We start from the raw sequence: 72,089 nt of genomic DNA, 5'->3' as shown, positions 1-72,089 counted from the left end.
TCCAAGCAACAGCAGTGGTAGTGTGTTTTTAATGCTTTCTTTTATTTTGTTATAAGGAGAGAAAAGTTGGTTATATTGTCATAGTTTGTTTCTGAAAAATTTTCAATTCTGAAATACCAGATTAAGCATATAATAAGCATACTGATCATTTTTAGGTCATTCACATATTGGTCTGTTCCAACTGTGATAAATAAATTTATTAATAATTCATTTTGAATATGTTTAATTATCTCCTATTTAATTTACCTTCATTGAACTTTTTAAGGTCAGTATTTTCATTCTTACTGAATTGTGACCAAGTCTTATATGCAGATGAATTCTGAGTGATAAGGAATGTTAATCATGAAATGCAGGATTTAATAAAGATTTCTTGATCTTTCATTCCACTGTAGTATCCTAAGTTGCAGTGTACAGAATGATATCCATTATTTTAGTATGAGTTGATTTTTTTTATTTCATAAATATCCCATCTGTTTTTTTTTTTTTTTTATGCATGAAAGAGAAGCAGCAGAAAGAAAAACTAAGGCACTTATTATTAGCTCTTAAATAACTGATAGCTTTGGCTATTTTTCTGTTTGTGTTTGCATTATAATTCTCTCAATATTCAGTTGAGATTATAATTTTTAAAAGAACTTTTTAAGTAATCTCATTAAAAGAATGTAGATTTTAAAGTAGAGCATTTTGACTATTTGGGCTTTGACATCATCCAAGTATAAATTCTGATTGGATGTTCTAATAGGGTGTTTATATCTAATAGGGTGTTTATATCTTTACTCTTTTAGTATAGTTTAAGATTGGAAACACTTCTAGATTAATGTTCCTTAAGAAACACATGACATAATAGGGGAAAACCCATATACAGGGCCATGAAATGTATCAAGGTTCCATGTATCAAGGTTCTCCAACCTGGGAAAGTCAAGAGTTAAGAAAAAATACAATTAAAAACATTTCAATGGTTTTCAGAAGTTGTATTAATCTGAATACTTGGATCCTCAGTTCCTAAATTTCTTGTGCAGGGCTCAGAGAGAAATAAAAAGTGGAGATTTAAAATAGCCGGTTTTTGTGCTGAGTCTGGCCTACAGATGTATTTTGTTTGGCCTGCATGGTGTTTTTTAAAAGTGTGAATTAATGGAAAGTACTTTACAGTTCAGAAATTTTGCACAAAAATGCAAGTTTCCAACCTCTGGAAAATTAGAATATCTGACTATGGTGAATCTGCTCCCCACAAGCAACCACTGGCTGAGTTGAGTGACTGGATCTTTCTGGATCTTGCTCCAGTTTGCCATAGTTCCCACCACTCCCTCTTCTCCCTGCACGCTGACTTGTTGTCATTGTGCATGCACTGCTGCTTTTTCTTATGTTTGGTCTGGAGTCATGAGTTTGCATCTGTTACCACAGCTGTTCTTCCTAGAGAGACTCTCCCTGGAACTCTTTGTGCAATCTTTAGTGTTAGGCCCTCTCTTCCCAGTGCCTGTGTAACTCCTAGTCCAATATTTACCATTTTTTATCATTAAGTGTTCATGTGATAACTTCTTGGTAGACATGAACTTTCTAAAATAAGGGTTTTGTGTTGTATTCTGAAGGGATTCAGACGCTTAAATAGTACTGAATTTTTGCTTGCTTTTTGACAAGTGAGGTAAATTTTAAATATTTCCTGGAAAATATAAATGATAGGATACAAGTGAGTTTTTAGGAATCTTCAGTTTCTTATGAGGTTCTAATGTATGTTAGTAAAAACTTTTTTTTGCTTCTTTTGAATACTTTTAAAAAACACTTATTTGTTTTTTAATTGGTGGAAAATTGCTTTACGATTTTGTGTTGGGTTCTGCCATACAACAATGTGAATCAGTCATAAATATGTATATATATTTATACCTTTCCTCTTCCTCTCCTTTCCCTCCCCTCACCCCACTCCTCTAGGTCATTACAAAGTGCCAGACTGGGCTCCCTGTGTTATTTAGCAACTTTCCACTAACCATCTGTTTTACACATGCTAGTGTATTTATGCCAATGCGACTTTCTAATTTGTCATACCGTCCCCTTTCCCTGCTGTGTCCACAAGTTCATTCTCTACTAGGTTAATCAGTACCAGTTTTTTTTTTTTTTTAAGTTTACTCTTTTTTATTTTTGGCTGTGCTGGGTCTTTGTTGCTGTGCACAGTCTTTCTCTAGTTGCAGGAAGTGGGAGCTCCTCTCTTCTTGCAGGGCATGAGCTCTAGGGCACACAGGCTTAGTTGCCTGGTGGCATGTGGAATCCTCCTGGACCAGGGATTGAACCCGTGTCCCCTGCATTGGCAGGTGGATTCTTAACCACTGGACCAACTGCCAGGGAGGTCCCTATCAGTACCATTTTTCTAGATTCCATATATATGTGTTAATGTATGATACTTGTTTTTCTGACTTACTTCTCTCTGTATAACAGGCTCTGCTGCTGCTGCTGCTGCTAAGTCGCTTCAGTCGTGTCCGGCTCTGTGCGACCCCATAGATGGCAGCCCACCAGGCTCCCCCGTTCCTGGGATTCTCCAGGCAAGAACACTGGAGTGGGTTGCCATTTCCTTCTCCAATGCATGAAAGTGAAAAGTGAAAGTGAAGTCTCTCAGTTGTGTCTGACTCTTCTCGACCCCATGGATTGCAGCCTACCAGGCTCCTCTGCCCATGGGATTTTACAGGCAAGAGTACTGGAGTGGGGTGCCATCACCTTCTCCATAACAGGCTCTAAGTTCATCCAACTTACTACAACTGACTCAAATTCATTCTTTTTTTAATAGTTGAAAAATATTCCACTGTAGAAATGTACCACAACTTCTTTATCCATTCATCTGTCAGTGGACATCTAGGTTGCCTCCATGTCCTGGCTATTGTAAATGTTGCTGCAGTGAACATTGGGGTACATGTTTCTTGTAGAATTGTGGTTTTCTTAGGGTATATGCCCAGTAGTGGGATTGCTGGGTCATGTGGTAGATTTATTCCTAGTTTTAAAGGAATTGCCATACTGTTTTCCATAATGGCTGTATCAGTTTACAGTTCCACCAATGATGCAAGAGGGTTCCCTTGTCCCCACATCCTCTTCAGCATTTATTGTTCGTAGATTTTTCTGATGATGACCATTCTGACTGGTGTGAGGTGATACCTCATTGTAGTTTAGATTTGCATCTCTCTAATTTTGAGCGATGTTGAGCATCTTTCTGTGGTTATTGGCCAATTATATGTCTTTTTGGAGAAATGTCTGTTTAGGTCTTCTGACCTTTTTTTTTTTTGATTGGGTTGTTTGTTTTTCTGATATTGAGCTGTAGGAGCTTTTTCTATATTTTGGAGATTAACCTTTTGTCAGTTGTTTCATTTGCTGTTATTTTCTCCCATTTTGAGAGTTGTCTTTTCATCTTGTTTATACTTTCCTTTGCTGTGCAAAAACTTTTAAGTTTTATTAGGTTCCATTTAATTATTTTTATTTCTATTCATCTAGGAGGTGGGTCAGAGAGAATCTTGCTGTGGTTTATGTCAAAGAGTACACTGCCCATGTTTTCCTCTAAGAGCTTTATAGTTTCTGGCCTTAAATTTAAGTCTTTAATCCATTTTGAGTTTATTTTTGTGTATGGTGTTAGAAAGTGTTATAATTTCTTTCTTTCTTTTCTTTTTCCTAACACATAACTCCCTATTTTTCCCAGCACCACTTATTGAAAGGGCTGTCTTTTCTCCATTGTATATTTTTGCCTCCTTTGTCAAAGATAAGGTGCCCGTAGGTGTGTGAGTTTATCTCTGGACTTTCTTTCTTTTTCCATTGGTCCATAATTCTATTTTTGTGCTGGTACCATGCTGTCTCAATGGCTGTAGCTTTGTAGTATAATTTAAAGTCACGGAGGTTGATTCCTCAGGCTCCATTATTCTTTCTCAAGATTGCTTTGGCTATTTGAGGTCTTTTGTGTTTCCATACAAGTTGTGTAATTTTTAAATTCTAGTTCTGTGAAAAATGCCATTGGTAATTTGATAGAGACTGAACTGAATCTGTAGATTGCTTTGGGTAGTATAGTGATTTTGACAATATTGATTCTTTCAATCCAAGAACATGCTATATCTCACCATCGGCTTGTGTCATCTTTGATTTCTTTCATAAGTGTCTTATAGTTTTCTGCATACATGTCTTTTGTCTGTTTAGATAGGTTTGTTCCTAGGTATTTTTTGTTGTTGTTGTTGCAGTGGTGAATGGGATTGTTTCCTTAATTGCTCTTTCTGATTTTTCATTGTTAATGTATAGGGATGCAAGGGATTTCTATGTATTAATTTTATATCCTGTGACTACTAAATTCATTGATTAGCTCTAGTAGTTTTTTTTTTTTTGGTGGTGATTTTACGGTTTTCTATATAGTATCACATCATCTGCAAACAGAGTTTTACTTCTTCTTTTCCAATCTGGATTCCTTTTATTTCTTTTTTTCCCCCTCTGTTTGTCATGGCTAGGACTTCTAAAACTATATTGAATAATACTGGGGAGAGTGGACACCCTTGTCTTGTTTCCAATCTTAGAGGAAGTGCTTCCAGTTTTTGCTGTTGAGGATAATGATTGCTCTGAGTTTGTTGTATATGGCTTTTATTATGTTGAGGTAGGTTCTTTCTATGATGATTTTCCAGAGAGTTTTTTTTTTTTTAATTATAAATGCATGTTTAATTTTGTCAAAAGCTTGTCTGCATCTGTTGAAGTGATCATATGATTTTTAGCTTTCAATTCATTAATATGGTGTATCACATTGATTGATTGCATTTATTGAAGAATCCTTACATCCTTGGGGTAAAGCCCACTTGATCATGCTGTATGATTCTTTAAATGTGTTTTTGGATTCTGTTTGCTAGAACTTTGTTGAGGATTTTTGCATCTGTGTTCATCAGTGATTTTGGCCTGTAATTTTCTTTTTTTGTGTGTGATATCTTTGTCTGGTTTTGGTATCAGGGTAATGGTGGCCTCATAGAATGTGTTTGGAAGTTTTCCTCCCTCTGCAATTTTTTGGAACAGTTTGAGCAGGATAAGTGTTAGTTCTTCTCTGAAATTTTGATAGAATTTGCCTGTGAAGCCATCTGGCCCTGTGCTTTTGTTTGTTGGGAAGTTTTTTGATTACAGTTTCACTTTCAGTGCTTGTAATTGGTCTGTTCATATTTTCTACTTCTTCCTGGTTCAGTCTTGGAAGGCTGTGCTTTTTAAAGAATTTGTCTGTTTCTTCTAGGTTGCCCATTTTGTTGGAATACAGTTGTTTGCAGTAGAGTAAAATTCTTTAAGAGGCGGTTCTCTGATGATTGCTGTAGAACAAGGCCAGGCCTAGGGAGAGGCAAGAAAGGATCCTAGGTGAAAATTTAAGGAGGCAGTCCCTTTCAGGGTCAGGTAAGTGCCTCCTTAAATTTTATTTCAGAGGACCTTCTCTTCTCTTGACTCAAAGTATTCCTAGCACTGCTTCTGAATTTTATATATATGTAATTTATGTTATACATATCTATATAATCTATACTTACATAGATTTTATGTATTTATATGTATATATCATATTCTAGCTTAAAAATAAAATATTGATCCTAACTGGAAAAGTTACAGAAAGAGTGTAGATTGGTTTAAAAAAAATATGACTACAAGAAAGCATACTATTGTTAAAAAGTTATACTTCTGGCTGCTTTAAATATGTTCTCTTTGTCATCAGTTTTAAGAAACTTGGTTTTGATGTGCTTGTGTGTAATTTCTTCAAGTTTCTTCTGCTTGGGGTTTGTTGAATTTCTTAGATCTATGAGTTTATAGTTTTCATCAGATTTGGAAACATTTCAGCCTTTATTTCTTAAAGTATTTTTCTATCTTCCCTTCTCTTCTTTTTTAGCAACTCTAATTACACACATATTGGGCTATTTGAAGTTACTGCATAGCTTACCGATATCCTATGCACTTTTTTCAGTCTTTTTTTCTCTGTGTTTCATTTTGAATAGTTTTTATTGTATGTCTCCAGATTTTTACTTTGCTATTTTCTTCTGCAGTTTCCAATCTGGTATTAGTCCTATTCAGTGTATTTTTCATTGAGACATTTGTAGTTTTCACATCTGGAAGTTTGATTTGGGATTAGTATTAAGTCTTTTACATTTAAACCTAGCATGCTCAGTTTTCCTCCAGTTTCTTTGTGAACAGAAGGTAGTGATGATGGTAACTGTTGAAATGCCCTTGCCTCTTAAACCTACCATTTGTGTCATTTTTGGGTTGGTTTTGGTGACTAATTTTTCTCTGCTTCATGGCTCGTACTTTTCTGCTTATTTTTCTGCCTGGTATTTTTCATCAACTGCCAGACATTGGATTTTAGTTTGTTGGATGCTTCGTATTTCTGTACCTAAAATGGTTTTGAGCTTTATTCTGGGATTCAAATAGATGAGATACCTTCATCTTTTCTGGGTGACATGAACATTTAAGGTGGGAAATGGAAGTGAAAGAAGCATCAGGGAAAACATCAATGGGAAGAGAATTAATCTTAGAAACCAAGGGGATAGTTTTAAGAAATAGAGAAATTAAACATGTCCCATGCTGCTGATGGTTCAAGTGGGATAAGGACAGAGAACAAGCTACTGAGTAAGGCTTGATGTAGTGAGTTTATTTGATGTAGAGAATATTCTGTAGTCTTGTGCGCAGAAGTGAGATTATAAAGGGTTGAGAAGGAAGTGAAGGAACAGAGAGGCACAGAGTTCCTGCTGCTGCTGCTTCTCCTCCTCCTCCTCCTCTTGATTCTGCTCCTTCTGATTCTCAGATTCTCTTTTTCCATATATGTTTATCCATATGATGGAATATACTCTTTTAAAAACATATACTTTTTAAAGTTCACTTATTATCCAGAGGAGGTTGGTTGGTAATTACCAACTACCAACCTTTATTTAATTGGGTATAATTTTAGGGGCTGGAAGAATAGATATTTTCAGCTTTAGCTTTCAAACTACAGAGGAAAATCCTAAATAAATTTTTCATTGTTACTGATTTGGCATTACTGTGTGCACAGTTTCTAGTTCTGGTCCAAAAGAGAAGCCTTAGTTCCTATCTAAATAACACACTGTTATAACTATATTAGCATCAGCCTTCGATGTTAGCAGTAAAATAGAGCTTCTTGACTGCCAGAGAAGACCAAAGCATTCTTTTATATTAATAGCTTTCCTCATTACAAAATAAAACAAAGTTAAAAAATAGATGTGATACAAGTAATACAAATGGAATTTCAAAAATTTTAGGGGAATTCATCAGATAGTGCTTCCTTTTACAGAAATGGAAAAAATTTGATCTTGGTCTTCAGCATAGTATAAGCACATAATGGGTCCTTTATTGAGAACTTTTTTAGTGATAAATACTTTGTGAAATTAAATCTAAGGATATGGATTCACTGGTGGTAGAAATAGTACTGAAAGCATCATTAACAAGTTTGGCTTCTATCTCTCTTCTATTACTTCCTAGCTGTGTGACCTTAAGTAAGGCGCTTAAATTCTCCAATCTTCAGTTTCCTTACTTGTGAAATGAAAGTGTTAGTTGCTCAATCATGTCTGACTCTTTGCAACTGCTTGGACCATAGCCTTTCAGGCTCCCCTGTCCATGGAATTCGCCAGGCAAAAATATTGGAGTGTGGGTAGCCATTCTCTTCTCCAAGGGATCTTCCCAACCTAGGGATCAAACCCGGTCTCCTCCATTTCAGGCAGATTCTCTACCATCTGAGCCACCACAGAAGCCCATCTTTACATGTAACTATGGTAAACTTTGACCTCCCAACCTCACAGACTGTTCATAATAAACAAATGAGAGCTAATGATAAACAAAGTATGGTATATCATAAAGTATTAGATGTATTCATGGTATTTCGAGCATTAAGTATCAACTTGTCATCATAGCAGCTCGTTGGATTCTTAATTATTTTATTAACTTCTTTTATCTTAATAGCATTTAGTCATTGATTTTTCTCCTCTAAAAGTATAGGCTAGGGTTATTTTAATTATTTTAAGATAACAGTTCTCCTTGAAGGAACCAAGGGCACTGCAGAGTTGTTCTGGTATGTGGATATTATTGAGCAAATTATGGGGACCAATTTGAGGCTGTGGACACTTTCTTCAGATCCTTGTGATCAGCCAGTTACAAACAGAATGATAAATCCTTTACTGTATGCACTGTTTTTTTTTTTTCCTTTTTATTAAAATACTTATTTATTTATTTGGCTGTGCTGGGTGTTAGTTGCAGCATGCTAGACCTTTGGTTGTGGCATTTGAACTCTTAATTGTAGCATGTGGGGTTTAGATCCTTCACCAAGGATGAAATCTGGGCTCCTTGCATTGGGAGTGCAGTCTTAGCTACTGGACCACCAAAGAAGTCCCTGAATACACTGTTGAGAGTGAATAAGGTTAATGTAGTGGAAAAGAAATATTGGTCATCATTTCTTTGTTGCCTTGTGGATATTTGGGAAAAAAAGGAGAAATGAGGAAAGGAGTGGTGATATTGGAGTGCTTTTCTTGCAAATACATTGTTCTTATGCTACATTTATAACAGGATATTTACTTTGCTAATTTTCTCTTTTATGATTTGTGCTTTCCAAAGCCCATTCATTTCTAGTGCTTTGCAAAGTTGCAAAGAGTATTTATCCTACTCAAATTGCAAATAGTAAATTCATGTGTTATAAGAAATTGAGAACTTAATGTTACAGGAAAACTGCAGGGTCATAGAATTTTATAAGGATTTGTTTAGACTAGAAAACAACATTGGGATCACATTTATAGAGTAGACCTTATGTGTACTGATTTATAGTAAGTAGAAAAAAGATAGATGCTGTTATAGATAATATAAATAGTCTATTTTTTATTTAGAATTTTTCTGGGGAAAATATCTATGATCTTTACCAAGAAATCTGTTATTCTGTTGATCTGGCAGCAAAGTGTGACTCATTTGATTTTTTACATGATAAGGGCAAAAATATCAGGAAAGCTTTTACAAGTCCGTATCATGGTACCATGGAAGACAGGAATAGCAGAATTTCACAAGTCAGATGAGATAGACATCTAATGTCAATATTTGTGTACTGATCTTGTGAGTTGTGAAACTTGGCTCCAATTACCAGATGCTTTAGAGCTCTGCAAATTACAGTAGTAGTGAAAACTAGTGAACACAAAATTTCTATTAAAAAAACCAGTCCTATCCAGTTGTACACTTTTTGATAAAAATAACTTTAGATAGTTTTGGCAACTGCTGATTAAATGTTTGAATCTGGTTTTGTGCACACAGAGCACATTTTATTCATTACATTAACCACATGGTAAATAAAGGAATACCACAGTCATTTACTTTGCTTAGTATAACTAAAAAGTTAAGTATTGAATGTGTAATAAATATGTAGAAATAAAAAAGTAATGAGGAATACTAAGTACAAAAACACAACATTCTTATATCTGACCATTAAATTTTTCTTGTAATTAAAACTGAATAATCCTAATTTTATTTCTTGTATAATTATTTAAAATGTTTTGGTTTCAAATAGAATTTTGTTTCACTCCTTCATTTTCTTAAACTGTTTATTTAATATTCCTTTAATTTCTAAGTTAACATTTGTGCTTAATTGTCCTTGTTGATAGGAAAATTTTTAGATATTAAGAGAAATTATAATTGTCAGTGATTTCAGATGTCTTTCCTTCTGACATAAAACTCTTCGAGGTGTTATTACAAATGTGAAGATAAACAGCTAAAGTCACAATTTTAATTTTTACACAGAAATAATGTATTACCTGAACTTTAATCAAGTGGTACTTATCTCAGAGTTGTTTTCCCTTTTTAAAAATGTTTTTTACATATTTTTGGTGGTTACATATTAGACAGAATGAGAAGTATACCTTTGATAGACATCTGGGCATGGATGGGTATTTTAGTTTTCCATTAAAACTGAAAAATTAGATTTCAGATGACATTTTCAATGATAATTAAATTTCATATTTTTTGCCTTAAATAAATGTGTGTATAATTTTCACTTACTTATAAATGAAGAGGTGAGTTATTTGAAGGGAACATTGGTAGCTATAGTTACTGAATACAAATAAAATGATGTAAAATTTAATAATATAAACAAAACATAAATCTAAAATTATACTGATGATAGCAATGTATTCAAGACTTCTAAACAAATTTGTATGTAATAGTTTATTCGTAAGAACTACTACTGATGAACTTACCTTTAAGCTCATTGCATAGCTAAAAGATATTTCAGGAAATTGATGTTTACAGAAAAATTAAACTTAGACACATTTCCTTATCTATTTCCGTTGATACCATTATTGGAATACAACACAATTTATAGTAAGTACCTTTTCTGCAATAATTAAAAAGAGCTGTGATTCAGAGGCTTTTTTGTTTCAAAGATCTATCATGCTTTTTTTTTTTTTTTGTCATGCTTTTAAGAAAAGGAGAAGTAAAAAGCTCCATGTTTGCTTTTCCTTTAGGATGAGAATTGGAAAATTATAGCCTGGTATGAGGTCAATGATCAGAATATATTATGTTTTAAAGTTTCCCATGGAATGAAAATGGAAAAGATTTAGAACGAAAAACTTGAATCTGGAGTTGAATTCTTAAGGCAAGAAGAAGTTCATTTGAAGGACTTGAAGGGAACATCTTAGTTAAAAATCACAATCATAGTAAGAAGCTATGTGTAGTTATTGTATTTCAATAAAATGTATATATATTTCAAAACCATTTGACAACTTATTTCCAAAATAGGGGTGAATTTATGGTTAAAAGAATGAAGCTTAGACTTTAGGGATCCTCACTTGAGGGGGCTTTTTTAAAGACTGACACACAGAAATAAAAGACCAAATTAGCTTTCCTGTCTTCATAGGACCTGATGTTTCAAATGATTGATATTTTAAGAGTGTTTAGAGGGCATACAGCAAAAAGACATGTAAAAAGGTATCATGGCAATAGATAGATAATAAAAATATATTGTCTTCAATTTTGTGAAGTTTTTGTTGGAGTTTTCAGCGTTTTAAAATCTATAATTTGTTGTGATTTCTAACTTTAAAATATTTTACATTTGTTACTTTTTTCATTAAACAGGGGCCTCATGTTGTAAAATTTCAGGCCTCTCAAAACCCTCAGCTCAAAGAAAACTCTTTACTGTTGATAGATTTAAGAGTAATGTAATTTCCAAAGTCAAATTCTTATAAAGGATGTTATATTTATATTTTTAAATAATTTATGTGGATTTTAGTTGCCCAATGTAGTACCAGATGGGCCATTTTCAAATCAATCTCTGATAGTGCCTTGAAACACATACCTGTTTTTAAGAAAAGTAAACAGAAGAGTTATATCACATGGCAGCTTCAAATTTTATACTATTTTTCCTATATAGATATGTTGTATGTTTTTCCAAAAATTAAGATTTTTGTTTTAATAATTAAGGGTGATATTTCCTGCTTTGATTCCAAGTTACGTTCCTTCACATTCTTTTGCTCATTTTACTTTTTCAATTTGAATTTTTAGAAACTTTCAGGAATGGGAAAACTTACCTTTAGGAATATAAAAGGTTTCCACAGAATGCAGAGGAACTTAGAGTCATCTTGAAAAGACAGAGTTCTTTGAGTTCCAAGTGTAAGAATCCTTTCTCTGTTTTGAAACTTATATTAAGAATATTCTTAGACAGTCTATCACTTTCGAATAGTCCTTCAAGATTGAGAGAATTTCTAACTGTTGCATTTCACTAGGATCTCTTTTCATTTCTTTAAAATATTTATTGTCATTCTAAAGAACATTATTATGGTGCTGTATGATTTTTAGGCTAGCTTGCCAAGATGGGGAAATCTGTACAATATCTTTAGGATCTAAGCACACACATCCTCACTAGATTTCTGCAGACTACTTGGAGACTTTTCAAGGTAGATGGGGCCCACAGCCAGACTTGTTGTTGTTGTTTAGTCACTAAATGAGTTTAAATCCTGGCTCTGCCACTGGTGAATTTAAGTAAATCATTAACCTGTCTGTGTTTCTCTTCTTTGTTTTTAAAATGCTCATAATAATTATCCCCTTAAGACTGGTTAATATATACAAAGAAGTGCTTTTATAGCACTTACTTTGTGGCACACAGTAGGTGCACAATAAATGTGACCTCTTATTAAAATGGTTCAAGAGTAATAGATAATTTTTTTTTAAAGTAATAGATAATTTGGTTCTCCATAGTGTAGAGTGGATCATAGAAAAAGCAAGAGAATTCCAGACAAGCATCTACTTCTGCTTCATTGACTACCCCAAAGCCTTTGACTGTGAGGAGCACAACAAACTGTGGAAAATTCTTCTGTTCAGTCCAACAGCTCATTCTTGTCTGGCTGTTTGCGACCCCATGGACTTCAGCATGCCAGGCATCCCAGTCCATCACAAACTTATAGAGTTTACTCAAACTGATGTCCATTGAGTCAGTGATGCCATTAAACCATCTTATCCTCTGTTGTCCCCTTCTCTTCCCTCCCTCAATCTTTCCCAGCATCAGGGTCTTTTCAGATGAGTCAGTTCTTCCCATCAGGTGGCCAAAGTATTGGAGTTTCAGCTTCAGCATCAGTCCTTCCAATGAACACCCAGGACTGATCTCCTTTAGGATGGACCGGTTGGATCTCCTTGCAGTCCAAGGGACTCTCAAGAGTCTTCTCCAACACCGCAGTTCAAAAGGATCAATTCTTTGGTGCTCAGCTTTCTTTATAGTCCAACTCTCACATTCATACATGACTACTGGAAAAGCCATAGCTTTGACTAGATGGAACTTGCTGGCAAAGTAATGTCTCTGCTTTTTAATATGCTGTCTAGGTTGGTCAGAGCTTTTCTTCCAAGAAACAAGTGACTTTTAATTTAATGGCTGAAGCCACCATCTGCAATGATTTTGGAGCACCCCAAAATAAAGTCAGCCACTGTTTCCATTGTTTCCCCATCTATTTGCCATGAAGTTATGGGACCAGATGCCATGATCTTAGTTTTCTGAATGCTGATATTTTAAGTCAACTTTTTCACTCTCCTTTTTCATTTTCGTCAAGAGGCTCTTTAGTTTTTCTTTGTTTTCTGCCAGAAGGGTAGTGTCATCTGCATATCTGAGGTTATTGATATTTCTCCCAGCAGTCTTGATTATAGCTTGTGCTTCATCCAGTCCAGCATTTCTCATGATGAACTCTGCATATAAGATAAATAAGCAGGGTGACAATATACAGCCTTGATGTACTCCTTTTCTGATTTGGAACCAGTCTGTTGTTCCATGTCCAGTTCTAACTGTTGCCTCTTGATCCACACATGGATTTTGCAGGACAGGTCAGGTGGTCTGGTATTCCCATCTCTTTCAGAATTTTCCACAGTTTGTTGTGATCCACACAGTCAAAGGCTTTGGCATAGTTAATAAAGCATTAGTAGTTGTTTTTCTGGAATTTTCTTGCGTTTTCAATGATCCAATGGATGTTGGCAATTTGACCTCTGGCTCCTCTGGCTTTTCTAAATCCAGCTTGAATATCTGGAAGCTCATGGTTCACATACTGTTGAAGCCTGGCTTGGGGAATTTTGAGCATTCCTTTGCTAGTGTGTAAGATGAGTGCGACTGTGTGGTAGTTTGAGCATTCTTTGATATTGATTTTCTTTGAGATTAGAATGAAAACTGAACTTTTCCAGTCCTGTGGCCACTGCTGAGTTTTCCAAATTTGCTGACATATTGAGTGCAGCACTTTCACAGCATCATCTTTTAGGATTTGAAATAGCTCAACTGGAATTCCATCACCTCCACGAGCTTTGTTTGTAGTGATGCTTCCTAAGGCCCACTTGACGTCGCACTCCAAGATGTTTGGCTCCAGGTGAGTGATCACACCATCGAGATTATCTGGGTCGTGAAAATCTTTCTTGTATAGTTCTGCTGTGTATTCTTGCCACCACCTCTTAATATTTTCTGCTTCTGTTAGGCCCATACTATTTCTATCCTTTATTGTGCCATATTTGCATGAAATGTTCCCTTGTTACCTCTAATTTTCTTGAAGAGATCTCTAGTCTTTCCCATTCTAGTCTTTTCCTCTATTTCTTTGCACTGATCACTGGGAAGGCCTTTTTTTATCTCTCCTTGCTATTCTTTGGAACTCTGCATTCAAAAGGGTATATCTTTCCTTTTCTCCTCTGCCTTTCGCTTCTCTTCTTTTCACAGCTATTTGTAAGGCTTCCTCAGACAACCATTTTGCCTTGTTGCATTTCTTTTTCATGGGGATGGTCTTGATCCCTGCCTCCCATACAATGTCATGAACCTCTGTCCATAGTTCTTAAGGCACTCTGTCTATCAGATCTAATCCCTTGAATCTATTTGTTACTTCTTCTGTATAAGGGCTTTGATTTAGGTCCTACCTGAATGGTGTAGTGGTTTTCCCTACTTTCTTCAATGTAAGTCTGAATTTGGCAATAAGGAGTTCATGATCTGAGCCACAGTCAGCTCCTGGTCTTGTTTTTGCTGACTGTGTAGAGCTTCTCCGTCTTTGGCTGCAAAGAATGCAAGCAACCTGGTTTCAGTATTGACCATCTGGTGATGTCCATGTTTATGTAGACGCTTCTTTTGTGTTGTTGGAAGTGGGTGTTTGCTATGACCAGTGCGTTTTCTTGGTAAAACTCTATTAGCCTGTACCCTACTTCATTGTGTACTCGCCAAATTTGCCTCTTACTCCAGGTATCTCTTGACTTCCTACTTTTGTATTCCAGTTCCCTATAATAAAAAAAGATATCTTTTTGGGTGTTAGTTCTAGAAAGTTTTGTAGGTCTTCATAGAACTGTTCAACTTCAGCTTCTTTAGCGTTACTGGTCAGAGCATAGACTTGGATTACTGTGATACTGAATGGTTTGCCTTGGAAACGAACAGATATAATTCTGTCATTTTTGAGATTGCATCCAAGTACTTAGCATTTTGGACTCTTTTGTTGACTATGATAGTTACTCCATTTCTTCCAAGAGATTCTTGCCCACAGCAGTAGATATAATAGTCATCGGAGTTAAATTCACCCATTCCAGTCCAGTTTAGTTCACTGATTCCTAGAACGTCGACATTCACTCTTGTCATCTCCTGTTTGACCACTTCCAGTTTGCCTTGATTCACGGACCTAACATTCCAGGTTCCTATGCAATATTGCTCTTTACAGCATTGGACTTTACTTCTATCACCAGTCACATCCACAACTGGGTGTTGTTTTTGCTTTGGCTCCGCCTCTTCATTCTTTCTGGAGTTATTTCTCCACTGATCTCCAGTAGCGTGTGGGGCATTTACTGACCTGGGCAGTTCATCTTTCAGTGTCCTATTTTTTGCCTTTTCATACTGAAGATGATGACTGCAGCCATGAATTTAAAAGATGCTTACTCCTTGGAAGGAAAGTTATGACCAATCTAGACAACATATTAAAAATCAGAGGCATTACTTTGCCAACAAAGGTCCGTCTAGTCAAAGCTATGGTTTTCCCAGTAGTCATGTATGGATGTGAGAGTTGGACTATAAAGAAAGCTGAGTGCCAAAGAATTGATGCTTTTGAACTGTGGTGTTGGAGAAGACTCTTGAGAGTCCCTTGGACTGCAAGGAGATCCAACCAGTCCTAAAGGAGATCAGTCCTGGGTGTTCATTGGAAGGGCTGATGCTGAAGCTGAAACTCCAATACTTTAGCCACCTGATGTGAAGAGCTGACTCATTGGAAAAGACCCTGATGCTGGGAGGGATTGAGGGCAGGAGGAGAAGGGGACAACAGAGGATGAGATGGTTGGATGGCATCACTGACTCAATGGGCATGAGTTTGAGTAAACTCTGGGAGCTGGTGATGTACAGCAAGGCCTGGAGTGCTGTAGTTCATGGGGTCGCAAAGAGTCAGACACAGTTGAGTGATTGAACTGAACTGAACTCTTCATGGGGTTCTCAAGGCAAGAATACTGAAGTGGTTTGCTGTTCCCTTCCCAGTGGACCACATTTTGTCAGAACTATCCACCATGACCTGTCTGTCTTGGGTGGCCCTGCATGGCATGGCTCATTGTTTCATTGAGTTAGACAAGGCTGTGGTCCATGTGATCAGATCGGTTAGTTTTCTGTGATTGTGGTTTTCAGTCTGTCTTCCCTCTGTTGGAGAAGGATAAGAGGTTTATGGAAGCTTTCTGATGGGAGAGACTGACTGAGGGGGTAACTAGGTCTTGTTCTGATGGGCAGGGCCATGGTTAGCAAATCTTTAATCCATTTTCTGTCGGTGGGTGGGGCTGTGTTCCTTCTCTGTTGTTTGACCTGAGGTCAAACTATGGTGGAGGTAATGAAGATAATGGAGACCTCCTTCAGAAGGTCCCATGCACACACTGCTACACTCAGTGCCCCCAGCCTTGCAGCAGGACACCGCTGACTCACACCTCTGCCGGAGACTCCTGGACACTCATAGCTAAGTCTGGGTTAGTCTCTTGTGGGGTCACCGCTCTTTTGTCCTGCATCCTGGTGAGCATGAGGTTCTGTTTGTGCCCTCCAAGAGTCTGTTTCCCCAGTCCTGTGTAAGTTTTGGCAGCTCTATGGTGGGGTTAATGGCGACCTCCTACAAGAGGGCTTATGCCATACCCAGGTCTGCTGCACCCAGAGCCCCTGCCCCTGTGGCAGGCCACTGCTGACCCACACCTCCCCAGGAGACACTAAAACACAGGTCTGTCTCAGTCTCTGTGGGGTCTCTGGATCCTTGTGTGCACAAGGTATGTTTGAACCCTTTGAGCTTCTCTGGCAGGTATGGGGTTTGAGTCTAAATGTGATTTCGCCCCTCCTACAGTCTTGCTGGGGCTTCTCCTTTGCCCTTGGATGTGGGTTATCTCCTCAAAGTCATTCCGGCGCCACACAGCCACTCTTCCAGCACTGCATAGCCACTCCATCACCTACCATCTTTTCCAGCAGAAAATTCTTCAAGAGATGGGAGTACCAGACCACCTTACCTGCCTCCTGAGAAACTTGTATGCAGGTCAAGAAGCAACAGAACTGGAAATGGAACAACAGACTGATTCAAAATTGGGAAAGGAGTGTATCAAGGCTGTATATTGTCACCCTGCTTATTTAACTTATATGCAGAGTACATCTGTGAAATGCCAGGCTGAATGAAGCACAAACCAGAATCAAGATTGCTGGGAGAAATGTCAATAACCTCAGATAGGCAGATGACACCATCCTTATGGCAGAAAGCGAAGAGGAACTAAGGAGCCTCTTGATCAAAGTGATAGAGGAGAGTGAAAAAGCTGGCTTAAGTCTCAACATTCAAAAAACTAAGAGCATGGCATCTGGTCACATCACTTCAAGGCAAATAGATGGGGAAACAATGGAAACAGTGAAAGACTTTATTTTTGGGAGATCCGAAATCCCTGCAGACAATGACTGCAGCCATGAAATTAAAGACACTTGCTCCTTGGAAGCAAAACTGTGGCAAACCTAGATAATGCATTAAGAAGCAGAGACATTACTTTGCTGACAAAGGTTCGTATTGTCACAGCTATGTTTTTCCAAGAGTCATGTACAGATGTGCGATTCAGATCCAAAAGGAAGTCTGAGCACTAGAGAATTTATGCTTTTGAACTGTGGTGTTGGGAAGACTCTTGAGAGTCTCTTGGACTGCAAGGAGATCCAACTAGTCAATCCTAAAGGAAATCAACCCTGAATATTCCTTGGAAGAGCTGATACTGAGAAGCTGAAACTCTAATACTTTGGCCAAATGACGCGAAGAGCCAGCTCATTGGAAAAGATCCTCATTCTGGGAAAGATTGAAGGCAGGAGGAGAAGGGGACGACAGAGGACGAGATGGTTGGAGGGCATCACTGACTCAGTGGACGTGAGTTTGAGCAAGCTCTTGGAGATGGTGAAGGACAGGGAAGACTGGCGTGCTGCAATCCATGAGGTCGCAAAGAGTCGGACGCGACTGAGCGACTGAAGAACAATAAGGGGATAGTGAGCTTCCCTGCTGGCTCAGTGGTAAAGAACCCACCTGCATTGCAGGAGTTATGTGACCCAGGTTTGATTCTGAGTTGGGAAGATGCGATGGAGGAGGGCATCACAACCCACTCTGTTTTTCTTGCCTGGAGAATCCCATGGACAGAAGGGCCTGGCAGGCTACAGTCCATAGGGTAGCACAGAGTTGGACACAACTGAAATAATTTAGCACTCACACCCACACACACTCATATGCAGGGGATAGTACCAGGCCTCCTTTCTTTCCAGGATGCTTTGGGTATTTTTGGAACACTAGTATCCATTGTATATTGTTTAACCTGTCATGCAGTCAGTCACACATTGAGGATTTGATCATATTTAGGGAGACCTTTAAAGGGCATGATTAATTTTGAAAATGATTTATTGAAGATAGTATAACATTATTGCATATTCTAAGCTTGTGTGAAAAGAAATCATGGATAGGGTTTGAATAGGCAACTGGGTTGTGACAGGAATCACTGACTAATTTTAAACATCAGTACTACTCAATATTTTTTGTAGAAGTTTCTGATATACAATCTTATCCTTCTGTAATTCTTTGTCTATTCTAATTGCATTTCTGCTTAGTTATATCAGATATTTTCTTAAGTGAGAGGGTTATTTTTATATCCTGTATGTGAAGACAAATTATTTGGCAGTAGAAAAAGATGAGGTGACTGAGTTGGGGGGAAGAAGGGATTTAGGGCTAACCAGGTGGGGTTGGAGGAGAGGATGGGGTAGGTTGAAGGTAGAGCAGTGATGGAGTTGGACTCAACTGGTTTGATAAGAAAATAGAAGGACTTGTGAAATGCTTTCTAACTGCAAGCTTAGAGTAGTAAGAAACTTCTGTAAATGTCAGGAGAAATTGGAAGGGATGTTCTAAGACTTATTCAAGAAAGGTTTCATTTCTTCTGTGGTGGTACCACCACATCTGATAACTGGTGAAGAGAGGATGAAAACAGGCCAGGATTATCATAAGTCTTAGCCAATTTGGATTCCATGATTCCAAGTAAGTAGTGTCATAAGATTCCTTATGCCCTAGTCAAAGAATCTTTGCATTCCAAACAAGTAACTGAAAATTTTACAGTATGGTTGAATTTCAAGATGCAAAAAAAGAGATCCTGTTCTAAAGAGTAGTTTAATCCTTTGTTGTAGTTTAATCCATTGGATCATAGAAAAAGCAAGAGAATTCCAGAAAACATCTACTTCTGCTGTATTGATTATGCCAAAACCTTTAACTGTGTAGATCACAACAAACTGTGGAAAATTCTTAAAGAGATGGGAATACCAGACCACCTTACTTGCCTCCTGAAAAACCTGTATGCAGGTCAAGAAGCAACAGTTAGAACTGGACATGGAACAACAGATTGCAAATTGGGAAAGGAGTGTATCAAGGCTGTATATTGTCACCCTGCTTATTTAACTTATATGCAGAGTACCTCCAGCAAAATGCCAGCTGGATGAAGCACAAACTAGGATCAAGATTGCCGGGAGAAATACCAGTACCTCAGATATGCAGATGACACCACCCTTATGGAGAAAGTGAAGAGCCTCTTGATGAAAGTGAAAGAGGAGAGTGAAAATGTTGGCTTAAAATTTTACATTCAAAAAATGAATATCAGGGCATCTGGTCCCACTACTTCATGGCAAATAGATGGGGAAACAATGGAAACAGTGACAGACTTTGTTTGCTTGGGCTCCAAAATCACTACAGATGGTGACTTCAGCCATGAAATTAAAAGACGCTTGCTCTTTGGAAGAAAAGCTGTGTCCAAGCTAGACAGCACATTAAAAAGCAGAGACATTACTTTGTCAACAAAGGTCCATATAGTGAAAGCTATGGTTTTTCCAGTAGTCAGGCATGGATGTGAGAGGTGGACTGTAAAGAAAGCTGAGTGCCAAAGAACTGATGCTTTTGATCTGTGGTGTTGGAGAAGACTCTTGAGAGTCCCTTGGACTGCAAGGAGATCCAACCAGTCCATCCTAAAGGAAATCAGTCCTGAGTATTCATTGGAAGGACTGATGTTGAAGCTGAAACTCCAATACTTTAGCCACCTGATGCGAAGAGTTGACTCATTTGAAAAGACCCTGATGCTGGGAAAGATTGAAGGTGGGGGAGAAGGGGATGGCAGAGGATGAGATGGTTGGATGGCATCACCAACTAGATGGACATGAGTTTGAGTAAACTCTGGGAGTTGGTGATGGACAGGGAAGCCTGGCATGCTGCAATCCATGGGGTCGTAGAGAGTTGGACATGACTGAGTCACTGAACTTAATCCTTTTCTTATGGAAAATCAACAGAGAGAGGCAAACCAAAAACTTCTGTTGGCAGTTTCCCTCTATGGTTCATTAAAACCTTTCATCCTGCTGTTTTGTGACATATTTGTAGGTCTGTAAATTTTGAAGCTGGGAGGGGTTGGGGGCAGGAGGAGAAGGGGACGACAGAGGATGAGATGGTTGGATGGCATCACCGACTCGATGGACATGAGTTTGAGTAAACTCCAGGAGTTTGTGATGGACAGAGAGGCCTGGCGTGCTGTGATGCATGGGGTCACAGAGTCGGACACAACTGAGCGACTGAACTGACTGCACTGAAATATTGAAAACATTTATACTATATAAGTATACCGTGGAACTCTGGAGTAAGACAGAAAGAAGAGCGTGCATGTGTGCTAGATTGCTCCATTTGTGTCTGACCTATGAGACCCTATGGACTGTAGTCTGCCAGGCTCCTCTGTTTGTGGGATCTTCCCGGCAAGAACACTGGAGTGTTCCCATGCCCTCCTCCAGGGGATCTTCCCAACCCAGGGATTGAATCCGAGTCTCTTGTGTCTCCTGTGTTGGTAGGTGGGTTCTTTACCACTATTGCCAGTTGGGAAGCCCAGAAGGAAAAGGGACACACATCTAATTATAGAAACTGTGTGAGATAGCTACCAGGTATTTGTTGAGGGAGAAAAATGCCACGTTACACCAAGAAGCCTTGTGCATCATATAGTGTGTTTAGACCCCATTGTAAAATGTTCTGTGTATTTTCTACAAGTCTTTTATTAATATGATGTAGGATATGTCTATAATGCTGTATTTTGCTTTCATCTCTTTGTGCCAGGCTTGGTTTTGTGCAAAGTCACTGTAGTCGTATATGACTTTTCGTGATCCTGTGGACCATAGCCCGCCACGCTCCTCTGTCCATAGGATTCTCCAGGCATGAATACTGGGGTGGGTTGCCATTTCCTTCTCCAGGGGATCTTCCTGACCTGGAGATCGAACCCACGTCTCTTAAGTCTCCTGCATTGGCAGGCTGTTACCTCTCATTTTAGGAAACAGACTGAAGCAACCAGATCTTCACTGTTGCCAACACAGGAGAGATGAAAGTAAAAGAAATAGTTATACAAGTGAAGAAGGAAATGTTAAGAGCCAACAGTTTTTTAAGCTGCCTTTTCTCCTCCTCTTCCCTCCTCTCCCTCCCTCTCTCCCTTTCTCTTCCTTCCTTCTTTCCCTCCTTTCCTTTTCCCTTCCCTTCTTCATTTTTAAAGCCTGGAATTGTTTAAGTTTGTATGAAACCCTAACAGGAAAGTAAGGGAAAGTCTAGTCTGGTGGAAACATGATTAGACATGCCCATGACTCTCTGATTGTAGTTCTGGGGAGAATAATTTGAGAATAACCGACTAATTATGTTAAAGGCAGAGACCCAGGTGTTTAAACAACACTTGCTCTGGCTTCTGATTTTGACTCTTGGGGGAATGTCATCAGGCTGAAAACGCTTCTGGTAATAGGGAAATTCTTGGATTGGATTGCCAAAATATCCATTGAAATTTTCTCTTCTATTTTTTCACTTGCTTTTAAACTTCCTAAATATTAAGGTTGAATATGGTAGAAAAATTGCATGGTTCAGTTTTGTAGTCACTTTATAATTTAAGATCAGATGTATGGTACATACACATGGTTCTGTTGCTTTAGTAGCTGGTTAAAAGTCTACCAGACTTTATTAGATTTAAATCTACACATTTTAAGAAAACTGAAAATTCTTCGTTTTCTAAGACAGACCTTTATTTCATGATTACAGTGCAAATACACTGATCAAAAGTTTATAAAGTAATGTACCAAATATTAGAGTTTACCAAACTCTTGAGAAATTCTAAGTTTGTTAAAAAATTTTTTTAGCATTCCCTACACCAAAGCTAGTTTCTATTTCTTTTCTGTGCCTCACAGAAGAACATAAACCTGAAATTAGCAGGACAGTATGTATATAGCAACATTACATTATTATGAAATAGTTGCCTGGTCTAGAAAGTTCTTTGAATCCTCTAGAGGGCAATGCTTCACTTTTATATCACTAATCCAGAGAAAAATTTTAGAACAGTTTTATTTCTTAAGAGACTAGAAATGGTTCATTTTACTCATTCTCTCTTTTAAAATATATTGTATAGCTGAGACATTTAACAAGATATGCTTTTAACCAGAAAATATCCAAGATAATCAGAACGTCCATAAACTAATATTGGATTTGGATTTTTAGGTAAGATTTCTTTGCCTTTCCTTTTTTATTTTCTAGGAAAGCATAGAAAGAGCTTGACCTATACTCTAAATTTAGATATAATTGAATTCTCTTTTTCAAAAGGTAAACTTTCTTTCTTTTAAAAAACATTTTGACTTGAAGTTCCAGATTTGTCACTTGATTTGCTAAAAAACAACAAAAAGAAAAATCCAAAAGTAAAACTAAAAACCCAGACTCTCCTCTTTGTTCTACTTTTCTGTTTCTGTTTTTCATGCTATTTAAAATTTTAGACGACTACTCTTGTGTCGTAGCTTTCATTTTTTGTGTGTATTTCCACAAAACAAATGGATTTGTTAAGAAACAGAACCCTTCTCTATCCCCTTCAACCCACTTTTACTCTATTCTCCTTAAAAGCAAAACCAAAAGTGTTAGAGTAGTAGACTGAACTCTAAGATGGTCCCTAAGATTTCTGGTCCCTGTGTACATACATACATTCACCTAGTTATTCAACAAAATCAACGTGAAGGGATTTTGCAGATGTAATTAAGATCCCAAACAGTTAATCTTAAAACAGTTTTCTGAGTGTGACTTAGTCATATGAGTTCTTTAAATATAAGAAGGGATAAAAACTTCAACATGTGAATTTTTTGAGGTGGGTATGATTCAGCATATTAAAAAAACATGTTTACTTCAAGTTTGCTATGGAGCTAGCCTAATATGGTGAATGTGGGCATTTTAGGGAATAGCCTGGCCAATAAAAAGAAGAATCATTAAGATGAGTTATTTAGAATGTAGGATAGGGGTACATGTAAATCCATGGCTGATTCATATCAATGTATGGCAAAAACCACTACAATATTGTAAAATAATTAGCCTCCAACTAATATAAATAAATGAAAAAAAATCTCATAAATTCTAAAAAAAAAAGAATGCAAGATACATTTTTTTAACTTTTGTTTTGATTTAAACTTTTGAAAAGAATGGGAAAACCTTGTTTGGAATAGGAAGATGTGTTGAATCTATTACTTTTTGAGGCAATGGAAGGACTCAAAGTGTTCTGTAGTGTTGGAGGTCTGTGGAAGTGGATCTAAGACAGGTCTAAACCCAGGTATGCCATATGAGATATGCCTGTTGTGTCTTCTAGTCTCACAGGGAACATTCAGGAGTGTGTTGTATTGTTTAACACCAGCCTCTAGCTGGGTTCGATCCCTGGGTTGGGAAGATCCTCTGGAGAAGGGAAAGGCTATCCATTCCAGTATCCTGGCCTGGAGAATTCCATGGACTGTATAGTCCATGGGGTGGCAAAGAGTCGGACACGACTGAGCGACTGTCACTTTCACCTTCTAGCTTCAGTGAGCAAGTAAGCACAAAAAGAAGAATCATAGGAGGCAGTGGCAAGAATAGCAAGGCAAACCACTCACCTTTGCAACTCCACTGTTTGCTTTTATAGGGGTTTGGGGGATGGAAACCCTGTTCCCTTAATAGGAAGCATATTAGGTGATTTCTTACTTTGTATAAGTATATATGTAAGCTTATGTATTCTTTGTTAAGATTTAATATTAATTAACTTTTTCTTTTGGCATATTTTTAATCAGCATCTCATAATTCCATGTGACAAGCATGAGTTTTGATGATAGCTAGAATAGGATTCACTCATTCAACAAATGCTCATTGGGCATCAAAATGATAGCTTTGAAGAAAACACACTCTAGTAGGTGACATTATTATGTGTGAGTTGTCAATGGAAATTAAAAGAACAAAAGAGAAAACTTAGCCCCATTGGCTGACTTCAGTGAGCAGTGCTCTTAAATGTCTCAGATCTTTGTAAAAGCAGGAAAATATCTGGGATTGTGTAAGGTCACCTAAACTAAGGCAATACAAATTATGAAATGCTGGCCAAAGAATCATTAAGAAGATTTGTTAAGAAGGAAGCCATTGATGTCTTCAAGGCAATACTTTCTTTAGTGGTGACATTGAGGCTGTGGGTGGGGGTTTTAGTAAGTATATGTAGAGATGGAGAGGTGTTGTAGTTAGGAAGAAGGGATTCAATTTTACCCATCACAAAATTCATCACAAGCTTTCCTAAGTTGTCTAATACACTCAATAGTTATCTATAGCTTACCAAACATTTTGACCTGTTTTTATGTTTCAGGAAAGCTATAGCTCATATTTAAATGATATTTAATGATCAAGTTGTGATTGAACCAAAATCTGCAGTTGTATTTTTCATAGGTTACCTCAAAATTCAAGCTTGAATAAGCAGAGAGAACACAGAAATCTTTATAGTCTCAATCCATGTCTAATTTTTTGGCTCCAACTCTTATTCAAACATGCTTCCAGGACCTTGGGGCTAAACATTTAATCCATGTTTATTCCCTTGAATAAGTGGCAGTATAAATTTTATGGTAGAATCAGTTCAGATGGAAAGTACCAGAGCCAGGTATGGGATTACTACCTTGAGAGTGGTGAACTGGAGCCAAGGTCTGCAGGGAGGAGAGACCCCTGTGTTAAGACTTGTCCACCATGAGGAAGGCTTTCTCCCGCTGAGAGAGATGCTAGAGACCCTGGTTGTGTGGCACTTTTTCCTTAAAGAGAACAAATTAACTCTTTCTGGAGATGATTTTTAAAAATTATCTGATTTTGTTGTATTTCAACATGTCTTCAATGGAATTATTTTCCTTCTTTTAATTTTCACTTTTATATTTTAGTTATTCATTCCACAATTTTTGTGAAGTATGCCAGGCACTGTTCTACATGCTCGGCGAACAACTATGACTATCTCTTCCATAGTAGAGCTTATATTCTAGCAGAGAAGACAAATAATGATAAAAAATATACTAATATACAACAGCTATATTAATTAACATGTACTTAATTAATTTTAAGGTAATGTATATAGTTAATAAGAAAGCAAGCAGACTGTAGAAGGTAATAACAACTATCACCTTCTTTGGTCACGAATAGGAGCACTTTATATTTTCCAGATAAACTTGTTGGCAAACAAAATGCACAGTATGAAGTTTAACAGCCAGTTTTGTGTCTATGAGCTAATGAAGCCTCATGGTGCTCTTTACTGTTGAGATTTGCTCCCTACAAGCAGCAGTTGACTTTCAAATTTAGTAACTTTCTTCCAAAAAATGCATCTCTTAGTGTAACTTTTTAAAATCACCAAGTCATTTCCCCAATATTATGGTTAAGCTGAACCTCTGTTCCATGAGATCTCTGAACACTGAGGGGTCTGATAGAAGGCTCAAGGTGCTTGTGAACATTCACCAAGTATAATTCTCCTTTCACCTGACAAGAGATGGGGCAGGTAAAGTGCATTTGTTTCTTCTGGAGTCATGGTTCATCAGAGCATTTACTATTGCTGCCGCAAAAGAAAATTGTTCCCTGTCCAGATAGGGAAGGGAAGAGGAACAAGGAGAGCTTTATGCAAGTTTGGCATTTTTCTTGTCCTCTCTGGAGTCTACGTATGCATTCTATTTTGAAATATTTCTATTAGAGAAAACAATAACCCTGATTCTCAGTGTTTTGACTGGAAAAACAAATGTACAGTTTTCAATCCCTTAGTTAAGTCGAAATCCATGGGGACAGATATATTTCAGAATTCACATTTTTTTGCCCGTTAGAAAGGTAATACAGTCCTATACCAGTTATTTGTCTTGCAGTGTTCTTCATTTAAAAATTTTAACCCCAATTATTGGACTTTATTATTAGTGGTCTATTATTTTATTTACTTAGGGCTTGTAATTCTTAAGAAACATCTTTTAGCAGACTTAATTAGCATTCTACTATTGAGTGGAGAGATTTTATACCTTCCAAACAAATACTGGAAGACAGCTCAGCATTATTAGAACTAGTGAAATGTTAGTACATGTATATATTCACACACATATATGCCTTCAGTATATAACTGAAACCTTGTGTTGCTCTACAATGTTTACATTCACTCTCTATGAGCAACTGATTTTCAAATTTAGTCACTTGCTTTCAGATAACACAGACTATACATACATACATATATATATATGTAGGTGTGTGTAAAAAATATATATATATAAATATGTATGAGTTTACAAATATATATATCAGGTTATAAAACATCGTAAAAGTCTTAACTATTTTATGTATACGGCTTCCCATGTGGCGCTAGTGGTAAAGAATCCACCTGCAGGGGAGGTAAGAGACTCGGGATTGAGTTTGATCCCCAGGTTGGGAAGATCCCCTGGAGAAGGAAATGGCAACCCATTCCAGTATTGTTGCTGAAGAATCCCATGGACAGAGGAGCCTGGTGGGCTACAGTGCATGGGGTTGCAAAGAGTCGGACACGACTGAAGTGATTTAGCACATGTTGGGTATAACACTGAGTGGGTGAAGTAGGAAAAAATGATTAATAGTTGTTTACTTAGTTTATCAAAGAATGCATATTGTTATGGTGAGCAATCAGATATGAGTGTTTTCCCTCCAGACTCAGTTACATGAAGTAAAAAGTCAGAGTACTATAATTTTTACTCTTTAAAGAGTTTGTGCAGTTAAGAGTAAAAAATCACCTATGCCTAAGTAAGTCAGAAAGTGACAAATGCCATATGATATTTCTTATATGTGAAATCTAAAATATGACATAAATGAACTTATTTATGAAACAGAAACAGACACACAGACAGAAAACAAATTTGCCATTACCAGTGGAGAAAAGGGAGTGAGAGATGTATGAAAGTTTGGGATTAGCAGATACAAACTACTATATATACAAAATAGGTAAACAACAAGGTCCAACTTATGACACAGGGATATTCAGTATACTGTAATAAACCCTAATAGAAAATTTTAAAAATCATGTGTACAAGAAACTTTTGGGAGCTGTAGTAATTTTTCAGATTAGAAGACAAGAAGGAAATGTTCTAATTTGCCTAGACTTTGGGTCCTTGGCCTCGCTTTCCATTTCGGTAATTTTAATCACAGAGTATTTGTGTTTGCTAATGAACTTTTTAGCCTTTAAACTGAGATTTGTCTCTCATCTTCAGAGAAGTTCCCAGATATTCCCTTATCTTAAAAGTTGGTTGTCTAAGAAACATTTGCAGAAAATATATCTCCTCCACCAAGTCTTCTACTTTCTTTAAAGTAACGCAACCACATAATATGGCCTATCAGTTTGTTTCATCTTAATTCAGGGGCTGAAGAGGAACGCTGCTCTGGAGGACGGAAGCAAGTACCAAACATTTTCTCCTCCTCTGCCAACTGTGCAGTTCATTGTCCGGTCACCTGTGTCTGTCAGTTTAGCACATTTGAGGCAGTTCTCAGCACCCCCGTTCTTCTCTAAATCTTACATGGAGGCTTCAAACATCGTCTGACTCATTATTTCCCAACGAAGGTTAAGCCCTTGACTGCCAGACCGGAACCCTTCGCTAATTAGAGCCCTCGCTTTGGCACTGAACGTGTCATGTCTGCGAGCCTTCCCGCTGCGATCAGGGGCGCGTTACTTGCCCGCATTGTGTCCGGTGCCCACAGATCTCCGGGGAGGACTGCCTGCTATTTTCTACTTGACAGATTTTTAGTTTGCTAAAATTCTGACTCCTCTCTTACAGGCTCTGAGTTGAAGCTGGATGAGGTATTCCTCAGTTCACTAAGGAGAGTTTGCTTAACACTACTCTCTTTATCCTCTTGAGTTTGGGTGAAGTTGAGTCCACACTAGAATAATGAAAATAATACTTTCATATGTGGGAAAAGATAGTAAAATTTCCCACTATTTAAAACATAAGTGTGTCAGGGTATCTGTTGCATAGTATTTAACTTTGTTAGGTTAAAAAAAGCTTGGTTCTTTTTGATTTAATTAAAAGGGATAACTCAAGATTGGTGTAAACTATTAAAATAGTATCATAAAACTGCATTACTTTCTTTGATCATATCTTTGCTTCAAGAAATATGTAATTTATCATTCCTTTTTCAGTTGATAGGGTTTTACCAGCTGCATGGATTGAAAGATTGAATTGACTGGCAGGTTTCATGTCTTTGAATTGTCAAAGAATGCTTTTGGGAATAAGTCAGGATTCTCCATTAATATTCATAGGCGTCTCCCATGTCTTCTGTTTGATCACTGCCTGTTTCTTCCACTTCCAGTTTTCCTTAGAGCAGACAGCTGGCATGATTGATGCAAATGTCTTGATGTTTGATTCGTTTTGGGTTAACTTCTTGAAAAAAATTCTCTGTATGGATATAGACCATACTTCTGTATTTGGCTAGTTGATTCATGGGTTAATTTTAGACCCAAGACCAACTCTATAAGCTTTAAAAAGAAAATACATTATAGAAGTTAAAAAAAATTATAGTTCACTTATTCTTGGGGAAATATGCTATGTAAAGTTATTTATATTTCATGACTGTAATGAATGTATTGAGTTTTCATTATCCATATTCTATAAACAGATTGACATTTTAATTTTAAAATTTATGATATTTTTGGTTTTAGCAGCTGATCCCCTTATGTAGAAATTAAGTAAAGGCAGAAAAAGCACATAAAGTTTCAAAAAAAAAAAAAAGAAGTAAATTAAATGTCAGAATTATTGAAAGCCAGAGGAAAGAAATTTTCTTTTTCAGTAAGAAGCTGTAGGAAATAGTTGATGGAAAAAAGTAACATACTTATTGTTTAACTCAACAACTTTTAAATTTCTTCGTATGTGTTGGTATTTCTTATAAGACTCCTCTAATAAAGATTCAGTGACTTTTTTTAGTATAAAATCAATTATAATCTATATGGTGGGTTGAAGCTTTCTTTTTTTTTTTAATTGTCTCTTTGGGAAAAGGGCTCTTTCTATACTTCTGTTTATTTCACTAGTATTGAGATTCTTACAAAAAATGTATATTTGGTATATATACACATATGTATTTTTTTGCTGGGTTGGGTTGGATAAAGTGAGAGGGGCTGTTTAAAAAGTTTCTTTCTTTATCCTGATTTTAAAGATATAAATATTTATTATAGAAATGTTATAAGAAAAAAGAAGGGAAGAAACCCTACCAATAATTCAATACCTGAGGCAAGCAATAGATATTGGTTAATTTTCAAACTTATACAATTATTTTTCTTCTTTTGTGAATAGTTAACTCATATTTTTTAGCTCATTTAACCATTAGGGTTTTAATGTTTGTTTTTTTTTTTTAATCTATTTTTATGAGCTAAGCCTATATACATTTATTTACATTATATGGCCAAATTGTTCATCTTTTAATTTGTTTCATTGATTTTAGGGTGACAAAGTTCATTCTGTGATTTATATTCACTGTTACTTTTTTGGCTGTTAATAATTAGTTTTTAAATTTTTCATTGCTTTTGATTTACTTTAAATTACACAAATAATATGTGAATATAGTCTTGGTAAAGATTCAGACAGTACCTATGTAAATTCCCTTTTTTTTCTGGTTTCCTGTGACAGTCAGTCAGTCTCCTACTGGATTTTAACCATGGTCACCAGTTTTGTGTTTCATTTTCCTTTGCATTAGTTTATGTATTAGGCTTTTGAGTGGTTTTTCTTTTTTTTCCTCTTTCTTTTTTTCTTTTGCTCTGGACTAGGGGACAAAACCAAGGACACATTGGACAGCCAGCATCTCATATTCTAGAGAGAGCTGGAGTGAGACAGACCCTCCAGGGCTCAAACCAGATGGGCAATTCCCAACCACATACCAGCCCCTTCTAACTATAGACTCCTCTGGTTTATGTAAGAGAACTCTGCAGAGAGAGGAAGGCAGGGAGAGAGAGAAGAAGGTTATATTTGGCTTCCAAGTGAATTGTTTATAGAGAATGGGGATTCTGCAAAAAGTAGTTGGCCGGCAGCTGACTGGCTGATTTGCTGAGCTATTTGAACAGGAGCACTGGAGAAGACGATGACAGACGGGGGGCTGCGGTGGTCCGTCCTTTCCTGTGCTTTACAGGAATGGTGGCCGTGATTTGCCAGTCCTGTGGGGCAACTGGACACAAAGCCATATGAACGGGATTAAGGGTCATATCAGAAGGCATTCTACCCACTTGATATACTTACTCTGTACCCTGGGGGCAGGGAGTGGGGCCAGAGAGGAGGGGAAGCTGGGATAAAGCACCCTAGGTCTCCCAAGGTCTGGATTTACCACCTTTAGTGAGTTACCCTCCTCACTCACTCCACTGATACTTTTGAAGCTTTATTTCAAAAACTTTAAATCTACAAAGATGAATACACTATAATATAAACATTTTCATATGATCTAAAATATACTATGATGTATTCAAAATATGCTGATAATCAATTCTTCAAAGTCATTTAAAATTTAGAACATTTATAACTTGACTTACCCATTTGTTCTTGCAGATGACTTTAGATTCCGAAACAAAATTCCTCAGGATTCATTTGCATCTTGGCCCCTTCTGTATTGGTTACTCTTCCTAGACGTTCAGAAACTTGACTCCGGCTCTTATGACTATGTCTTTGTTAAGGTTTACTTGCTTGTTCAACCCCCCAGTATGTAACCAGTGTCACTGTTGTCTTGTGTGGATGCCTCCCTCACCACATCGGAATGGGCCAGGTCCTAGTTCCGATGCCCCAGGCCAGGTCCTAGTGTCTATCAGTAAGAGGGCTTGGCCAACATCCCCTGAACACCCGTGCGAGTGCTCTTCTCGCAGTGTTTAGGCAGCACCTCACACACCTCCCCACGCCCTGGCATGGAAGCATTTCCTCTGTCTGTGCAGGCTAGACTCCTGCTCCTGACCATCACTCTTTTGTCATCCTCACTGGCTTAGGTACTCTGATCTCCACATTGGGTTGCCACTCTTGCATAGATGCCTGCATCACTCCACTCAGGCTCTGACCCTCTGTGGGATATCCTCCCGCAGGATATCCTGTGGGATATCCTGGGCTCTGACACCCCATCCAGGGTGCCGCTCCATGTGGCCATGCCCCTACCCAACTACAGCTCTGATGCCCAAGTTCAGTGGATGCGCTCTTCCCTTCTTCACTCTTTTTGGGCTCTGATTTCACACTGAGAAGCTACCACAATCCATGGACTCCTTCTTTTCCCTGCTGTGGCTCGGGTAACCTGTACTTCCTGCAGGTGACCCCTGTGTCACTCCACTTGGCTTCCAACTTCCTGCCCCAAGTCTGTCCCTCACCTGAATGCTTTCCTGACCTCACTCAGGAACTGACTCTCAGACTGGGGAGCCCTCTTACTTGGATATCTTCCTCACCCTGCTTGAGTTTTATACCTTGATGCCTGTCTTGTTCTGCCCCACATGATAATGGTCTGAATTATCCAGAAAAGAAAGGAAGAAGAGGATAAGGGAAGAGAAGGGAAGGAAAGGAACTGTATTTGAATTGTTAAAAATCTTCCTTTCCTCCAAATGTATTTACTAAATGCAATTAAGAGGCAAGATAAGATTCCTGCCTTCCACGGGTTTGCATTCTATAAGTGAGGACAAGCATGTAAAGATATTATCTTAGAACAATATGCTAACAGAGCTTTTCACTAGGATGCTATAACGTCACGTTGCAAGGACACCTATTCCAAGAGTTAACGAAGAGTTAACTAACCTAGCAAGAGTTAACAAAGACCTTTGGGAGGTGGTGATAAAGGAGTTCAGTCTATAAGGAACACAAGAATCTAAACAGGTGAAAAGGAGGCTGGGGTATATTGATAAACTCACAGAAACATTGATAACAGATTCTTTAGCGATTGAAATAAGCATCATATTACAAGTGTTAGGATTACTAGGAAAACACTTAGATTTAATTTATTTAAAAGCCTTTCTTAATGAGAAAAATCTCATTACATGAGGAGTTGGGACCTTCTATGCCTTCCTACTAAATAAGGAAATTGATTTAAAAATGAATTCATGTTGCCTTGAAGGCCTGGAATCTGCCTGAATATGAATTACTATAACAACAAAAAAGAATTTGAAATGAAGCCCTAAATATTTTATAGTGGGAATGCTTAATTTATACTTGGAGTAAGTCTAACAAACCTCTGAATAAAAGAGAAAGGGAAGTTATTCTTTATATATAGAATGCTTTTCTGTTTCTTTTTAATTTAAAAAAAAATTAGTGAAGAATACTACTGAAGAGAATTTTCTCCCACTTCGGTGCCTTTGAGATTGCCTCTGTGACACATCCTGTGGGGCCAAGAGGTTTGACCCGGGGAAGATATCGTTCAGTAGGCTTGAGAACCGTGATTGGGTAAGAGCTTTTTGTCTTATGGGAATGGAACTAGAGATTCTATCCTGTGTGAATTTTGGGGAGATGCATGTTTAGCTCTCTTAACTTTCCTTTTCTATGTATATGAATACGGGTGTGCATATATTTTTTCCTGAAAGGAAACTTGTGCTTAAAATAGTTTATTAGAACAAAAACTTAGTGAATTATGAAATATTTTTCTAGCCCAAGAAAACATAAATACTTCCAATAATGATTTTGCAAGGCTGAGCATAACTGGTTTATAGAATTTGCTCTGAATTTTTGTGTATTTTTAGAGTACATTGAAATTTGATGTCCATTGTGGAATGAAACAGGAAATGTTGGTGTTGGGAAGGCCCAGGTGGTACTCTTGGCTACTGAAGGTGACTGAGGCCCATTTCTGCTATTCACAAGCTATTTGGTCTTGGGCTAGTTTCTTAACATCTCTCAATTTCAGTTTCTTCATGTGCATGAATGTGAATAATAGCATATTATGTTGTTTGTAAATTACTAGACTGAATGAGCTGTAGATTTAATCCAATTTCTCTACATAAATTTCGTGTCCAAATAACCTTATTTTTAAGTAAACTACTCTTAGTGCACCCAGTTCTTTACAATGTGTAATTTTTTGAATTAAGATAATTCTTAATATCTTTATTTATGCACAAGATAAAAAATAAAACCTCCTTCATTAAACATTAAAAAAAAACAAACAGAAAACAAAACTGTACTGAATCCTCAGTACTTAGGATTCATAGGAGGAGGGTTAATGTTTTTATCTCTAACGCAAATGTTGATTACATAGTTAGAAAAAACTGTTGGTTGTTAAAAGATTTGCCTGAGAGTGTTGTTTAAATTACATAATACTATGGTTTACCTGCTCCTACAAGAAGTGTCAGTGCTCCCTCTTTGTGTACTGAGATTACTTATATAATATGACATTACATCTAAAAGATAACTGTAGTGAGAAATATAGCTATTAAATCACAGTTAAAATACTTTCCAAAAATATCTGGTTTAATCTTCATATTAAGTGTCTAGACCACAATATTTTTAGAAAAATAATTTATAGTTGTAAGAATTTAAGGTTCATTCCTGTTATTTCTTTGGGAAGCAATTTCCTTTTTACAAATAGAGCTGCTTGTCTAGCTATTGAAAAATCTTTTGTTTAGGCAATTTTCTTTTGAAATATTCCAGGTTGCAAAGTACCATCTCAGTTTTCATGGCTACTTTTATGGTAAGTGTTTCTGCTAAAATGCTTTATCAAGTGGAAATACTATCACACTTTAACATTAAGTAAAAATAGACATATTAAAAAAAAAAAAAAACCTCTGTAGATTTAGTTTTATTTTTAAAAATCAATTGTTTAACTTTTAAAATAGATCTTTATACTAAGACAGCATGTACTAAAACGCTTTTTTTCTCTTTGACATTATTTCTTTGGTCTCAAAATACCTGACCAAATTATTTACTACTCATAAACTTCACAAAACAGGTAAACTAATTCAACATTTTAAGAAAGCCTGTCCTCCAAAATCATATAAAAATATAGTAAACCTCCCAGAATACACGACTTAAAAGATTGCCTCACTTTATGATTTAGAAAAGTTACCTTCCCTTTATGTATCTCCATAAAGAACTAAAGATGCATAACTCTAAAATACTATTTTTGGGATCACTAGTAACTTTATATCTGTGGGGAGAAGAATTTAATGCATGAAGTTATGGACAGACACATAGATTGATATTCACCATTGTTAGCTCATTGTTTAGAGAAAACATTCAATAAATATCTGTTGAATGGATGAGTTTTACTGACAAAATATATTAATTATTGTGATTATATTTACAGTGTGTTTTGTGAAAATATAAGTAATGTAATGACATCATCTTGATGACCAAAAGAGAGATAAGCTCATCTAAGACAATAATGGCTGCCCTTTGCTGTGAAGTTCTTTTTTAAAGACTAAACTGTGTTACACTAATTTGGGTTTTATGTGTTAGTGGGTGTAGTTGTGGGTGTTTATAGACTTCCCTAAGTTTAAAAAAATACTTCTTAATTGTGTTTTTCTTCCTGGAACATAAACATTTGGTGGATAACCTTTAAAATTATTGTGAAACAGAGAAGTTTGGTTGATAACTTTCTGTGGAAAAAAAGTTTTTTATGCTAATTTTTTGGAAAGTTCTCAAAAATAGTATTTTTTAAAGTTCTTTAGGAAAAACAAGAGGATTATAAGTAAGGAAGTTATTCTGGGCCAAAGGCCTATGCAATTCCCAGTAGATGAGCTATTATTTGCTTGTTAGATATATGTGGCTATTTTCTATGGTTTTAAAAATAATGACAGTCATTTTTCAGAATGTCATTTATTTTGCCCGAAATATTTTTTTCCTTACATTTTTAAACTTTTAGTACGTGGGATGGTGCTGAGGCACTGATTTTGAGTCATGTTGTTTTACCTTCTGTCCTTTGTATTTGAGTTGGCAGTTAGGGGTGGTTTGTGGGGACCTGGCTTTCTAATACCTGTGTCAGTTTCATGCCAAATGTTGGCCTCCTTGATGCTGATCCTGTCTTGGCCTCATGGCCTCAATTTCTGCTTTAATTGTTCACCTGACAACTGAGCAGTCTTAATTTATCCTCACTTGAGTTAACCTGGCTATGCTAGTTCGTCAGTAAGGGCCCAAATCTCCTGCTTGATATCTAGAGACAAGCTTTCTTATCTTGTTATTTGGCTAAAATGAATTCTCAATTTTCCCATGTACAAATTTTTTTTTACATAGGCTCTTTATTTTTCCCTTTTCACATGATAATCCTCAAAGGAATTGACTGATTTTAGGAAATTTCATATATAACTAGCAAACTGTTTTCCAAATGCTATTCTGTAAATGTTCCAGAGAAGAAGGTTTCTGGGTCATAAATTTGTGAAAAACACTCTACTGCTTTCCTTTTCTCTTAAAGATACATGGCACTCATTAGCTCTGTAGCAAAGAGATCTGTTGAAATTTTTACTGTAGTATTCATGAGAGACCAAGCTTTGGCTCTTGTTGACAATCTTGGCATTCTGTGCCCCCGGAAGTCTTGTTCCTTAGGGGTAAGTCTGAAGTTTCTGCAGTGTCCCTGTTGGAGATTTGTGTTCACCTAAATATATTCTTGGCAAATGTTTTCCTGTCTATTGTTGGAGAGAATTAGATGGGGGAGGGTGGAGTATGTTGGGAGCATGAATTGCATACTTGGGACTGGGTTAAACAAGGGAGGTAAATGGCTTATGTTTTTCAGTTTGATTGGTGAGTAGTCCTTGTGTCTTTCCTCCAAATAAAATCTTGGGCAAGCTCTCATGGATTATGTCAGTGGCAGGTGGCAGAGACACCAAGAAGCAGCTATGTTATCTGAGAATCTCTTTGCTGAGAAGGCCTGTGCTCAGTGAACAGGGTATGTGTGAACATGAGCTGGAGAGTATGAAATTGTGAACAGGGTTGGTTAGCCAGATTTCCTAAAGTTGGAAGGATACTTTCATTCTGTCATTTAGTACATTTATTCTACTATTTTGCCTTCATCTTTTACCTGTTCCTGATAGTGGGGTGGTGGTAGATGTGGATCCTTTGAATAACCCAAAAAGTTTCTTGGTAAATCTAGACTCTTGAGATAATTAAAAAAAAAAAAGTTTCAATTGTTCTACAATTATATGGTATAATTTTTTCAAGTTATTGGACTTTTAGAATTCTTTTGTGTGTGTGCTTAACACCTTTCAACATCCCATAGAACCAGTGGTGTATTACGAAGCACACTTTGAAAATTGGGATATTCAGAATATCTAGATATACTTGGAGCTCATTTTGTGGCTTAGCTAAACTATAGGAGATATGTATTAAAGTGAACATTATTTCATTTTAAAAATAATTTTTATTGGTGCTTAGTTGATTTACCATGTGTTAGTTTTAAGTGTACAGCAAAGTGAATCAGTTATCCGTATACCCATGCTTTTTAGTTCCTTTTCCCATATGGGTCATTATGTTGAGCAGAGTTCCTTGTGATACACAGTGGGTCTTTGTTAGTTATCTGCTTTATATATAGTAGTGTATATGTGTTAACCCAATCTTCCAATTTATCCCCTCACCCCCCATAACCATACGTTTGTTTTCTACATCTGCGACTGTATTTTTACTTTATGAATAAGTTCATTTGTACAATCTTTTTAGGTTCTACATGTAAATGATACCATATGATATTTGTCTTTCTCTGTGAAGACAAACTTACTTCACTTAGTATGACAATTTCTAGGTTCATCCCTGTTGCTGCAAATGGCATTTTTTTTGTTCTAGTTATCGCTAATATATTTTTAGTATCTAGGTAGAAATTCATGGGGTCAATTGGTAATATATTGAATTTGTAGTCACTGAATTAGTTGCCATTGTTTCTCTAACAAATTGCTACAGATTTGGTGAGCTTAACACAGCACAAAGTTACTGTCTTATAGTTTTGGAGGTCAGAAGTCCTCAAATCAAGATATCAGCAGGGCTGCGTTCTTTCTGAAAGTTTTGGGGAAGAATTCATTTTCTTTCCTTTTGCAGTGTCTAAAGGAGGAGGTGACCACCTCCTTCCGTGGCTTGTGTCACCTTCCTTATATCACTCCAGCTTCTGTTTCTCTAATCCCTCTTCACCTCTCCAGTTCTGCCCCTCCTCCCTCCCTCTTGGAAGGACGCTTGTGATTATATAAACCAGTCCAGGTAATGCAGAATAATTTCACCATCTCAAGTTCCTTAATGACATCTGCAAAGTACCTTTTGACATGTAACATTCATAGGTTTCTGGTATTAAGACATGGACACTTTTGGAGAGCCATTATTCTCTCCACCACAGACATTTATAACTCTATGAAGTATAAAAGTTCTAGTCTCCCATTCAAAGTATCTAAATGATAAGTCATTCATCATTGACATCAATGATGTCTTTCTTACAGATTTTCTTAAGGGGCATCAATTACTAAAAATTATACATGGAAATATTATTATGGAATATGTTTACTGGGTGTTCTTTGTTTTAACTAGGTATACTTATTTAGTTGTGTTGATACCATGACATCCTTCCCTTAAATGTGGCAGTAGAAATCTCTGAAATATAATAGTATTCTCTCTTCCCTCTTTAGCTTGAGTAATAGTGTTCTTGTTTACAAGTAAATGTAAGGAGATTGTTACAAACCCTAGCAGGAGGAATATGTTAGATAAAAGTAGTTTTCTTAGGCACATGATTGTTGTTGTTAATATTTTATAGATATCAAATAATATAATTCAGTTCTTTCTATTGACTGCTAGGATGCTTAGAGCAAGTTTAAGGCCCACACTTAGCACTGATGTCTTTATTTTTTCTAACAAATGTTTTAATTATTTTATAGTTTCTCAATTTTTTAATCTCAATATGTTGTATATATCATTATGCCTTGCCTCAAATCATTTTTGGAATTAAGCCATGTATACATAAATAAGAAAACATTTCCTGTTAGTACTTTGGAGTGGTGTTTTCTGAGGAAGCATGTAGAAACTTTATCCTTGCAAGTTTACTAATTTGGTTAGAATGCCTTCATAATACTTTGAGTTGGAGTTCCTCTTAGAGAAGGTTTTGATATCCATTGGCACTTACCCTGATTCCTCTTACTCTTTTACAAGAATAATGGAAATATGAAAAAACTTATTTTGTTATTAGGCTCTATTTTATGTTTTAAAGGAAGAGAAGAAATTCTGCAGGATCACTGAAGTCAAATGTCTGTTGTTTGACTCAAAATATTCAGATTCACTAAAAAAAAAAGATACAAATGAACTTATTTACAGAACAGAAACAGACTCACAGCCATAGAAAACAAACTTACGGTTACCAAAGGGGAACAGGGAGAGGGAAATTAGGAGTTTGGGATTAATAAATACACACTACTGTGTATAAGACGGATAAGCAGCAACGACTTGACACAACCCTGAGGGCCTCGCCAGCAGCCTACAGGAGTGGAATCTTAAACTCTAAGGGTAGTATTTGTATGACAGACAGTCGGCTTCTTAAACATCAGTTATTGTTGTTAGAAGGAGCAATAACTAAGCTTAAAGTGTGTGGAAACTTCTATCCTGCCACTTTCCTTCCTGAGAAGGAAAATGAAACACCTGATCACGATTGTCCTCAATTTCTATCTTTAAACTATGCAGCTCAGGAAGATCTGATGGATACCCCATTAGACAATCCTGACCTGGAAATATTTACAGATGGCAGTTCTTTTGTTCGGGATGGGAAGTGTAAAGCAGGTTATGCCATGGTGACGGCTGAACAGGTTTTAGAAACAAAATCTCTCCCCCAGGGAACAAGTGTTCAGTTAGTGGAGCTTGTGGCTCTGACCTAGACTCTAAAGTTAAGTATAGCACAGGGAACTATATTCAATATTTTATAATCTATAGTGGAAAATAATCTAAAAAAGAAAATATATAACTGAATCCCTTTTCTGTACACCTGAATCAACTCTACTGCAATAAAAATAAATTAATTAAAAATCCAAATTCACTTACCTGAATTAGAGCACCCAAATGAAGAAATTCCAGTATCTTCTAAAAAAGAGCTCACCAAATACGAAAAAAAAAATGGTAGAAAGGGAAAGATGATAACTAGCAATTCCTTTTCAATTTATTTTTGGTAGATTAAAAATAAATACTCTCTCAATTTGTGCCACGCTCTCCTTCCCCCGCTGTGTCCACAAGTCTGTTCTCTATGTGTGTGTCTCTTTTACTGCCCTACAAATAGGTTCATAGGTACCATTTTTCTAGATTCTATACATATGCGTTAATATATGATGTTTGTTTTTCTTTTGCTGACTTACTTCCAACTGAGAGAGTAGCATTGAAACATATATATTACCATACATAAATAGATGACCAGTGGGAATTTGCTGTATGATGCAGGGAGCTCAACCCAGAACTCTGTGAAAACCTGGAGGGGTGAGATATGGTGGGAGGTGGGAGGGAGATTCAATGGGGAGGGAGGGGGCATTTGTATACTGATGGCTGATTCGTGTTGGTGTATGGCAGGAACCAACACAACATTGTAAAATAATTTTCCTCCAATTAAAAATTAATAAGTTAAAAAATAAATACTGTAATATTCATACAAAATTTCTCTGTCTTCTTTAAAATATTTCTCTGGTGCCAAAGAGTCCAAAACTACCTTGAGGAAGGAAGCATATTATTTCCTTTGCCTTCCTCCCAGTTTTCTGTTTAAATTCTTTTGCTGCCAAGTTTGAGTGGAAAATCATTCCATTGCCAGTTGGCAACTTACGTGTCTCTTGGCCAAGAAAGCTATTTAAGCAACTTTGAAATCTGCTTAGATTTTCAGAGCTGTGTGTGTGGTGTAACACCAGTGCTCCTGAAAAACACTGGGAGGCATGCCATCTCCCTGACATGCTCTCAGATATGACATAAGTTCCATGTCATGGATACCAGCGTAACAGAAGAGCCCAAAGGAGAGTCTCAGCTCCAACTTGTGAGCTTCCTGCCATAAATCTGAGGGGTACTATTACTACTATTATCAATTCACATTAAATGAACACGAACTGTGGTGCTAGGAATAGTGCTAAGCCTTTAAGTGCCTTTTTCACCAAATCCTTACAACAAACAGCCCTCTGAGGGAGTTACTGTTGTTATCCCCATTTTATGGGTGGAGAAGCTATAACTTAAGAAGGTAAGTCTTTTGCCCATGATCACGTAGTTTTTCAGAATGGTGATGAAAATATTTGTGTATTTGACTTTAAATCCCACAGGCTTAACTTTTATTCTGTGTACTCTATATTAAAGGGTTTGTATAATATACAGGGAGACAGACTGTATTGTTGCTAAGACTTAGCTCATATTTTAAAAATATGTTTATTTTTCAGATATAGAAAGTAAAATGTAGGGTAGTTCCCTGATGGCCTAGTGCTTAGGATTCTGGGCCTTCACTGATGTGGCCCAGGCCCAATCCTTTGTCAGGGAACTAAGATCCTACAAAACTGTGTGGCATGGCCAAAAAGGGAGGGGGGGAAAGGTAACATGTAAGGATTATCTCTTTAACTTAAAAAAAAAGCAACAAAAAACCCTGTCATTTAATATTGTTTTTCCATCCGCTATGTAAAGAGATTGCCTTTACATTCTAAAAAGAAGTATAACTTTAATATTACCTTGTGATTTATGTGGCATCATTGGTGCGTAGCATTAGGGGAAAAAAAGAATGACTTTAAATCATTTTGATGGGAAGCAGCATAACTGGCAGATGTAATGATGCTAGGAGTGAGGAAATGGATCTTACACTCTGGCTCAACTTTGACTCATATTATGACTTTGGAGAACTACTCAGCATCTTAATCGTTCTGATATCTTTTCCTTGACATGAAGATACACCTAAACACAACATTATGAGTGAGTGTGGGAGATGTGAATTGTCTTTCTGAAGTAGATTGGCCAGCAGGTAAATTTCTAGGCTCATAATATCAAGTAACCCACACATATCCATGAATGGAGAAGAGATATTCCTTCTCAGAGAGGAAGGAGGAAAGCCCAGTCCTGCCCATATTGTCCACAAGTCCTCAACCTATGCCTCCTTCACGCCTGACCTGGCCCTCATTCTGACTTGAGAGCCTGCTTTGGGTTTGGTTTACATTTTGGCTCTTTTTCCAGTTCATTCAGCCAACTTGGCTGTATGCTTCCACTGTGTTTGCTGCACTTCTCACCCTTGCCCGTCACTTAGATTTTGGGTATTGCCTTTGACCCCTTTTATGGGGTCATGCCGTTACAAGAGCACGTCTCGCCATTCCAGCTCTTGTTGCTGTGAGCCACTGTTAACCAAGGCTAATAAGTGTTTGTCTTGGTTAAGTGCTAGGTGGCTAAAAGGTCACTATAAGGGAAATTTTTAATCATATTATTCAAGATTAAAAAATCTCTATATTTAATTGTAGAATTATACTCATTTGCACAATTATTTTTAAAGAATTTTAGCCTGATAATTTCCTTCTTTATTCCTATTTTCTTCTCTTTCTTCCTTCTAGAGACTTCAGGAAAGTTTTGATTAGAAGAGTATCGTAATACTTCTACATATCATAGTGGTTAGAGCAGTGTTTATATTAAATTTTTTAAAGGGCTAACTATGGGAATATGTGAGAGATATATCAATTATGGATACTCCAGAACTTCTTTCATTATTTAGGTTTAATCAAAGTTATAAATATTTAAAAGAAAAAAATCTCATTTGCTAAGATTTGTATTTTATTTTATTCTTACATTTCATACTTATAAATACTTATAATGATCAAAGAATTCACAGGGTGTATTTGTTTAATAATTGCTTAACTGTTTTAAGAACATGGAAGCTGTGTTTGAAAGCATTAGTTTGGGGGAGAATGGATACATGTATGTGAGTGAGTGAGTCCCTTCACTCTTCAGCTGAAACTATCACAACGTTGTTATCAGCTAGGCCCAAACACAAAATAAAAAGGTTTTAAAAAAGAAAACAAAGTATTGTAAAAAAAGAAAAAAAAAGGTTAAGGGTAAAAGTAGAAAATACTCCTAAACCTGCCAACTCTTTTATATTGTTTCAGTCAAAGTCTATAAGTTTGACATATATATTTTTTATTATCTTTCCTTTAAAAATGATCATGTTAATGACTAGAACATTTCATTAAGTTGGTCTAACTTCAGTTATTTAACTATTCTTTGATTGTAGAGTATATTTTACTCATTCATTAAATCATTTATACAAAATTGTTGGTTGTTTATTAAGTGCCATGGTTATCAGGCAGCAACTCTGAAAATGTGGTTTCATAAAAACTATTCACAAAACTATTTCACAAAAATAGTTTCTTGCCGGCTTAGAGTTTATAAGTAATTTAATAAACAGTGGAAAGTATTATGACAGGGAAGGCTCAGTGTTTTGTGTCTTCCACAGAAGAGGGGCAGAATCTAAATGGTGTGGTCATAGAAGGAGCAGAGAGGGTGATAAAATATCACAGAGCAAGTGTTCTTTTAAACTGAGACCCCAAATGTGAACAGGACTTAGCTAGAACAAGTGGATAGGAAAGTGCCCCTGGCAGAGGTAAGAGCCTTTTGATGACTCCAAACTAAAAGAAAACATGGCATGTTCAGATATGAAGAAAAGTCCCACAGGACTGGAGGATGAAGGATAAGAGAGAGATTTGAGCATTGGGAAAGACCAATAAAGAGAAATATATAGGTTCCATGAAATACTGTCTCCAAACTGTTAAAAAAAAAAGAGAGAGAATCTCCTGGAATCTGTAGCAGGCCAAGGGAGAAGCTAAGCTATATTGAAGCAGGAAATCAGGAATGTCTGGAGTAAGTTTCCCCCGCAGAAAACAAATGTGTATGTAACAAACCAAAGAACTGAAAGGAAGGCAAGATAAATATGAAGATATAATGAAGGTTTGTAACTGCCCAACCCCCTTTTAAAGAAACATGGAGATATTCAGAAACTCTAGGAAAAAAAACCCAAAAGCTGAAAAATTAAGTCATACTTAATTTGAAGCACTTGATATAATAAAAGAAAATCTATTTTTACTGTGATTCTAGAAACACCTTCCTTTAAGAGTCCCAGAAGTAGCTATATTGGATCCATTGAATAGCTGCCAAGTTTACTAAATGGTGGAAGAGCTAAGAATAACAATATAGTTATCAATATTTGTAACACAGGAGAGAGGAAGCTCTGTGTAAGTGAGCCCAAGCCTTACCTTTTATAGCAGAGAGTCAGTAAATGGCACCTCACATTCTAAGTAAAGAAAAAGAGATGCTTGTATTATTTAGAATAGTGGAATTAACTACCAGAAGAATTCATGCTGAAACAGTTAACAAAGTTTGACTATGGACTCTAGGATGGAGGAGGGACAGAATTTGAGATTCTCAGATTTCATTCTAAGCACAGGATTTGATTTTTCGTTGTATTATTTTCATGTATTTGTCATAAAGAAACTTTTTTTCAGATATGATGGTCTTTTTTACCCTCTAATTCTGGAACCTTTATTTCTCACTTGTCTACGTTGAGAACTTCAGAGTCATCTGACCATTTTTACTTCCTTGAGTCAGCTTCAAATCAATTGTCAAAATCCATTATGTTTGCTTCTGGTCTTAATCCTGTTTTGGCCTCAGATAACACATCTTAAAAACAAGACCTAAAAGAATCAAGTTGCTTTCAAGAAACTTAACTACACTTAGAACAAAGCTTAAGCAGATTTGTAGGCACTCAGAAATACCAAGCACCCAACAAGGCAAAATTCCACAAACGAGAAGTAAAATCAATGAACTAATCCATAATTGATATAGATGCTATAACTAGTAGGACATTAAAATTATTATTGTCACTGCATTTCATATGCTCAAAAAGTTCAGTAGATGGAAAGTATAAGACAGACCCAAATTCTAGAGATTAATGCAGTTATGTTTGAGGTGAAGTGAATGGTATATTAACTAGGGCTTTCCAGAGAAACAGAATCAATAGTCTCTGTGCATGTGTGTGTGTGTGTGTGTGTGTGTGTGTGTGTGTAAAATTATAAGGGACTAGTTCATGTGATTTTGGGGGCTGGCAAGTCTGAAATCATTAAAGCAGGGCATCAGGCTACAAATTTCAAGCAGGAGTTGATGTTAAAGGCAGTTTGAAGAGAGAATTTCTTCTTCTCCCTTGGTGAACCTCAGTTTTTTTTCTCTTAAAGTTTTCAAATGATTGAATGAGATCCACCTACATTATGGAGGATAATCTGCTCTACTCAGAGTCTAATGATCCAGTAGTCATGTGTGGATGTGAGAGTTGGAGCATAAAGAAGGCTGAGTGCCACAGGTTGAAAGCAAGAGGAGAAGAGGGTGGCAGAGGATGAGATGGTTGGATGGCATCACCAACTCCATGGACATGAGTTTGCACAAATTCTGGGAAATAGTAAAGGGCAGGGAAGCCTGGCGTGCTGCAGTTCATGGGTTCACAAAGAGTTGGACACGACTTTGTGACTGAACAACAAAATGTCAAATGTCATTTGATTCAAATGTCAATCACATCTAAAAAATACTTTCACAACAATATCCAGGCTGATGTTTCACTAACCAAATGGGTACTGGAGCCTAGCAAAATTGACACATAAAAGTAACCATCACAGATGGGATTAATGACAGATTGGATGTTTCAGAAGAGAAATAGCAGTGAACTTGAAGACACAGCAGTTGAAATGATTAAAACAAAAACACAGAAATAAGAGAACAAACAACATTAGTTAGCTGTGAACAAGTTCAATCAGGCTAAATATAAGATTCAGTGAATCCTTTTCGATTCTTATTGGTCTTTTAGCAGCGTATGACTATGTTGAATATTTCTACCTTTCCAAAATACATTTTCTTGGCACCAATTCTGATGGCTTTCCTTCTATCTGGTTGCTTATTCTTTATTTCCATTTTCTTTCATTCTGCCTTTTCCTTTCTTTAATTTTCTTAGGTTTCTTTTTCTTCTAACTCTGTATATTCTTTCTGTGTGACCATACCCATTTCAGTGGCTTCAGTTACTATCTTCATGCTTACTCCAAAATCATCTTCAATTCAGAACTCTCCTAAGTATTAGACACAAATATTATCTACTAGATCTTTCCCTTTGATGTTCCACAGGTATTATAAACCTATATAATCATAACTGAGTTCAGCCTCTCCTTAACTCCCAATCTGCTCCTCTCCTGTATTTACTATCTGACCAAATGTGTCAACTCCTCTGGTCAAGCCAGAAATCTAAGCATCATAATGTCCTCCTTGGACTCCTTCATTTTCCATCAGTCACAAAGACCTGCTAATTCTACCTCTTAAATATTTTCTAGAATATGCATATTCTTTCATCTCCATTTCTATTGGTTGAGGCTAGAGAATTGTTCTCTCTCTCCCAGTTTATATTCAAAATATTCTAATTGGTTTTCTGTCTCTAGGTTACCCAGTTCCAATCAATTTGCTATAGAGTGAAATGAAAATCTGACTAGGTCATTCTTTTTTTTTTTTCCATCTGTATCATATTTTATTATTATTTTTTTTTCCAGTGGGTTTTGTCATACATTGATATGAATCAGCCATGGATTTACATGTATTCCCAATCCCGATCCCCCCTCCCACCTCCCTCTCCACCCGATTCCTCTGGGTCTTCCCAGTGCACCAGGCCGGAGCACTTGTCTCATGCATCCCACCTGGGCTGGTGATCTGTTTCACCATAGATAGTATACATGCTGTTCTTTTGAAATATCCCACCCTCACATTCTCCCACAAAGTTCAAAAGTCTGTTCTGTATTTCTGTGTCTCTTTTTCTGTTTTGCATATAGGGTTATCGTTATCACCTTTCTAAATTCCATATATATGTGTTAGTATGCTGTAATGTTCTTTATCTTTCTGGCTTACTTCACTCTGTATAATGGGCTCCAGCTTCATCCATCTCATTAGGACTGGTTCAAATGAATTCTTTTTAATGGCTGAGTAATATTCCATGGTGTATATGTACCACAGCTTCCTTATCCATTCATCTGCTGATGGGCATCTAGGTTGCTTCCATGTCCTGGCTATTATAAACAGTGCTGCGATGAACATTTAGGTCATTCTTAAAACCCCTTGGGGGGCTCCTACTTCTCTTGGGCCAAAGTCCAAACTCCTTGACATTCATTACAAACATCTGTCACTGTCTGCCATTCATCTTTTACCACCCCTTTCTCAGGCTATGCTTTAAGTTATAACCATACAGAACTTAACGTATAGCTACTGAATTAAATTTAAATGTGTGGCTAGGCTTTTGGGTTTACCTAAAACAGTTTTAAAAACAGGTTTGGGTTTACCTGAAAGTTTGGGGCACTCCTCTGATTGCTTCATCAGATTCTCCAGAGAGGCTAATTTGGTGTGGTTGGGGTCACTGCATGCTTCTTTATATATCTAAATATTTTCTGAATGCTTTTGACTCATGGAGAATAAGGGAATGACTACAATGGGTTAGGGCCACAGCAGATTGATGAAACTCTAATGGGGAACACACTCCTCCCAAGACAAATTAAGGCTTTTATGATCTCGCATGATGATTGCAGTAGTTTCCTAACTGGTATTTCTGTTTCCTGTCCTCTCTGGTCTATCTTACAATCTGTTGGCAAAGACATTTTAAAAAGAACAGGTCTAATCTTGTTATTTCTTATTTAAAACTTATTAATGGCTCATCTGGATGCTGAGGATGCAGCGCAAACATTTTCCCTGTGGCTGACTCATTCCCAGGTCTGGTTTCTGCCTGGGCTCCATCCAGAGCTCTCCTTATGCTCTTATTCCTTGCTTCCATCACCCCAGGTGCTTGCACTTCCCCCAGAAGCCTGGGTTGTTTTTGTGCCTTTGTTCATCCCACTTATTCGACCCTCCCTTTCCATTATCACTTTTTTCTCTATGATTTTTCTGACTTCCATTACAGAGCTGGAAGGCCTTGGGTTCCTGACATAGAGGAACTGTTTAATCATGATTTTTGAAATACTGAACTAATGCAACAAATGAAAAGATTAGCATATAGATTTCGTTCCCTCTTAGAAAGCAAAACCAAAACCTAAATCCTTTCCTCAACAGTGCTTCTTTTTTGCCCTCACCTTAATTTTCTTATTTTCCATTCAATGACAATCTCTCAAAAGAGTAATCTGCTTTTATTTATTTCCTCGTCTGCTTCTGTTAGGTCCATACCATTTCTGTCTTTTATTGTGCCCAGTTTTGTATGAAAACTTCCCTTGGTACCTCTAATTTTCTTGAAGAGATCTCTAGACTTTCCCATTCTATTATTTTCTTCTATTTCTTTGCATTGATCATTGAGGAAGTCTTTCTTATCTCTCCTTGCTATTCTTTGGACCCCTGCATTCAAATGGGTATATCCTTCCTTTTCTCCTTTGCCTTTTGCTTTTCTTCTTTTCTCAGCTATTTGTAAGGCCTCCTCAGACAACCATTTTAACTTTTTGCATTTCTTTTTCTTGGGGATGGTCTTGATCCCTGCCTCCCATACAATGTCGTGAACCTCTATCCATAGTTATTCAGGCACTCTGTCTATCAGATCTAATCCCTTGAATCTATTTGTTACTTCCTTTGTATAAGGGGTTTGATTTAGGTCCTACATGAATGGTGTAGTGGTTTTCCCTACTCTCTTCAGTTTAAGTCTGAATTTGGCAATAAGGAGTTCATGATCTGAGCCGCAGTCAGCTCCCGGTCTTGATTTGCTGACTGTATAGAGCTTCTCCATCTTTGGCTACAAAGAATATAATCAATCTGATTTCAGTATTGACCACCTGGTGATGTCCATGTGTAGGGTCTTCTCTTGTGTTGTTGGAAGAGGGTATTTGCTATGACCAGTGTGTTCTCTTGGCAAGCGCAAGAGAACCTAACAAATGAAAGAGAATCTCACCATACCTAAGAAATGGTATGGACCGGACAGAAACAGATTTTAAGAAGAGAAGGCAAGAATACACAGAAGAACTATACAAAAAAGGTCTTCACCACCCAGATAATCACAATGGTATGCTCACTCACCTAGAGCCAGACATCCTGGAATGCAAAGTCAAGTGGGCCTTAGGAAGCATCACTACGAACAAAGCTGGTGAAGGTGATGGGATTCCAGTTCAGCTAATGCAATTCCTAAAAGATGATGCTGTAAAAGTGCTGCACTCAATATGCCAGCAAATTTAAAAAACTCAGCAGTGGCCACAGGACTGGAAAAGGTCAGTTTTCATTCCAATCCCTAAGAAAGGCAATGCCAAAGAATGCTCAAACTACTGCACAACTGCACTCATCTCACACGCTAGGAAAATAATGCTCAAAATTCACCAAGCCAGGCTTGAACAGTACATGAATCGTAAGCTCCCAGATGTTCAAGTTGGATTTAGAAAAGCCAAAGGAACCAGAGATCAAATTGCCAACATCCGTTGGATCATCGAAAAAGAGAGTTCCAGAAAAACATCTACTTCTGCTTCATTGACTGTGCCAAAGCACAGTGACTATGCTATTGATGTGGATCACAACAAACTGTGGAAAATTCTGAAAGAGACGGTAATACCAGACCATCTGACCTACCTCCTGAGAAATGCAGGTCAAGAAGTAACAGTCAGAACTGGACATGAACAACAGACTGGTTCCAAATCGGGAAAGGAGTACGTCAAGGCTGTATACTGTCACCCTGCTTATTTAACTTATATGCAGAGTACATCATGAGAAACGCTGGACTGGATGAAGCCCAAGATAGAATCAAGACTGCTGGGGGAAATATCAATAACTTCAGATATGCAGATGACACCACCCATATGGCAGAAAGCAAAGAACTAAAGAGCGTCTTGATGAAAGTGAAAGAGGAGAGTGAAAAAGTTGGCTTAAAACTCAGCATTCACAAAACTAAGATCCTGGCATCTGGTCCTATCTCTTCATGGCAAATAGATGGGGAAACAGTGGAAACTGACAGACTTTACTTTTGGGGGCTCCAACATCACTCCAGATTGTGACTGCAGCCATGAAATTAAAAGACACTTGCTCTTTGGAAGAAAAGCTTTGAGCAACCTAGACAGCCTATAAAAGGCAGAGACATTACTTTGCCAACTATGGCTTTTCCAGTAGTCATGTATGGATGTGAGAGTTGGACTCTAAAGAAAGCTGAGCACTGAGGAATTGATGCTTTTGAAATGTGGTGTTGAGAAGACTCTTGAGAGTCCCTTGGACAGCAAGGAGATCCAATCAGTCCATCCTAAAGGAAATCAGTCCTGAATATTCACTGGAAGGACTGATGCTGAAGCTGAAACTCCAATACTTTGGCCGCCTAATGTGAAGAACTGACTCATTTGAAAAGACCCTGATGCTGGGAAAGATTGAAGGTGGGAGGAGAAGGGGATGACAAAAGATGAGATGGTTGGGTGGCATCACCGACTCAATGGATATGAGTTTGAGTAAATTCCGGGAGTTGGTGATGGACAGGGAGGCCTGGCGTGCTGTAGTCCATGGGGTTGCAAGTTTTGGACATGACTGAGCGACTGAGCTGAACTGAACTGATTTCCTCTTCATTCCTTATCCGTTTACAATCTGGCTTTTATCCTCATAATCTTACTGATATGCTTTACTCAGGATATTCATATGTCCTCCTTGCAATATTTAGTGATTTGTACTCTTACTTTCTCTCTTTTTGCATATCCTACCACCAGCTCAAAATCACATGTAAAAATAATTATTCTAGTATTCTTTGCATATTAATTCCCCACCTATGAGCTTCTTTCTGCCAGTTATAGAACTAGTCACTGATTTCAAGCTCTTGAGGTCATCACCCCTCTCCTACTTACTGAAATACTGTTTCTCCTCTTGTAATATTTCCTTCCAGTCTGCTGCATGTGTACAGTTACCACAGTAGTTCTGAATTCTATCATTTCACAGTAGTCTTCTATCATATCATTTCATTGGTGTATGTTCTCAAACTTCTAGTTTTCCAATAGAAATATATTAATAATATGACCACATCTATGATTTCAAATTGTCTGGTAGCAACATTAAAAGCATAAAAAGTTAAATTGATTTTATTTGTTTTTTATTCATATCAGTATATCCAAATTATTAGTATTTCAATATTAATGAGATACTTTGTATTTTTTCTAATCTTTGAAATCCAGTTTGTATTTTATGCTTAGAGCATATCTCAGATCAGACTAGCACATGTCCAGTGCTCAATTATTATATATAGCTTTTACATTCATTAATATGTTTAGTAAGTAACTTAGAAATATAAGTACATGTTTTATAATCCAGTATTCTAGTAACAGAAATCAGCATGAAAAAGTTGTATGACTTGATATGTTTGGCTCTCTCCTAAATTTTCTCTCTCAGTGAATAAAATAAACCTACAAATTAACTATAAATTACAATTTATGCTGATGTAATTCTTTCAGTAAAATTATTTTACTCTAAGCATGCCATTTGTGAAATACATGGAGAAGAAAAAAAATAGAGCTATGTTATTAGTAAGGTAAATTATCAGCTATCCTGTGTTACCTGAATAAAAATTCTCAGAAATAAACCTTTAAAAATTTAGTATTGTTCATCACTTATGCCCTTTAGGTCATACACATTTGTAAGATCTTCTTACTTTTACACAGCTTGTAGTCTCCAAATTGATACACAGAAAATTCCTTTACTCCTTCCTTTACTACAAATGGAAATGTATCTTTAAATTTTAGCATCTTCTCACTTACTTTTCCTGAATGTATTCATTAAAAAAGAATATGTAGTTCCATGACACACTTTCTGAACAAATGTCGTTAGGTCATTCTTCTAAAGTGTTTGTTGAATATAATCTTTTGATAATTCATTCCTCACTGAAATGAAACAGCTCTTTTATAAAGCTATATTCTCAGGTCTCAAACTGTTTGATCTTTTTCATCCCTGTGTCAGAGTGTTCTGCTCAAAACAGAATGCAAAAAAGCAACTTGCTTTCTTTTGAAAAGTGGAATTCTAATCAGTTCTGGACAGACTGAGATAATGACCTCATTTTAGACAGAGTACTCCTAATTGCTAACAGCTTCATGTCGTTTTTCATACTTCACTTATTATCACAATAGCTATATTTTTGCTTTGATACTGACCAAGATTCTTCATATATCTTTTCCCTTTATTTTATTATTATTAATTTTCAGATGAAAGTTAGTTTTTATAGTATTGTTATAATTTTTCTTCACTAAGAGGGTATTTGCATATTTGAAAATCATTTATTCTTAATTATTTGTGGTTTCTGCCACCTTATATAATTTCTGGCTTTAATTAAGACTACATTGAAATGGTAAATTCAGGAGAGAGTTGAGAACTTTTTTTTTCCACACTCTCAATTTCCTCCAATTTCCGCATTCTTTAAAGATGCTGGCTATTTCTTCATCAATGGAAATGAAATAGATAAATCAGTGGAGAAACTGGCATTAACAATGTGTGCAAAGTGGATTACAATAATATTAACTACATTAATATTAACTATAATAATATTAACTTAGTTTTCTACTTTATTTACACTTTAAGTCTAACTGGAAAATCCTATGCAATGATTTTTAGGAATATAAATTCCGATATTATGAAATGCTTGGGACTTCCTTATATTTTACACAACCAATCTTAATGGAGAAAATTGTTTAGACCCAGGGATGGAACCTGTGTCTCTTTTGTCTCCTGCATTGGCAGGCCGATTCTTTACCACTAGTGCCACCTGGGAAGCCCTATATTTCTAAATTCTTGTTATTTACTTTTTAATAAGAAGCAACCACTTAATTTACGTCATCTCAAATAAATTAATTTTTCTGAACATAGATTCGTCATCAGTATTTTGTTGTTGTCTTTGGAACGATGCAGAAAGGAGCTTGAAAGCTGAGTTTGTCTAAAGCAAAACAAAGGCTTACATGATCATCTTGAAATTTATTATCTTTCTAATTGAATTGCTTGGAAATGTTGTTTTGTGATTAATAGCTGAACCTCTTAAGTTCATGTTATGCCTTCAATGGAATCTCTCCACCTATTTTACAAAAAGGAATTCTTACTTGGCTAGACAAACCCAACTTTTGAAATTCCTATTGTCTTATTTTGAAGTAATAAAGTGTTGAATTATATCAGGACCAATAAAGTACACTACATAGAAGCTGTCAGGTACTTCTTTATTTAGCATAATTAGAATTTGGCATGCTTTATGTTTCATAAAAGTTTCTACTATGTAACAAAAGTTAGTTATGAGCTTTCAAATAAAAAACCTAAAAATCTACATTTAAAGTGCAAGATTTTCTAAGCTAACCATTGTTGTTGTTCAGTCACCCAGTTGTGTCTGACTCTTTGCTACCTCATGGATGGCAGCATGCCAGGCCTCTCTGTTCCCCACCATCTCCTGAAGTTTGCCCAAGTTCATGTTTATTGCATTGGTGATGTTGTTCAACCATCTCATCCTCTGACGTCCTCTTTTCCTTCTGCCCTCAAGCCCAGCGCCGGGGACTTTTCCAATGTGCTAACCATTTACACACACATACATATATCTCAGAGTCTAATATTTCATCATAATGTATGTATTGAATCTTAATATAGATTCCTAATGGAGAGTGTCAGAAAATTAATCTTAGAATTAAGGTTTTCTGAAAGTAGGAATTAAAAATAATATGTCAGAGACTGATAAACACTGTGTAGGATAAATAAATATCAATAGTGTTCAATGATAAACTCTTATCTGATGCTTAATTCTGTTAAACTTGTGATACAAGTCTTTTATTTTTGAAATAAGTTTTTATTGTAAAAAGAATAGGGAAATGTAAAGATACTTAAAGCTACTGTATTTGATAAAATCTAAAATGCTTTTGATTTTAAGTCTCACTACTAATTTATGTACTTCCAAGTCAGAAAAAGCACCACCAGATAAACCATGACATACCTTAGGCTGAAAGACTAATCCCAGTTTTGAGTTGTTAAAATGTGAAAACATTGTCATTGTAAAATTGATGAGATAGTGTTTTTACATAATCTCCTAATCCAAACTTTGAGACTTGCTCCTTTTCTTAAAATAGTTTGACTTTTGATTAAAGCTTGACTTAATGAATGCATGGTGAAATAAGAAATCACTTTAATTTTTTTTAAATCTAAATTTTGATTTGCTTGGTGATTTTTAAAGTAAGAGAAAGTTTAAATGCCCTTACCGGCCTGCCAATGCAGGTTAGAAGTAAGAGACATGGGTTTGATCCCTGGGTCGGGAAGGTCCTCTGGAGAAGGTCACAGCAACCCACTCCAGTATTCTTGCTTGGAGAATCCCATGGACAGAGGAGCCTGGCGGGCTGCAGTCCATGTGGTTGCACAGAGTTGAACACTACTGAAGTGACTTAGCACACACGCATGCACATGAGGTAGGTGGCAAATGACTGTTGATCATTCTGAGTGAGAAACCTACACTAAAGTTAGGAACAAAGTTGGGGCAGATTTAAGAGCAGTTTAAAAAATTAATTCATTTTTAATTGAAGGATAATTGCTTTACAATATTGTGGCGGCTTCTGCCATAGGTAACAATTTAAATGTTAGAGGAAGAAGAGAAAAAGGCACTCTAGATGGTGGGAACATAACTAAGAGAAAGTGGTATCCTGACTGACTTGTTAGGACTCAATGGAAGTAACAGGTGTTAAGGAGGTATTAGCAGCCATATTCTTTGCACAACAAGCAAATTAAAAGTCACTGATCTAAAATCAAGAGGTCTCTGAAATAGTTTGTGTTTGAAAAAAGTTCAAGAGACACATATTTTGAATAGCTGAAATGAATGCTACTTAATTGGGCTATGAGTTTATGTATCTTTTAAATCTTTTAGCTGAAGTATTTTTAAGATTGGTAGGAAAAGTGACTAATCAGTTGATTAACTGTTGTCTAAATATATATGTTGATATTACTAGGTAGGTTTTAGAAGAAAAGTCTAATTTTATCTTAAGAATAATACCAACTTATCAAATATGATATCCTTGTTTTTTTCTCAGTTATCTATTGACAACTAGATTCTATTCTATCTAGATGAAGAAGCATTTCTCTCCACAGGCACACACTGAATTCTCACCAAAAACTGACCCTGCAGAACATTCATCAGAATTTAACAGTTTTCAGAACTGTGAGAAATAAGTTTCTGCAGTTTAAACCACTCAGTCAATGGTATTTTGTTATGGCAGCCTGAGCAGACTAATGCAGTAGATGTTTGGACAATTTTCTTGTGATCTCTAAACCTCAGTTTCTCATCTCGAAAATGGGTAGAGTATCTATTTCCTGGAGTTTTGTGAGGATTAAATGAGATATGTGTATAATGTTTAGCAAAGTTCTAGATCCATAGCATGCACTGAGCTACTGATATCTATTAATGCTTTCCCTGGTGGCTCAGTTGGTAAAGAATCCGCGTGCAATGCGGGAGACCTGGGTTTGATTCCTGGGTTGGGCAGATCCCCTGCAGGAGGGCTTGGCAACTGCTCCAGTATTCTTGCCTGGAGAGTCCCCATGAATAGAGAAACATGGCCAGCTGCAGTCCGTGGGGTCACAAAGAGTTGGACATGAATGAGTGACTAAGCACAGCATAGCACATGTGGCAATTTAGTAGATGGAAATTTAGGGTATTGTATTCATCTAGGTCATACAGTTTGTTTAGTAATAGAGTTTGGTTTAATAATTGAAGCCCCTGACTCCCACTGTTACTTCCCTGAATTTTTTCACACAATCATACTCCTTTTGTGTGATCTGTGGATATATTTTTGAAATGTGTCATTTTGGAGGAGATGAAGTATGTTGTTATAAAAGATATAGTTTTAGGAGTCACACAAACCTGACTTTCAATTTGAAAGCTATATAATCTCAGAAAAGTTACTTAGAATTTCATTTTTTCCATTTATGAACAATCTCAGGTTTTTCATCTATAAAAGAGAGAAAAGAATCTATCCTTTGTTGAACACACAAATATACATATAAATATAGATGTAGGCATAAATATTGATATAGAGAGGGCTAATAGAGTGAATGTCTAATACATAAGATATTCTATAAATGATATTTAATTGTATAGTTTTAAGGTGATATTTTCATTGAATAACACTTTATTTTTTAAACATAACAACATTAAGAAATTTTTAGTTGAATTTATATCAAAGAGCCACACTAGGTATTTAATGATTTTTAAAAATTTCCAAAATGCATAATTATTAACAAAATATAAGCCTCTTTACATATATGAATATCTTAGAGAGTTTCTTGAAACTATTAAAAAATTATCCCAAATGTAGATTTAGGATATTTGGTTAGGTAGACTTACCTCTAAGTGCTGGTATACTATTATTTTATCACTGAAGAACCACATGTATCTTTTGGAAAAATTGGAATAACATTCAGTAAGTAGTTTGTTGATATATATCAAGCACATCTCTTTTCAAGCATTTTATTCATAATGTAATTTCTTAATAACAGGATTTTATTCCAGAGAACTTTTGTCTTAGGGTGGGTTGCCTAAAAATAGGAGAGTTGGATGTACGAGATTTACTGAGCAGTCCCTTGGAAGTGAGAAAGACAGGCATGAGCAGGAGGAGAAGCTTATTTGCAGTGTGGTTGCATCTGATAGGACCCAGCAGGGACTGGGACTGGAGTGTCTTTGTACTGGATTGGCCCTTTAGATTTGTTGCAAGCTGATACGAGGGGCTTAGCCTTTATACCTTCGTGTCGTGGCTCTCACTGAAGGCCTTCTTGTGGGAGAGGGTTTGGATGTAAGTGTTACGGTTCCCTGTGTCCAAGGACTGTCAGCAGAAGACAGTGTCAGCTGGGTTGGGGGATGGCTGGACCTGACACTGAAGTGGGATCTGCATGGATACACCATATTCATTATAGTTTGTCTCTGTTGCATATTTCTTAGTTGAAACAATAATTTTATGTCATGTCATCAAACTGTGTACCCAAAATAATAACCATTGCTTCACAAAAAAAATGTGAATTTGAGGGATGGGAAGATGGTAGTGGGAACAGCAAATAATCATAGTCATGAGGTATATTTCACACAGTATATTTTATAATTAAAAAGGAAGGCTGTACCCAAAGATGTAAAAAGTAGTAGTAGGCCCGTTTGTTTCCATATGTAATGTTTTCTACAAGACATAGCCCTTGCTTAAGTATGCACACCCAGGTCCAATGGATTGTATTGATATATTTGTGTCACTCTTTGATGTCTCACACATAATAGTCATGGTTATTTGTTTTTCACATATTGTGTCTGAGTATTTGCATACATTTATTTTTAGAATCATAGGGCCACCAAAACCCAGCATTTGAATGACCTTCCAGATTATCTTTCAAATGTTGTCAAAATACTTTCATTAACACAGTGTTGTATGATACACTCTGCTTTTTAATACGAGTATTGAATTTCCCTGGTGACTCCTGCCTGCAGTGCAGGAGATCCAGGTTCAATCCCTGGGTCAGGAAGATCCCCTGGAGAAGGAAATGGCAACCCGCTCCAGTATTCCTGCCTGGAGAATCCCATGGACGGAGGAGCCTGGCAGGCTACAGTCTGTGGGGTCGCAGAGAATCAGACACGATTGAACGAATCTCGGTCTTTTCTTCTAGATAGCTTATTAAAAAGCAGAGACATTACTTTGCTGACAAAGGTCTATATAGTCAAAGCTATGGTTTTTCCAGTAGTCATGTATGGATAGGAGAGTTGGACCATAAAGAAGGTTGAGTGCTGAAGAACTGTTGCTTTTGAACTGCAGTGTTGGAAAAAACTCTTGAGAGTCCCTTGGAGATCAAAGGAGATCAAACCAGTCAATCCTAAAAGAAATCAACCCTGAATATTCATTGGAAGGACTGATGCTGAAGCTGAAGCTCCAGTACTTTGGCCACCTGATGTGAAGAGCTGATTCATTGCAAAAGACCCTGTTGCTGGGAAAGATTGAAGGAAGGAAGAGAAGGGGATCACAGAGGATGAGATTGTTGGATGGCATCACCAACTCAATGGATCTAAGTTTGAGCAAGCTCTGGGAGATGGTGAAAGGATGGGGAAGCCTGGTGTGCTGCTGTCCATGGGGTGGCAAAGAGTTGGATACAACTAGTGACCATCACCAATCACCAATCTTCCTTGCTCACTTGACAGTGAGGCTGATTCTGTTTTCTTATATTTTCTAGCTTCACTTATTTATGAAATCATCCTGGGCTCTATGAACAATGGATTCTGTGACCTCAATATATTTCTGATGCAAAGCTATTAGAAATTTGACTTTTTATTTTATTTTCATGTATTTCAATTTAATTTTTATTAGAAGACATTGGGTCAGGTTTTATTTTTGTCATTATTTTTAAAAATTTTAGGGTCAGACATTTGTAAATTCACCCTTTAAATTACAGTTTTGTAAGTTTTGATAACAATTGTAAGTAACCACCATAATCAAGAAATTGAACAGTTCCATGACATCAAAATTATCTCTCCTGGCCCTCCCCCCCCCCTTTTTTTAAAGCTAATCCCTCCCCTTATGATGAGACCCTGGTAATCACTGATCTAGTTTTTTCACCTATAATTTTGTGTTTTTCCAGATTTCGTATGAATAGAATGAAACAGGACCTTTTGAGCTGAGTTTTACTTCTTTCGCTTAGCATAATGCATTTGATATTCATCTATACCTTCATGTCACTAGCTTTGCTTTTTTTTTCTCAGTATTCAGTAGCATTCAATTATGTGGTATACCACTTTGTTCATACATTTATCAGGTAATAAGCATTTGAATTGTTTCCATGTTGTGGTATTTTGAATAAATTTACTATAAATATTCATATATAGATTTTGTGTGCACTTCGGCAGATATCTGGGTTTTTAAATTAAAATATTTTCCTCATTCCAAATATAAAATGTTGTTTATTCAGTCCTGAAATATTCATTGAAAGGTCTGGTGCTGAAGCTGAAGCTCCAATACTTTGGCCACCTGATGCAAAGAACTGACTCACTGGAAAAGACCCTGATGCTGGGAAGATTGAAGGCAGGAGGAAAAGGGGATGACAGAGGATGAGATGGTTGGATGGCATCACCGACTCATTGCACATGACTTTAAGCAAGCTCCGGGAGTTGGTGATGGACAGGAAAGCCTGGCATGCTGCAGTCCATGGGGTTGCAAAGAGTTGGACACGACTGAGTGACTGAACAAAACTGAATATATGCTGTTTATAAAAATAAAGTGAAAAATATAAAAATCGCTTGCAAATTACTTATAATCCAAGCTAATTTACTTTGGCATCCAAGGCTCACATATGTAATATAATCAGAGAAGATTATAAAATAGTGTTTCTATCAGCTAGATCTCTTATATTGCAAGTAACAGAAAACTTGACTCAAATAATAAAGAATGTTTAATGTCTCATGTAACCAAAAAGTCCAGAAGGAGGACAGGTTCCACATGAACCTCAATCCAGTTTGTTCATCTGTTAAAAAAAAAAAAGAGGAATAGTAACTGTATTCATTTCCTGTGCCTGCTATCTTATATTGCCACAAATTTGGTGCTTTGAAACATCAAGAATTTATTCTCTCACAATTCTGGAAACCAGAAGTCTGAAATCAGCATCATGGGGTTGAAATTAAGGCTCTAGAGGCTCTTGAAAGAATCCCTTCCTTGCCTCATCTAGCTTCCAGTGGCTGCTGGCATTTTTTGGCTGTGGCCAATCTTCTGCCTCTGTCTTCACATTGCCTTTTCTTATTTGTGTGTCATATCTCCCTCTGCCTCTCTCTTATAAGTACACTTGTGACTGAATGTGGGTCCATTCAGATGATCCAGGATCATCTCCCTATCTGGGGACTCTTAATTTAATCACATCTGCAAAGACGCTTTTACCTTAAAACATTTACAGGTCCTGTGGATTAGGTCCTGACACCTTTGAGTGCCATTATTCAGTCCACTACAGTAATTTACTTCTTATTATGAAGATTAATTAATGAATACATATAAATATTTGTTGTTGTTCGGTCTCCCAGTTATGTCCAACTCTTTGCAACCCCCTGGAGTGCAGGCCTCCCTGTCCCTCACCATCTTCCGAAGTTTGCCCAAGTTCATGTCCATTGCATTGGTGATGCCACCCAGCCATCTCATCCTCTGACACCCTCTTCTCCTTCTGCCCTCAATCTTTCCCAGCATCAGGGGCTTTTCCCACAAGTTGAGCTTCAGCATCAGTCCTTCCAATGAATATTCAGGGTTGATTTCTCTAAAGATTGACTGGTTTGATCTCCTTGCTGTCCAAGGGACTTTCAGGAGTCTTCTTCAGCACCACAGTTCAAAGGCATCAATTCTTTTGCACTCTGCCCTCTTTATGATTCAGTTCTCACAACCGTATGTGACCACTGGGAAGGCAATAGACTTGACTATACGGACCTTTGTCGGCAGAGTAATGTCTCTGTTTTTCGACACACTGTCTAGCTTGTCATAGCTTTCCTGCCAAGAAGAATCATCTTCTGACTTCATGGCTGTACTCACCATCTGTAGTGATTTTAGAGCCAAAGAAGAGGAAGTCTGTCACTACTTCCACCTTTAACCCTTCTATTTGCCATGAAGTAATGGGGCCGGATGCTATGATCTTAGTTTTTTTAATATGTGGTTTCAAGTCGGCTATTTCACTCACTTCCTTCACCCTCATCAAGAGCCTCTTTATTTCCTCTTCACTTTCTGCCATTAGAGTGGTATTAGAGTGGTATCATCCACATAGCTGAGGTTGTTGATGTTTCTCCCGCTTACCTTGATTCCAGCTTGTAACTCATTCAGCCCAGCATTTTCATAGTGTACTCAGCGTATAGGTTAAACAAACAGGATGACAGCAGACAGACCTGTTGTACTCCTTTCTCAATCTTGAAACAATCAGTTGTTCCATACAGGGAACTGTAGCTTCTTGACCCACATACAGGTTTCTCAGGAGACAGGTAAGATGGTCTGGTATTCCCATCTCTCTAAGAGCTTTCCACAGTTTTTTATGATCCACACAGTCAAAGGCTTTAGTGTAGTTGATGAAACATAGGCATATGCTTTTCTAGAATTCCCTTGCTTTCTCTATGATCCAGCAAATGTTGGCAATTTGATCTTTGTTTTCTCTTCCTTTTCTAAACCCAGCTTGGACAACTGCAAGTTCTTGGTTCGCATAATGCTGAAGCTTAGCATGCAAGATTTTAAGCATGACATTACTAGCATGGGAGATGAGTGCAATTGTCCAATTGCACATTATTCTCTTCTTGGAAACTGGGACGAGGATTGATCTCTTCCACTCCTGTGGCCACCGCTGGGTTTTCCAGATTTGTTGACATATTGAATGCAACACCTTGAGGGCATCATCCTTTAGCTTTGAATAGCTTTAGTGGAATTCCATCACTCAAGCTTTGATAGCAGTGCTTCCTTGTGACCTACTGCCTCATACTTCATTGGCATATCTTTTTGTCCTTATATACAGTTCATGATGTTCTCCTGGCAAGTATACTGGTGTGGTTTGCCATTCCCTCCTGAGTGGATCACGTGTCATCAGAACTCTCCGCTATGATTGTCCGTCTTGAGTGGCCCTACACAGCATGGCTCACGGCTTCACTGAGTTACGCAAGCCCCTTCACCATGACAAGGCAGTGATCTGTGCAGGGGTATGAATATTTAGAAATGTGCTATTAAATATTGAGTATAGTTGCTGTTGCTATTGTTATTTTTTAGCCATAAAGCTGCTGCAGGGCTACTATGGTGGCATAGACAGATGCTTACGCCTCTGGGCAGCAGGGCCTCCATAGGTCCAGCTGCTGCTGTCCAGTTACTAAGTCTTTGCGACCAAATGGGCTGTAATCCACCAGACTCCCTGTCCATGGGGTTTGCCAGGCAATTACACTGGAGTGGGTTGCCATTGCCTTCTCCAGGGAATCTTCCTGACACAGGGACTGAATCCATGTCTTCTGTTTGGTAAGCAGATTCTTTACCACTGAGCCACCTGGGAAGCCCATAGGTAAAATAGGAGTGAGCACCTACAATGCAAGAGACCCCAGTTCAATCCCTGGGTTGGGAAGATCCCCTGGAGAAGGGAAAGGCTATCCACTCCAGTAGTCTGGCCTGGAGAATTCCATGGACTGTATAGTCCATGGGGTTGCAAAGAGTCAGACACCACTGAGCGACTTTCACTTTCACTTGACTTTCAAAGTTCACCTTAACAGATTTTATGTAAGTCTGTTGCCAACTATTCTCCTTAATTTGTAGATACTTATTTTCAAAGAATTTGTCACCTCATACTTTGCTGTTCAATTTTTAATCATTTAACATTTATGAACATTGGTACTGAGTATTTTGGGGAAGGCTTGACTTTTACCTGTGTTGTATTTAAATTGCTTTTGTATTTATTCATTTGATTTGAGAGGTATTGATTTCATAATACCATCCTTTTTTTTAAATGTAACTCCTAAATATTAGGTAGATTAATTGATTACATGGGATAAATTATTTATTTAGTTTTCTGGGATTATACATCATTTAGTCATGTCTACAATGGTTTGCCATTCCCTTCTTCAGGGGATCTTCCCAACACAGGAATTAAACCCAGATCTCCTGTGTTGTAGGTGAATTCTTTACTGTCTGAGCTACCAGCGAAGCCCAACAGTATTTGAGTAGTTGCTGTTTAGTTGCTAAATTGTGTTTGACTCTTTGCCACATCATGAATTGCAGCAGGCCAGGCTTCCCTGTCCTTCACCATATCCCCGAGTTTGCTTAAACTCAGGTCCATTGAGTCAGTGATGCCATCTGACCGTCTCATTCCCTATTGCCCCCTTCTCCTCTTGTCCTCAATCTTCCCCAGCATCAGGGTCTTTTCCAATGAATTGGCTCTTTGCATCAAGTGGCCACAGTATTGGAGCCTCAGCTTCAGCATCAGTCCTTCCAATGAATATTCAGGGTTGATTTCCTTTAGGATTGACTGGTTTGACCTCCTTGCAGTCCAAGGGACTCTCAAGAGTCTTCTCCAACACCACAGTTTGAAAACATCAATTCTTCAGCGCTCAGCCTTCTTTATGGTTCAACTTTCACATTCAGACATGACAACTGGAAAAAACCAGAGCTTTGACTATATGACCTTTGTCGGCAAAGTGATGTCTCTGCTTTTAATACACTGTCTAGGTTTATCAAAGCTTTTCTTCCAAAGGACTAGTGTCTGTTAATTTTGTGGTTGCAGTAAACACCCACATTGATTTTGGAGTGCAAGAAAATGAAATCTGACACTCTTTCTACTTTTTCCCATCTATTTGCCATGAAGTGATAGGACTGGATGCCATGATCTTTGTTTTTTGAATGTTGAGTTTTAAGCTAGTTTTTTCACTCTCCTCCTTCACCTTTATCAAGAGGCTTTTTAGTTCCTCCTCACTTTCTGCCATTAGGGTGTTATCATCTGCCTATCTGAGGTTATTGGTCATCTTGATTTCAGTTTGTGAGTTATCCAGCCCAGAATTTCATCTGATGTACTCTGCATATAAGTTAAATATCAGGTGACAATTTACAGCCTTGATGTACTCCTTTCTCAATTTTGAACAAGTCCATTGTTCCATGTCCAGTTCTAATTGTTGCTTCTTGTCCTGCATACAAGGTTTCTCAGGAGGCATGTAATGTGGTCTGGCATTCCAATCTCTTTAAGAATATTACACAGTTGGTTGTGATCCATCCAGTCATAGGCTTTAGCATAGTCAGTGAAGCAGAAGTAGATTTTTTTTTTTGGAATTTCCTTGCTTTTTCTATAATCCACTGTATGTTGGCAACTGATCTCTGGTTCCTCTGCCTTTTCTAAATCCAGCTTGTACATCTGTAAGTTCTCAGTTCATGTACTGCTAAAGCCTAGCTTGAAGGATTTTGAGCATGATCTTACTAGCATGTGAAATGAGTACCATTGTACAGTAATTTGAACATTTTTGGCATTGCTGTTCTTTGGGATTAGAATGAATACTGACCTTTCCCAGTCCTGTGGCCACTGCTGAGTTTTCCAAATTTACTGGCGTAATGAGTGCAGAGCTTTAACAGCATCGTCTTTTAGGGTTTGAAATGGCTCAGCTGGAATTTCATCATCTTCACCTACTTTGTTGGTAATAATGCTTCCTAAGGCCCACTTGACTTCACACTCCAGGGTGTCTGGCTCTAGGTGAGTGACCACACCTTCGTGGTTATTTGGGTCATTAAGAGTTTTTGTACAGTTCTGTGTATTCTTGCCACCTCTCAATCTCTTCTGGTTCTGTTAGGTTCTTGCTGTTTTTGTCCTTTATCGTGCCTATCTTTTCATGAATTGTTCCCTTGGTATCTCCAAATTTTTAAAGATACCTCTAGTCTTTCCCATTCTATTGTTTTCCTCTATTTCTTTGCATTGTTCACTTAAGAAGGCTTTCTTATTTCTCCTTGCTATTCGCTGCAACTGTGCATTCGGTTGGGTATATTTTCCTTATCTCCTTTGCATTTTGCTTCTTTCTTTTCTCAGCTATTTATAAGACCTCATCAGACAACCACTTTACCTTCTTGCATTTCTTTTTCTTAGGGATAGTTTTAGTCACCACCTCTTGGACAATGTTACCAACCTCTGTCCATAGTTCTTTAGGCACTCTGTCTCCCGGGTCTAGTCCCTTGAATCTACTCATCACCTGCACTGTATAAGGGATTTGATTTAGAAGATACCTGAATGGCCTAGTGGTTTTGGGAAGTAATTATGAGTTTTTATGATGCAATGCTAAGCTTTCTCCACTTGGTGGCTATAGTGATTAAAGTTCTGATCAATTTAATTTTGAGTATTTTATTTTAAATTAAGATTTAATTACCAGAACTACATTATACTTCTTTACTATTTATTCTTGTTAATGTTTTTATGAACATATTATTGCCCTTGGTATTAGTCCTTATATCACATTCTTGGAACTACCTTTTAGGGATCTTTTTTGAATTTTTGCTTTTTAAATATTATGACAACTTTCCCCATTCCTCTACCCCACCCCATGTAGTCTGACAGTTGAATCGAATTTAATTGCTGAAAGTAGCTAATTTATAGTTTTGTTTTTGAGGAATTTATGAATTTTCAAATTTAATTTTTTGAGCAAAAATATTCTACCTAATATTTTAACTTGGAAAGTGTATGGGAACATTATTTGAGTGCCCTGAAAGTTGTAATATTATCATCTCTTTTGCTTGATTCCTTTTAATAAGTGCAAATTTACTTGGGAGCAAAGAATAGTTTTATAGAATAAATTCTGAAGGAAAAGCCTTAGGTTAATCTGTGCGTGTGTGTGTTAATTGACTTCAGTCATATCCGACTCTTCGCGATCCTATCTGAAGGAAAGTTACTTCTTTCTCCATCTAGTTTTTACACATGTCCCCATACGTTATCAATGTGTGTGTCCTCGTCAGTATGTGACAATGTTCTGCTCTGTGGCACATTTTCCACAGTCACATATCATTGTTGTGCAGCCGCAGAGTTCCTGTTCCGTCACTAAGTCGGGTCCTATGCTTCTGCGACCTTGCCGACTCCAACCTGCCGGGCTCCTCAGTCTGGGATTTCCCAGGCAAGAATGCTGCAGTAGCTTGCTGTTTGCTTCTCCAGGGGATTTCCCAAGTCAGGGGTAGAACCTGAGTCTCCTGCATTGGCAGGCAGATTCTTTACCCCTGAGACACAGGGAAGCCCCATAGTCACATATTGCTCTAAGTTAAAAAAAAAAAAGTTTGAGTTTTAAGTTCATAAGTTTATAACAGCTTTCTTTTTCTGGAAATACATATTGTGACTGTTTTAAAGATAATAGGATTGATTGTTCTCAGTAACTATTTATTTTCATATGAAATTCAACTATGTTTTAGCAATGAGAACAGTTGAAACAAAGATTCTGTCTCCCATGAACTCAAAATAAGAGGAATAAATATATATTTTTATACAATTAAGATTTCTTTAAAAAAAATAGCTGGAAAATTTATAGTGTCTTTACCCAATTTGTTTTCCATTAACAATCTAATGACAACAATTTTGTAAAAATTTATTATTGGAAGACTCAAACTCAGAAGTACCAGCTGCAATTTAACATTTCACTAATCCTAATCTGAAGTGCATATAATTCACTTTTTATCTTGCATGTTTCATAACTAAAGTCTCTTACTGCATTTTAAAGGGGATGGCATAGTTAAAAAGTGAAAATTTTATCTTAGTGAATTTGATTCAGTTGTTACACTGGAATATGTAGAATTAAACTTTTCAAGTGAAGTAAATTTATATAAACAATTTGAGTGAACAGTGATAAAATGATTATTGTCATAGATGTTTTCTTGTATCTTCTGTGGCACTTTTCCTAGTTTGTAAAAGTAGAATTGAAATTGATGAGTTGTAGTGATGAGCATTTTTAACTTTACTAGATGATACCAAATTTCCTCCTAAAGTAGTTTTTAACAATTTATACTACCTGCAGCCTGGATGCTCCTGATGCTTTCCATCCTGGCCAGCATTTGGTATTGAGAGATACTTAAATTTTGTTGTTGTTGTTGCCAATCTGATGATGAGTTATTTTCTTTTATGTTCCTCTGACTACCAGTGAATATGAGCATGTTTTCTTTTGTTTATTGGACAAAAGAAAAAATGTTTCATGTTTCTTCTGTGAATTGTCTGTTTACATTATTTGCTATGGGAATAGGATTGTTTATTATGTTGATTTGTAGGAGTGCTTTAAGTATGCTGCATGCTAATTATGTAACGGTTGTATGCATTTTAAATTGTTTCTCTCTCAGCAAGTGGGCTTATTTTTAAAAATTTTTTATAACATCTGTTGGTATGCACAAATAAACTTTTAATTTAAAAAAATTTAAAAGTGTCAAGAATTTCCCTTTCATTGTTTGTGCTTATTTAGCATCTTTTGTAAGAAACCATTCTATAAGGGTAAAAAGTTGACCCTTATAGATTTTTTTCCCCCATATATTAAGTCTGTTTCACCCAGATTCATTTATTGAATAGCAAATCCTTCTGTCACTGATTTTTTAAAAATTGAAACATAGTTGATCCACAATGTTGTCTTAGTCTTTGGTGTGTAGCGAAGTGATATACATATATAATATATATATTTCATGTATATATATCATATATTTCATAAATATATATATAAATTATTCTTCATTGTGGGTTATAGGATATTGAATGAAGTACCCTGCGTGTGCAGTAGGACCTTGTTGTCTATCGTTCTGTGTATAGTAGCTTGTGTCTGCTGACGCCAAGTTCCTGACTCGCCCCTCCTCCACTGTCCCCTTTGCTAATAGTCATAAGACTGTTTTCTGCCTTAGTGGGTCTATTTGTCTTATAAATAGGTTCATTTATAGTGTACTTTAGACTCCACATGTAAGTGATATCATATAGTATCTGTCTTTTATTGTCTGAGTTACTTCACTTAGCATAATAATCTCTAGGTCTACCCATGTTGCTGCAAATGGCATTATTTAATTCTTTAAATGACTGAGTAGTATTCCATCATGTATATATTAACTATGTAAGGGTTTATTTCTGGGCTTCTTATTCTACTTCATTGGTTTATTATTTCTATCCCTGACCAATGCAACACTTTATGTCTGTGTGACCAAAAGTTCTGACTTTTGGAGGCCAACTTCCTCTCTTGTTCTTAAAAATAGATGTATTTTTGGCCATTTCAAATCTTCTACATAAATTAAATTTTTTTCTGAAGAGTTACTGCATTTTTATTGAAGTTGTATTTAACTTATATTTATTTACAGAGCAACTGGCCTCTTTATGATACTGCTTCAACCATGAACATAGTATATTCCTCTATTTGACTTATATTTTTCAATAATATTTCATAATTTTCTCCATGAAGTTCAAACTTTTTATTTGGTCTCTTGTTAGGTGCCTTATAGTTTTTGTTGCTATAGTGAATCAGATATTTTCCCTATTATTACTGTTATTTCTATTTTTGACTAGACTATAAATTTCAAGAAGTCATATATTTTTGCCTCTTTTGCTCAGTCTTACTTCCCATTACCTAGGACAGAACCTAATACACAGTGCTTTCAAAATGTGTTGAGAAGCTAACACTACATTTTCTAATGCTCTGTTTCTGCTCCACGGTGTGTCTAATGACTTTTGTGCCAACTTGGATGAACTCAAATTGTAGTTATGACACTTTATCCACTGAGTCTCTTGAGTTTCATATGGAAAAAATGAAAAATTCTGAAGACATCCAGCTTATTTTGTTATCTATTTACTATTACTTATTAAAATTTAGGTATTTTATTATTAAAGTTGCTCATAGTTATGAAATACAAATATAGGTTTATATGTATAATTTAAAAAATATCTGTGTGTATAAATTCACTTAAATGATGAAATAATACTGTAGTAGATGTTTAAAAATTCTTCTTTAGTGGTATGAAAATTACCTTAAAGTATATAATATTTTGTTAAAACAAAATTAAATTTCTGACTTTAAAGTTCTAATCTCATTGTATCAAAATGACTACATAAATGAGCATTAGAGAGGAATAACTTGTTTTGGTGCATTAACTCTGTCTTCTCTTTATACTGTTTTAAAATTTGTTTTTAAATGGAGGATAACTGCTTTACAACATCTCGTTGGTTTCTGCAGTATAGCAGTGTGAATCAGCTGTAAGTACACATATGTCCGCTCCCTTTGAACCTTTCTCTCACTGGTCTAGGTTGTCACAGAGCGCTGGATCGAGCTCCTTGTGTTATACAGTGGCTTCCCGCTAGCTATCTACTTTACATATGGTAATGTGTGTGTTCAGTGCTCTTTGCTCGATTTGTTTTACCCTCTCCTCCCCCTGCTGTGTCCACAAGTGTGTTCTCTATGTCTGCATCTCTATTCCTGTTCTGCAAACAGGTTCATTAGTACCATTTTCCTAGATTCCATATACATGCATTAATATTCAGTATTTCTTTTTCTCTTTCTGACTTAGTTCACTTTTTTAACAGATGCTGGGTTCATCTACCTCACTACGACTGACTCAGATTCTTTCCTTTTTATGGTGGTGGTGATGGTTTAGTCACTAAGTCGTGTCCGACTCTTGCGACCCCATAGACTGTAGCCTTCCAGGCTCCTCTGTCCATGGGATTCTCCAGGCAAGAATACTGGAGTGAGTTGCCATTTCCTTCTCAAGAGGATCTTCCTGACCAAGGAATTGAACCCAGGTCTCCTGCATTGCAGGCAGATTCTTTACCAACTGAGCTACAAGGGAAGCCCAATTTTTATGGCTGAGTAATAGTCCACTGTATCTATGCACCACAACTTCTTTATCCATTTGTCTGTTGATGGACGTCTAGTTTCCTTCCAGGCCCTGATTATTGTAAACAGTGCTACAGTGAACTTTGGGATACATGAGTCTCTTTGAATTATGTTTTTCTCAGGGTATATCCCCCTGGTGGGTTTGCTGGTCATATGGTAGTTTTATTCCTAGTTTTTAAAGGAGTCTCCATGCTGTTCTCCATGGAGGCTGTGTTAATCTACATTCCTGCCAACAGTACAAAAGGGTTCCCTTTTCTCCACATTCTTTCTAGCATTTATTGTTTGTAGATTTTTTTGATGATGGCCATTCTGATTGGTGTGAGGTGATTCCTCATTGTAGTTTTGATTATCATTTCTTTAATAATGAGTGATATTGAGTGTTTTTTCATGTGCATATGGGCCATCTGTGTGTCTTCTATGGAGAAATGTCTGTTCAGATTTTCTAAACATTTTTATTGATTTTATAGTAAATCTGATTTATAATTTCTGTTCTTTGCTTGAAAACTTTTATTGGGTTGTTTTCATCCTACTTTCTGGCTATTCATGCAAACAAAATTTTAAAAATAGCTGTTTATATCTTTTTTTCCTTTTAATCTTATTTATTCATTTTGCTTCTTGTTACCTCTAATATCCGGATCTGTGCTCCTCACTTTTTGTCATACTACCTCCAGTTGGATTTGATCACTGGGCATTCAGTCCCTGATTTTTTTCTCTTCTGGGCCTATTCACATAGAACATGGTGTGAATGATGCCCTAGTAGTCGTGGAGCAGAAGCTCTTGCTGATCCTCAGAGAAAGCAGTTTCAACAATTTTGCGATTTTCTTGTGACCTTTGCCTTAGATATTTAAAGGATATATTTGTACCTTTATTTCTTGTTATTGTCTAATCCCCTTATAGAAGATGAGGATTTAGCTCATACAGAATTCTCTCCAGTTTAATTCTACCGTAAATTTTGGTTTATTCATTATTCAGGAATATATTACTATGATTAGTAATTACTATTCAGAGCTCAGTCAGATAGAAATTTATTGCATTCCTCTTCTTACACAGATTTCAATTTATCCAGGAAGCAACAGTAACCTCATTTTGGGGGGAATATTTCTAGATATCTATCACTGGCTCACAAAATCACATTTAGAATCAAACCCCATACCCACCAGAGAGGCTCAGAGGGCTCAAACAAACCTTGTGTGCACCAGGACCCAGAGGCCCCCCAGAGACCGAGACAGAACTGTGTCTGAGTGTCTCCTGAGGAGGTACGGGTCAGCAGTGGACTGCTGCAGGGGCTGGGGCTCTGGGCGCAGCAGACCTGGGTGTGGCATACGCCCTCTTGGAGGAGGTCGCCATTAACCCCACCGTAGAGCCACCAGAACTTACACAGGACTGCGAAATAGAATCTTGGAGGAAACAAACAGAACCTTGTGCACTAGGACCAGGAGAAAGGAGCAGGGACCCCACAAGAGACTGACCCAGACTTGCCTGTGAGTGTCCAGGAGTCTCCAGCGGAGGCAAGGGTCAGCGGTGGCCTGCTGCAGGGCTGGGGGTGCTGAATGCGGCAGTGCATGCATGACATCTTTTGAAGGAGGTCGCCATTATCTTGCAATGAAAACTGACCTTTTTCAGTCCTTTGGCCACTGCTGAGTTTTCCAAATTTGCTGGCATATTGAGTGCAGCACTTTCACAGCATCATCTTTTAGGATTTGAAATAGCTCAACTGGAATTCCATCACCTCCACTAGCTTTGTCCATAATGATGCTTCCTAAGGCCCACTTGACTTCGCACTCCAGGATATCTGGCTCTAGGTGAGTGATCACAACATCGTGATTATCTGGGTCATGAAGATCTGTTTTGTATAGTTCTTCTGTATATTCTTACTACCTCTTCTTACTAGCTTCTGCTTCTGTTAGGTTCATACCATTTCTGTCCTTTATTGTGCCCATTTCTGCATGAAATGTTCCCTTGGTATCTCTAATTTTCTTGAAGAGATCTCTAGTCTTTTCCATTCTATTGTTTTCCTCTATTTCTTTGCATTGATTGTTGGGGAAGGCTTTCTTATCTCTCCTTTGGAACTCTGAATTCAAATGAGTAGATCTTTCCTTTTCTCCTTTGCCTTTTGCTTCTCTTCTTTTCACAGCTATTTGTAAGGCCTCCTCAGACAACCTTTTTGCCTTTTGTTTTTCCCTCGGATATGGTCTTGATCTCTGCCTCCTGTACAGTGTCACAAATCACCGTCCATAGTTCTTCAGGCGTTATGTCTGTCAGATCTAATCCCTTGAATCTATTTCTCACTTCCACTGTATAATCATAAGGGATTTGATTTAAGTCATACTTGAATGGTCTAGTGGTTTTCCCTAATTTCTTCAATTTAAGTCTGAATTTGGCAATAACGAGTTCATGATCTGAGCCACAGTCAGCTCCCCATCTTGTTTTAGCTGACTGTATGGAGCTTCTCCATCTTTGGCTGCAAAAAATACAATCAATCTCATTTTGGTATTGACCATCTGGTGATGTCCATGTGTAGTGTCTTCTCTTGTGTTGGAAGAGGGTGTTTGCTATGACCAGTGTGTTCTCTTGGCAAAACTCTGTTAGCCTTTGCCCTGCTTTGTTTTGTACTCCAAGGCCAAATTTTCCAGTTACTCCAAGTATCTCTTGACTTCCTACTTTTGCATTCCAGACCCCTATAATAAAGAAGACATCTTTTTTGGCTGCTAGGTTTAGAAGGTCTTGTAAATCTTCATAGAACCTTTCATAGAACCATTCAACTTCAGCTTCTTTTGCATTACTGGTTGGGGCATACACTTGGATTACTGTGATATTGAATGCTTTACCTTAGAAATGAACAGAGATCATTTTGTCATTTTTGAGATTGCATCCAAGTACTGCATTTCTGACTGTTCTGTTGAGTATGATGGCTACTCCATTTCTTTCCCAAAGAAAGTCAGTGCCAAAGAATGTTCAAACTACTGCACAATTGCACTCATTTCACACACTAGCAAAGTAATGCTCAAAATTCTCCATGTCAGGCTTCAACAGTACGTGAATTGTGAACTTCCAGATGTTCAAGCTAGTTTTAGAAAAGGCAGAGGAACCAGAGATCAAATTTCCAACATCTGTTGGATCATCAAAAAAGCAAGAGAGTTCCAGAAAAACATCTACTTCAGCTTTATTGACTATGTCAAAGCCTTTGACTGTGTGGATCACAACAAATTGTGGAAAGTTCTGAAAGAGATGGGAATACCAGACCACCTGACCTGCCTCCTGAGAAATCTGTATGCAGGTCAAGAGACAACAGCTAGAACTGGACATGGAACAATAGACTGATTCCAAATCGGGAAAGGTGTGCGTCAAGGCTGTATACTGTCACCCTGCTTATTTAACTTATATGCAGAGCACATCATGTGAAATGCTGGGCTGGATGAAGCACAAGCTGGAATCAAGATTGCTGGGAGAAATATCAATAACCTCAGATATGCAGATGACACCACCCTTATGGTAGGAAGTGAAGAAGAACAACTAAAGAGTGTCTTGATGAAAGTGAAAGAGGAGAGTGAAAAAGTTGCCTTAAAATTCAACATTCAGAAACCTAAGATCATGGTATCCATTCCCATCTCTTCATGGCAAATAGATGGGGAAGCAATTGAAACAGTGAGAGACTTTAGG

The sequence above is a fragment of the Cervus canadensis genome, chromosome 4 (genome assembly GCF_019320065.1).
Source record: "Cervus canadensis isolate Bull #8, Minnesota chromosome 4, ASM1932006v1, whole genome shotgun sequence".
Classification (NCBI taxonomy): Eukaryota; Metazoa; Chordata; class Mammalia; order Artiodactyla; family Cervidae; genus Cervus; species Cervus canadensis.
Note: the sequence above shows the minus strand (reverse complement) of the source record.